This window comes from Miscanthus floridulus, chromosome 11, assembly GCF_019320115.1.
Source record: "Miscanthus floridulus cultivar M001 chromosome 11, ASM1932011v1, whole genome shotgun sequence".
NCBI lineage: Eukaryota > Viridiplantae > Streptophyta > Magnoliopsida > Poales > Poaceae > Miscanthus > Miscanthus floridulus.
Window position 1 is genome coordinate 26595688 of NC_089590.1, and position 72089 is coordinate 26667776.

Below are 72089 nucleotides of genomic sequence, written 5' to 3' on the forward strand. Positions count from 1 at the left end.
TGCTCGGCGTGGTGGCCACCAACTCCCCCCTAGGGAGGTAGTGACTGGTCAGCGAAACGGCTTTGACTGGGGCGGTGATTAGATCTAGGATCGGCTGATCGGCGAATCGCGCTTGTGGAGCATGAAGGTCTCTGAACTTCTCGGATCTCGTTAACTTGATAGTGTGCCGCTTTAAGCATAGCGGCAACCTTAGCGAGCTCGGGCGTCTACGGGAGGTGTGCAAGTTTGTTGGCGGCCACGGCTAGATTGGCGCTCAGAGTTTTGAAAACGTCGTGGCCGTCAATGCGGAGGAATTCTTCATTGAGGTTGCGATGGAGGGGCCTTCCTTGTGAATCGAACTGGTTATCATGAGCGGCCTCGGCCATCGCAATGGTGCGTTCGTTATCATGGTGTTGTGCACGGTTGGCGTTCCTGTTTTCATGGGTGGCGCGTTCCTCATCTGTTTCGCCGTTCCGACAGGGGCTGTCGATACTGACGTTGAAGATTGTGCCACCCCGGAAAGGCCGGAGGAGAGGTTGCTTGGTGAAGGTCTCGATGAGGGACTCCATGGAGCCTTGAGACTCGAAGTCTGGATTTTCCTCAAGGATAGTTTGGAGGGATGTTCCGGGACCCCAGCTGGCGTGCAGCATGTTGATGGTTGGTGGAGGCTGGTCGGCGAGCCAGTTGGTGATTTTGCCCCTCAGGGCATCCTGATACGTAGCGGCGGTGTTGGTGAGCCCGAAGGGTAGGGCGGCGAGCCCGAAGGTTTGCCGAGCACTAGACACCGATAGATCTAGATCGGAAGGTGATCGGTGCTGAACAAGGGTGTCCAGAGTCGACTCAGCAATGGAGAGGCAATTGACGAGTTTCAGGCCGACCCGATCGATAGACTCGATCAGATCGTCATTGTTGACGTGCCTCCTCCGATAGCGAGGAAGCGAGCAGCGAGTGGCTGATGAAGTCGACCCCGGAAGTGGTTTCGAGATTGGATCTACGGTCGTAGGTGCGAGGGTGGTCGGCGCAGAACGGATCTGCACCGGCTCGAGAAGCTCTCTGACTCCATTGGCGTTGATGACCCACGTGATGGATCCGACCGTGAAGATCTGGCTAGGCTGCGGGAGGAACGAAGAGCCTACGAAAAAAGCCATCTTGTTCGACAAGGAAACAGTACGCACACCCCTACCTAGCGCGCCAACTGTCAATAGAATATCGTCGGCAGTCCATCGAGGGGTATCCCATGATAGTAGATTGATCGGTAGAGGAGCATGTAATCAAGAACAATAAGGCAACAGAGACACGTGAGTTATACAGGTTCAGGCCATTAGTATGACGTAATACCTTACTCCTATGGTCTGTTGGTTTGTATTAGCTATCGTATGATTTGCCGTGATTTTGTAGGGGGTCCCTGCCCGCCTTATATAGTCTGGGGGGCAAGGTTACAAGTCGGTTAGATCTGAGAGATAACCGGAAAGTAATAACAGATTACAAGAAACATGGGATTGTGCATATCCTATCAGACTACGTGACATCTTCCGGATATCCTTCCCATGCCTTGTGGGAGGCGCCGAGCAGAATCGTGCCCCGCAAGGCTCCTTCTCGTGGGCTGGACCGCCCCTGGAGGTGTAGCCCATGTGGCCTGCCGTGTGTATCTGGGGTCATACCCCCCACATTCATCTTTGTGAAACTTTCCTTGGAATTCCCCCTTCTCTTTCTCTCTTTCGTTACTTCTTTTGCCTGAAACCCCAACCCCACCGTGAAGACACCAGTGTTCTTGGTGGCTACGGGATTCAATTTTGCCAGGGTCTTAAGAGCAAGTTCTTTAACTATGACCTAGTTGATTCTGTAAGGGATTAGTGTGTCGACTGGTTTTATGCCGCCAATCTGATCCCTTCTCTTGCTATCCACTCTGGATCTAGTCCCTTGGTTAATGACTGATGTGATAAGAACCCTATGATGACGGCTGAGGTTCAGGCAATCCAGCCATTTCTTGATAGGATAAGTATTCTGAAATAGTAGGGCTTGACCGGCTTCGGTATTGTCTCAAGCTTTCTTCGTCGCCATGTTCAGCCTCTGAAGGAGTGAGAGCACCTTGGCTTCGAGTACTCTAGGGCTGAGGATCCATCGCGCATGGTCCCAGCCCTTGAGTTGACCGACGAGGAGGTACTCGAGCGTCTCTAGAAGTTGCTGAAAGGAGCAAGCGTTGTCCCGCTTACTGTCTTCGAGTTCTCCACCAACAACCCGCCCCTAGCTGTAAGTCATCTTCTCTTCACGCGGGTACTTTCTGTATTTTTTCTACTGTATCCATTTTTGCTTAATTTTCCTTGTCTTGTTGTTTTATTCTTTTCATAGGGATTGGGGCGCAACTTTATTGACCCGATCCCTCTTGATGTCCTCCCTGCCGTGGTGAATACTGGGGAGAACTTTGCCGGGGCTTCTGTAACTAGTAAGTTCCCAATCACCATAGTGTTTCTAGGAGTTTCTTCTAGATTTGTTGATGTATATGAAGAATATGTTCCTTGTCTAGTCCCTCGAGGTCCTCGTAGTGTCTCGAAGAGGGGGCGAGTGGATGGTTCTTCATCTGGTTTACCTTCTTCCAAGAAGTCTCGCCAGCCAAGTACTCGTCCAGGTACTCTAGTTGTAGCTAGCATGCTCTTAGGTGAGCATATTAATACACTATGTCCCTTTGTCTTCTCGTTTTTGTCTTGAACCGAGTACTTTTGTTCCTTTTTCAGCTGGTGCTTTGGTGGCCTTGGTCAAGACTGAGGAGGAAGAGGACGATGATGTGCCCCTTATGTGGCCGTGAGTTGTTTTCTTATTTCCCTACACTTGAAACCTTCTTTTTGTTTTGACTTTGGTCTTGATCTTTTTGTAGTAAATGGTCATCGGGTATGAGCTCTTCTGGGCCTCCTGCATCAGGTTCTTCTATAGCTCTAGAGCTGAGTTCTTCCGTAGCTCTGGTACCGGCTATACTGCTCCTACCGCCTAGAGGCGGGGACGTTTTTGCTGCCGTGGTTCCTCCCGCGAGGTCTTCTTTTTGTTTTACAAAGAAGAAGACAGCTGGGTGAGTGGATTCTGGTTTCGTCTCTTTGCTTTTGTTTTGCTTTTCTCTTGTTCTCATTGGCGAGTTCTCTTATCAACTTTCAGGCCTTCATCTTCTCTCGTCCCCCCATCGACTTCTTATCAGCCCTCTGTTGTGCCACTGAGTACTGAGCCTCAGGACTCGCAGCGCACTATCGGTGAAGTGGCTATGGGGGCGACGAAGCTTTCTAGCGACGATGACGCTACTGATTTGGTTGCCCCAGAGGTGACCGTGGCCATTGCGGTGGGTCCTTCTGAGGGATTGGCCTTGGCTTCCCGAGAGATTGTTTTGGTTGTGCCTTCTTCGCCTTGGCCGGCTTCTCCTTCTCTTGCCTCTAGTGGTCCACTTTTGCTGATGATGTGGTGCAGTAGTTTGATGCCACTCATTGACTATCGGAGTTAACTGCTGCCTAGGGAAGCTTATCGACCCTTGTGACTTCTGTTAGAGAAAAGCTCCAGGTAAGTTTTTCTGCTATTCCTTCTTTGGATGTTCATTTTTCTTCTGTCCTTATGCTTTGTTTTTCTTTGTCTCTTTTTGCTCAGTCCTTCTCTCATGATCATACCGGCTTCTTTTTCTCATCTGAAAACGAGAAAAAGTTGTCTTCTGATGTGAGCGCCCTGAAAGCTGATCTTGACCTCCTCTAGGCTGAGATGGAGGCTGAGCGTCAAATGCATTAGGAGGAAATATCTCTTCGTGCCCAGGTTGTTGAGACCAAAAAGCAGAGGGATGCTGCTTTCTAGGAGGCTCAAAAGAATTCGGAGGCCATGATGAACTTGGAGGCTATGAAGGAGTGCAACGGTATTGCAAGTTCTTTTTGTTTCCTTCTGCATTCAAATTCTCCTTTCTACTGACTTGTTGTTTGTTGTCTTGTCCAACTCTCTGGGTTGAAAAGCAGAAGCTCTCGGAGGGCGTTGATGAAATGAAGACTCTTGTTCGTACGAGTCACAACAAGGCTGAGGAGGTAATTACTCATGCTGAGGAGGAACTTGCGCTTGCTAAGTTGATTAGGCGTGGAGATGATAGAGATCTTGTGCAGGCCCAAAAAACTATTGAAGACTTGTCTGGCAAGTTGGCGATGGCTACTGAAAACTAGAAAGCTTTGTGGGAATCCTTTCGTTTAGTAGCCGATGTTCTCTGAACTCCAGCGGATGATGGGCAATCTTGGGCTCAGTTAATTCCTCAAATTCTGACTCGTTTCCAAGAGTTTATGAAGAGGTGCGCTCAACTGTGCACCAAGAATGTCCTAGCCCAGGTCTGGGTTCTTGCTCCAGCGGCTCCTTTGTCCAAGATAGCAGAGGAAGCTGATAGTCAAGAATACATTGATGCCATTGAGAGGATGGAGCCTGAGGTTGAAGACTTAGCTAGTAGAATAGTAGATAATCTTAATATTGTTATCCCTTCTCCTAATGATGAGGCTTGATGTATTTGACCTTTATGCATGTGCCTTGTAATATGACATTATACTTCTTTTTGAAAGAAGATTTTTTGTTGATGTCTTCTTTGCCCGGATGCCATGTTTATTCCTTGGATGATTTGTCCAATTGGTCAGAGTTACTTGAATTGTCGAGTACTTTGTCTTTCTCTCGTCTTTGCCTTGTAAACAATTCTGCGCGCTATCTTGACAAACTTTCTTGATTTGTCGAGTACTTTTCTGTCCCATGTAAATAACTTGTTATATATAGGTCTTAGTGTTGACAACCTTTCTTGATCTGTCGAGTGCTTGTATGGCCTTCTTTTGTGCCATGTAAACAACTCATTATATGTAGATCTCTGTGTTCTTGGGTACTTGTTATATATAGGTCTTAGTGTTGACAACCTTTCTTGATTTGTCGAGTGCTTGTCTGGCCTTCTTTTGTGCCGTGTAAACAACTCGTTATATGTAGATCTTTGTGTTCTTGGGTATCTCCAGTGTAGCCCCCGAGCCTCTTGCTATTTGGAACAAGTAGCTGGAGGGTCTTGTCTTGAAATTGCTATGGTCTATGCTTAGGCTTAGTTTCAGTCGTTTTGGGTGTTAGCTTGTTAGCTACCCTCATCGGCATGCTCAAGCATCTTTTTAGCTATTTTGCTTCGGCCGGGATGCTCAGGCGTATTTTCAGCCATTTTGCTTTTTATTTCGGGTGTTAGCTTGTTAGCTACCCTCATCGGCGGGCTCAAGCGTCTTTTCAGCTATTTTGCTCTCGGCTGGGATGCTCAGGCATCTTTTCAGCCATTTTATTTTTTTATTTCGGGTGTTAGCTAGTTAGCTACCCTCATCGGCAGGCTCAAGCGTCTTTTCAGCTATTTTGCTCTCGGGCGGGATGCTCAGGCGTCTTTTCAGCCATTTTGCTTTTTATTTCAGGTGTTAGCTTGTTAGCTACCCTCATCGGTGGGCCCAAGCATCTTTTTAGCTATTTTGCTCTCGGCCGGGATGCTCAGCCGTCTTTTCAGCCATTTTGCATTTTTATTTCGGGTGTTAGCTTGTTAGCTACCCTCATCGGCGAGCTCAAGCGTCTTTTCAGCTATTTTGCTCTCGGCTGGGATGCTTAGGCATCTTTTTAGCCATTTTGCTTTTTATTTCGGGTGTTAGATTGTTAGCTACCCTCATCGGCGGGCTCAAGCGTCTTTTCAAATATTTTGCTCTCGGTTGGGATGCTCAGGCGTCTTTTCAGCCATTTTGTTTTTTATTTTGGGTGTTAGCTAGTTAGCTACCCTCATCGGCGGGCTCAAGCGTCTTTTCAGCTATTTTGCTCTCGGCCAGGATGCTCAGGCGTCTTTTCAGCCATTTTGCTTTTTATTTCGGGTGTTAGCTTGTTAGCTACCCTCATTGGCGGGCTCAAGCGTCTTTTTAGCTATTTTGCTCTCGGCCGGGATGCTCAGGCGTCTTTTCAGCCATTTTGCATTTTTATTTCGGGTGTTAGCTTGTTAGTTACCCTCATCGGTGAGCTCAAGCGTCTTTTCAGCTATTTTGCTCTCGGCTGGGATGCTCAGGCGTCTTTTTAGACATTTTGTTTTTTTTATTTCGGGTGTTAGCTAGTTAGCTAACCTCATCGGCGGGCTCAAGCGTCTTTTCAGCTATTTTGCTCTCGGCCGAGATGCTCAGGCGTCTTTTCAGCCATTTTGCTTTTTTATTTCAGGTGTTAGCTTGTTAGCTACCCTCATCGGCGGGCTCAAGCATCTTTTTAGCTATTTTGCTCTCGGCCGGGATGCTCAGCCATCTTTTCAGCCGTTTTGCATTTTTATTTCGGGTGTTAGCTTGTTAGCTACCCTCATCGGCGAGCTCAAGCATCTTTTCAGCTATTTTGCTCTCGGCTAGGATGCTCAGGCGTCTTTTCAGCCATTTTGCTTTTTATTTCGGGTGTTAGATTGTTAGCTACCCTCATTGGCAGGCTCAAGCGTCTTTTCAGCTATTTTGCTCTCGGCCAGGATGCTCAGGCGTCTTTTTAGCCATTTTGTTTTTTATTTTGGGTGTTAGCTAGTTAGCTACCCTCATCGGTGGGCTCAAGCGCCTTTTCAGCTATTTTGCTCTCGGACGGGATGCTCAGGCGTCTTTTCAGCCATTTTGCTTTTTATTTCAGGTGTTAGCTTGTTAGCTACCCTCATTGGCGGGCTCAAGCGTCTTTTTAGCTATTTTGCTCTCGGCCGTGATGCTCAGGCGTCTTTTCAGCCATTTCGCATTTTTATTTCGGGTGTTAGCTTGTTAGCTACCCTCATCGGTGAGCTCAAGCATCTTTTCAACTATTTTGCTCTTGGCTGGGATGCTCAGGCGTCTTTTCAGCCATTTTGCTTTTTATTTCGGGTGTTAGATTGTTAGCTACCCTTATCGGTGGGCTCAAGTGTCTTTTTAGCTATTTTGCTCTCGGCCGGGATGCTCAGGCGTCTTTTCAGCCATTTTGCATTTTTATTTCGGGTGTTAGCTTGTTAGCTACCCTCATCGGCGGGCTCAAGCGTCTTTTCAGCTATTTTGCTCTCGGCCGGGATGCTTAGGCGTCTTTTTGGCCATTTTACATTTAAGAAACAACTCGGAGAAAGCCATGATGATACATATGTTTGTCGAGAGAGAATCATCTTTATTGATCATGAATATTGATGTGTCACAATGATACATATGTTTTTGGTGAGGGCTATCTTTGTTGATCATGAACGTTGATCTCTTGTGTCTTGTACACATATTTTCCCTTGAGTTGTTTTCATGCGTAGAATCTTCGTAGCTTACTGATGTGCCATGTATTGTTGACTTCTTTTCTGTCTTTAGTTATGAGCTTGTATGTGCCTGGTCCGATGACTTTTGTGATGATAAAAGGACCTTCTCATGGACTAAGTAGTTTGTGGCGTCCATTGGTTTTTTGTATTCTTCTTAGTACTAGGTCTCTGACTTGTAATGATCTAGACTGTGTATTTTTGTTGTAGTGGCGCCTTAGTCCTTGGAGGTATTTTGCTGATTGTAGGGTAGCGTTTACTCTGACTTCTTCTGTACTGTCGAGTTCTAATCTTCGGGTGTGTTCTACTTCTCCTTTGTCATATTGCTCTATCCTTGGTGACGTCCAGATCAAGTCTACGGGTAGTACGGCTTCTGATCTGTACATCAGGAAGAAAGGTGAGTATCCGGTGGCTCTGCTTATTTGAGTTCGTAGCCCCCATACAACCTTGGGTAATTCTTCAATCCATTTTGATCCATAGTCTACTAGTTCTTCATGTAGTCTTGGTTTCAATACGGCTAGTATGAGTCCATTAGCCCTTTCTACCTACCCGTTGGCTTCTGGATGTGCGACTGATGCGTAATCTATGCTAAAGCCACAATCTTGTGCCCAACTTTTGAATTCTATAGCTGTGAAGGGAGAACCCAAATCTATGATGATTCGATTGGGCATGCCGAAGCGGTGCATAATGTCTTGGATGAACTCGACTGCTTTGGCTGTGCTATATTTTGCGAGTGGTTTGTATTCGATCCACTTGGTGAACTTGTCAATTGCTACAAAGATGTACTTGAATCCGCCTTTTGCTTTCTTGAGAGGTCCTACTTGATCCAGCCCCCAGCAGGAGAAGGTCCAAGTAGGTGGTATGTAGATGAGGTTGTGGGCTAGCACATGAGCCTGTCTTGCGAACATCTGATAACTTTTGCATCTTCTGATGAGTTCTTCTACGTCTTTCAAAGCGGTTGGCCAGTAGAAACCAGTGCGAAATGCTTTGCCGACTAGTGTTCTTGAAGCAGCATGATTTCCACAGCAACCTGAGTGTATTTCGTCTAGGATTTGTTTGCCTTCTTCAAATGAGATGCATTTTAGGAGTACTCCTGATGATGCGGCTCTTCTATAGAGCTTGTCTCCTACTAGGACGTAATTCTTGCTTCTGCGGATAACTCGTGTGGCTTCCTATTTTTCCGTTGGCAACTTATTCTCTTTCATGTAATCAATAAAAACCTGGGTCCATGAAGTGGTGATTACCAAGATCTGGTTGTCTTTGGCTGAGATTTTAGGGGTTATCTCACCGGGTTGTTTGATAGTGGGAGCTGATAGCTCCTCTATGAATACACCGGGTGGGACCTTTGCCCTATCTGATCCAAGCTTGGCGAGGATGTCTGCCGCAATATTAGAATCCCGCAGGACATGTAGAATTTCTAATCCTTGGAAAAGTTTTTCGAGTTTTCGGATTTTAGCACAGTAAGCACCCATGTTTTCTTTGGTGCAATCCCAATCTTTGTTGACTTGGTTGATGACTACTGCCGAATCACTGTATATGAGTAATCGCTTGATTCCGAGGGTAATTGCCACTCGTAGCCCGAGGATGAGAGCTTCATATTCTACTTCATTGTTGGTAGCTTGCCATAATATCTGAAGGACATACTTGAGTTGTTTTCTGTCTAGAGAAATTAGGAGGACGCCTACACCGGCTCTGCCTAGCTTGAGTGATCCATCAAAGTACATCTTCCAATGATCAAGGATGGTGCTTGACACGGGTTGTTGAATTTCTGTCCATTCGGTAACAAAATCAGTAAGGGCTTAGGATTTAATTGCTTTCCGCGGGGTGAAATTGATGTTGAGAGCACCGAGTTCAACTGCCCACTTGGATATGCGCCCTGTTGCATCTTTGTTGTGTAAGATGTCTCCTAGTGGAAAATCTATCACCACGGTAATCTTGTGGCTTTCAAAATAGTGACGAAGCTTGCGTGAAGTGATCAGTAGGGTGTATAGTAGTTTTTGCACATGTGGGTACTGGATTTTTGATTCTGACAGTACTTCGCTGATGTAGTATACTGGGCGTTGTACTTTATACACGCGCCCTTCTTCTTCTCTTTCCACTACTATTGCCGTGCTGACTACAGTAGAAGTTGCCGCAATGTATAGCATCATGTCTTCATCTTTCTTTGTAGGTGTTAGGACTAGTGAGGATGTGAGGTATGCCTTAAGTTTCTTGAAAGCTTCAATGGCTTCTTCTGTCCACTCGAACTTGTCTGTCTTCTTTAGCAATTTAAAGAAAGGTAACCCTTTTTCGCCGAGTCTCGAAATGAAACAATTGAGTGCCGCCATGTAGCCTATTAGTTTTTGTACATCTTTGATGCTTCGAGGAGGGCCCATCTCTATTATGGCTCGAATTTGCTTGGCGCTTGCTTCGATTCCGCGATGACTGACCAAGAATCTGAGTAGTTGTCCTGAAGGAACTCCGAATACACACTTGTTTGGGTTCAATTTCCACCTCCATCTTTTCAGATTCTCGAAGGTTTGTTTTAAGTCTTCAATCAGTGCATCTGGGTTCTTTGTTTTTACAACCACGTCATCCACGTATGCTTCTACATTTTCACCGATCTGATCTCCAAGTCATGTTTGGATAGCTCTTTGGTAAGTGGCTCCAGCATTCTTGAGTCCAAATGACATGGTCTTGTAGCAGTAGGCGTCGAACAGAGTGATGAAAGATGTCTTGCTTTGGTCCTGTTCTTTCAATGCGATCTGGTGATATCCGGAATAGCAGTCCAGAAAGGATAATAGGGCAGATCCTGCTGTTGAATCAACTATCTGATCAATGCGTGGTAGCCTGAACAGATCTTTCGGGCAGTGTTTGTTGAGATCTATGTAGTCGACACACATGCGCCACTCGTCCATATTCTTTTTCTGTACTAGAACTGGGTTTGCTAGCCAATCTGGATGAAGGATTTCTCTGATGAATCCGGCTGCCATTAGTTTTGTAATTTCCTTTTTAATTGCTGCCTTCTTGTTGGGAGAGAATTGTCATAGTCGTTGTTTCATAGGCTTAGAGCCTTCATTGATATCAATTCTGTGCTCAGCTAACTCTCTTGGGACCCCTGGCAAGTCGGCTGGCTTCTAAGCAAAGATATCTTTGTTGTCCCAAAGAAAGTTTGTGAGCGCGAGTTCCTATTTTGCTGATAGGTGTGCACTGATGGTTGCCGTTTTTGAGGGATCACCGGTGCCCAGGTCGATTTGCTTGACGTCGGCTTCTTTTGGTGGTGCTAGGATGCTTAGCTTTTTAGCTGGTATCTCTAGTTCTTCTTGACTTATTTCTGCGGCAATAGTGACTATTTCTTTTCTTCCATCGTTTGCTTGTGCTCTTGCTGCAATTTGAATAGCCTGCACATCACAGTCAAATGCGCGCTTTAAATCACTCCGAAGAGAAAGAACACCGTTAGGCCCTGGCATCTTAAGCAATAGGTATGGATAATGCGGTATTGCCATGAATTTTGCTAGTGCCAAGCGCCCGAGGATTGCGTGATATGATGAATCAAAGTCTGCGACTTCAAACTTGATGAACTCTGTATGGTAGTTTGAGGGAGTTCCAAAGGTAACCGGTAGAGTGATTTGTCCAAGTGGCATTGTTGCCTTGCCGGGTACTATGCCATAAAAAGGTGTGCTTGTTGGTGTGATCATCCTGGCGAGTTATAGTCCCATCTTCCTTAGAGTTTCTGAAAAAATGATGTTGAGTCTGGCTCCTCCATCGATTAGTACTTTTGTAACGGTTATACCGACAATGGTTGGATCTAGAACCAGTGGGTAATGGCCTACGTTTCCTACGCTGGTCCATTGGTCTTCTCTTGAAAATTGGATTGGATACTCTGACCAATTGAGATATCTTGGTGTAGCAGGTTCTGCTGCCATGATGGTTCATAACGCTAGTTTTTCTTGATGTTTGCTTCTAGAATCTGGAACCCCAGCAAAGATTACTGCCATTGTTCCCCTAGAGTTTTGGAATCCCTTATCTTCAAGGTTGTCTCCTTTTTTCTAATTGTCTTCTTTATTGTTTCCCTTGCTATCTTTTCTAGTGTATCTTTCGTTGAAGCTGTAGCAATTTTCGATGGTGTGCTTTTCGTTGGGGTGCAAGGGGCAACATATGTTCTCAATGTCATCATATCTTCTGGGCTTGGTAAATTTCTTTGATTTGTCAGCCATTGCTACTGTGTTGTCTAGACCACGCTTTCTCTCCTGATGTCTGCTGTTTCAAGGAATTTGCCTGTCCGGGTTGTCTTTGTTGTTTCTATCCAGGAATCTTTCTCGTGTCTTCTCCTCTGCAGTAATCATCTTTTCCACCGTTCTTCTGAATTCTTCATTGTTTCTTGGGTTTTCTTTGCAGAAGTCTTGAAATTGCCACCTAGCCATGATTCTGTGAAAGAAGGCTTCGATTACTTCTCGTTGTGTGATGTCATGTACTTAAGCTCGTAGTTCACCAAATCATCGATAGTAATTTTTGAGACTTTCACCTCCTTTCTATTTGAGTCCTTTTAGCTCTACGTGGGTGATTGGATGTGTAATAATTCCTGCAAAATTTTCACAGAAAGCTCTTTGCAAGTCTTCCCAATTTCTGATTGATCCTAGATTCAATTTGTCAAACCATTGGAGTGGCATGGTTTCTAGGGCCATGGGAAAGAACAAGGTCTTGATGTCATCGTCTCCTCTGGCTAATTCAATCGATTGTGAGTAAATCCTAAGCCATTGCTTTGGTTTGGTCTTGCCATCATACTTAGAGTGGTTAGATGGCTTGAACTTGTGAGGTAGTCATATTGAAGCAAGTCTGTTCGCAAAATAGGGGAATCTATCAAGCGTTCTGGCTTCCGTATATTCTGATTCTGCCCCCCTTCTTGCCAACTGTCGTCTTGGTGAGAGTAGTTCTGCGTCTAGTCGGTGTTAGCCTTTGCGTTGGATTGATCGTACAGTGTTGTGTTGTACAATTGTTGTCTCAAACCTCTAGACTCAAGGAGCCCTGCCCTCCTTTATATAGTCAGGAGGCCAGAGTCCTAGTCGGTTTACAATGAGAGTTCCTAGTAGGATTACAGGATAATACTACTACTAAGATTACAGGGGAAGAATCCTAGTCAGGCTAGTTCTTCTCCCATCCTTGTGGGGTATCCCATGGGTCCCGCACCGACAGTAACATAGGCTTGGAAATCATTTTGCATGCACCCGGTGGAGCTCCTTGGTGACGTGGGTCATGTGGAATCTCTCTTCTTTTTGTTTAGAGGTAGTGTTAGCGTCAGTGCAAGAATGGTGCATGGTTTGCACAAGACGTACCATAGGCTCAGATATCGTTTTGGTCGCACCCGATGGTACCACTAGGTGACGAGGCTCAAGTGGAAGCTCATTTCGGTACGTTTGGAGATAGTGCTAATCTTGACACAAGACAGGTGCATGGTTTGCGTCGAGCATATACCATAGGCTAGGAAATCATTTTGGATGCACCCAATGGAACTCCTAGGTGACGTGGGTCATGTTAAATCTCACTTCTTTCCTTTTGGAGACAGTGTTAGTGTCAGTGTAAGATAGGTGTATGGTTTGCGCTAGACGTACCATAGGCTCTGAGATCATTTTGGACGCAACCGATGGCACCACTAGGTGATGAGGCTCAAGTGGAAGCTCGTTTCGGTCCATTTAGAGATAGTGCTAGTCTTGACGCAAGATACGTGTACGGTTTGCGTCGAGCGTAACATAGGCTCGGAAATAATTCTACATGCAACCGATGGAGCTCCTGGTGACGTGGGTCATGTGGAATCTCTCTTCTTTCCGTTTGGAGGTAGTGTTAGTGAACCAATGGTACCACTAGGCGACAAGGCTCTAGTGGAAGCTCGTTTCGGTCTGCTTAGATATAGTGCTAATCTTGACGCAAGATAGGTGCACGGTTTGCGTTGAACGTGACATAGGCTCGGAAATCATTTTGCATGCACCCGATGGAGCTCCTTGGTGACATGGGTCATGTGGAATCTCTCTTCTTTCTGTTTGGAGGTAATGTTAGCGTCGGTGCAAGATAGGTGCATGGTTTGCACTAGACATACCATAGGCTCATAAATCGTTTTGGTCGCACCCGATGGTACCACAAGGTGACGATGCTCAAGTGGAAGCTCATTTCGGTACGTTTGGAGATAGTGCAAATCTTAACGCAAGATAGATGCATGGTTTGCGTCGAACGTACCATAGGCTAGGAAATCATTTTGGATGCACCCAATGGAACTCCTAGGTGACGTGGGTTATGTGGAATCTTACTTCTTTCGGTTTGGAGACAGTGTTAGTGTCGGTGCAAGATAGGTGCATGGTTTGCGCTAGACGTACCATAGGCTCTAAGATCATTTTGGACGCAACTGATGGGACCACTAGGTGATAAGGCTCAAGTGGAAGCTCGTTTTAGTCCACTTAGAGATAGTGCTAATCTTGACGCAAGATCACGGTTTGCGTCGAACGTAACATAGGCTTGGAAATCATTTTGCATGCACCCGATGGAGCTCCTTGGTGATGTGGGTCATGAGGAATCTCTCTTCTTTCTGTTTGGAGGTAGTGTTAGCGTCGGTGCAAGATAGGTGCATGGTTTGCACTAGGCATACCATAGGCTCAGAAATCATTTTGGTCGCACCCGATGGTACCACAAGGTGACGATGCTCAAGTGGAAGCTCATTTCGGTACGTTTAGAGATAGTGCCAATCTTAACACAAGATAGATGCACAGTTTGCGTCGAACGTACCATAGGCTAGGAAATCATTTTGGATGCACCCAATGGAACTCCTAGGAGACGTGGGTCATGTTGAATCTCACTTCTTTCCTTTTGGAGACAGTGTTAGTGTCGGTGCAAGATAGGTGTATGGTTTGCGCTAGACGTACCATAGGCTCTGAGATCATTTTGGATGCAACCGATGGCACCACTAGGTGACGAGGCTCAAGTGGAAGCTCGTTTTGGTCTGTTTAGAGATAGTGCTAATCTTGACACAAGATAGGTGTACGGTTTGCGTCGAGCGTAACATAGGCTCAGAAATCATTCTACATGCACCCGATGGAGCTCCTTGGTGACGTGGGTCATGTGGAATCTCTCTTCTTTCCGTTTGGAGGTAGTGTTAGTGAACCGATGGTACCACTAGGTGACAAGGCTCTAGTGGAAGCTTGTTTTGGTCCTCTTAGATATAGTGCTAATCTTGACGCAAGATAGGTGCACGGTTTGCATCGAATGTAACATAGGCTCGGAAATCATTTTGCATGCACCTGATGGAGCTCCTTGGTTACATGGGTCATGTGGAATCTCTCTTCTTCCTATTTGGAGGTAGTGTTAGCGTCGGTGGAACCACAAGGTGACGATGCTCAAGTGGAAGCTCATTTCAGTACGTTTGGAGATAGTGCTAATCTTAACGCAAGATAGATGCACGGTTAGCGTCGAACTTACCATAGGCTAGGAAATCATTTTGGATGCACCCAATGGAACTCCTAGGTGACGTGGGTTATGTGGAATCTTACTTCTTTTGGTTTGGAGACAGTGTTAGTGTCGGTGCAAGATTGGTGCATAGTTTGCGGTAGACGTACCATAGGCTCTGAGATCATTTTGGACAAAACCGATGGGACCACTAGGTGACAAGGCTCAAGTGGTCCTCTTAGATATAGTGCTAATCTTGACGCAAGATAGGTGCATGGTTTGTGTCGAACGTAACATAGGCATGGAAATCATTTTGCATGCACCCGATGGAGCTCCTTGGTGACGTGGGTCATGTGGAATCTCTCTTCTTTCTGTTTGGAGGTAGTGTTAGCGTTGGTGCAAGATAGGTGCATGGTTTGCTCTAGACATACCATAGGCTCATAAATCGTTTTAGTCACACCCGATGGTACCCCCAGGTGACGATGCTCAAGTGCAAGCTCGTTTCGGTACGTTTGGAGATAGTGCTAATCTTAACGCAAGATAGATGCACGGTTTGTGTCGAACGTAACATAGGCTAGGAAATCATTTTGGATGCACCCAATGGAACTCCTAGGTGATGTGGGTCATGTTGAATCTCACTTCTTTCCTTTTGGAGACAGTGTTAGTGTCGGTGCAAGATAGGTGTATGGTTTGCACTAGACGTACCATTGGCTCTGAGATCATTTTGGACGCAACCGATGGCACCACTAGGTGACGAGGCTCAAGTGGAAGCTTGTTTTGGTCCGTTTAGAGATAGTGCTAATCTTGACGCAAGATAGGTGTATGGTTTGCGTCGAGCGTAACATATGCTCGGAAATCATTCTGCATGCACCCGATGGAGCTCCTTGGTGACGTGGGTCATGTGGAATCTCTCTTCTTTCCATTTGGAGGTAGTGTTAGTGAACCGATGGTACCACTAGGTGACAAGGCTCTAGTGAAAGCTCGTTTCGGTCCTCTTAGATATAGTGCTAATCTTGACGCAAGATAGGTGCATGGTTTGTGTCGAACGTAACATAGGCTTGGAAAGCATTTTGCATGCACCCGATGGAGCTCCTTGGTGACGTGGGTCATGTGAAATCTCTCTTCTTTCTGTTTGGATGTAGTGTTAGCGTCGGTGCAAGATAGGTGCATCGTTTGCACAAGACATACCATAGGCTCAGAAATCATTTTGGTCGCACCCGATGGTACCACAAGGTGACGATGCTCAAGTGAAAGCTCATTTCGGTATGTTTAGAGATAGTGCTAATCTTAACACAAGATAGATGCACAGATTGCGTCGAACGTACCATAGGCTAGGAAATCATTTTGGATGCACCCAATGGAACTACTAGGTGACGTGGGTTATGTGGAATCGTACTTCTTTTAGTTTGGAGATAGTGTTAGTGTCGGGGCAAGATAGGTGCATGGTTTGTGCTAGACGTACCTTAGGCTCTGAGATCATTTTGGACGCAACTGATGATACAACTAGTTGACAAGGCTCAAGTGGAAGCTCGTTTCGGTTCGCTTAGAGATTGTGGTAATCTTGACGCATGACAGGTGCACGGTTTGCGTCGAACGTAACATAGGCTTGGAAATCATTTTGCATGCACTCGATGGAGCTCCTTTGTGACGTGGGTCATGTGGAATCTCTCTTCCTTCTGTTTGGAGGTAGTGTTAGCGTCGGTGCAAGATAGGTGCACGGTTTGCACTAGACATACTATAGGCTCATAAATCATTTTGGTCGCACCCGACAGTACCACTAGGTGACGAGGCTCAAGTGGAAGCTCATTTCGGTACGTTTGGAGATAGTGCTAATCTTGACGCTAGATAGGTGCACGGTTTACGTTGAACATATACCATAGGCTAGGAAATCATTTTGGAAGCACCCAATGAAACTCCTAGGTGACGTGGGTCATGTTGAATCTCACTTCTTTCCTTTTGGAGACAGTGTTAGTGTCAGTGCAAGATAGTTGTATGGTTTGCGCTAGACCTACCATATGCTCTGAGATCGTTTTGGACACAACCGATGGCACCACTAGGTGACGAGGCTCAAGTGGAAGCTCATTTCGGTCCGTTTAGAGATAGTGCTAATCTTGACGCAAGATATGTGCACGGTTTGCATCAAGGGTAACATAGGCTCGGAAATCATTCTGCAAGCACCCGATGGAGCTCCTTGGTGACGTGGGTCATGTGGAATCTCTCTTCTTTCTGTTTGGAGGTAGTGTTAGCATCGGTGCAAGATAGGTGCATGGTTTGCACTAGACATACCATAGGCTCAGAAATCATTTTGGTCGCACCCGATGGTACCACAAGGTGACGATGCTCAAGTGGAAGCTCATTTCGGTACGTTTGGAGATAGTGCTAATCTTAACACAAGATAGATGCATGGTTTGCGTCGATCGTACCATAGGCTAGGAAATCATTTTGGATGCACCCAATGGAACTACTAGGTGACGTGGGTTATGTGGAATCGTACTTCTTTCAGTTTGGAGACAGTGTTAGTGTCGGTGCAAGATAGGTGCATGGTTTGCGCTAGACGTACCATAGGCTCTGAGATCATTTTGGACGCAACCAATGGTATGACTAGGAGACAAGGCTTAAGTGGAAGCTCATTCCGGTCCGCTTAGAGATAGTGCTAATCTTGACGCATGATAGCTGCACAGTTTGTGTCGAACGTAACATAGGCTTGGAAATCATTTTGCATGCACCTGATGGAGCTCCTTTGTGACGTGGGTCATGTGGAATCTCTCTTCTTTCTGTTTGGAGGTAGTGTTAGCGTCGGTGCAAGATAGGTGCATGGTTTGCACTAGACGTACTATAGGCTCAGAAATCATTTTGGTCGCACCCGATGGAACCACTAGGTGACGAGGCTCAAGTGGAAGCTTATTTCGGTACGTTTGGAGATAGTGCTAATCTTGATGCAAGATAGGTGCTCGGTTTGCATTGAACATATACCATAGGCTAGGAAATCATTTTGGAAGCACCCAATGAAACTCCTAGGTGACGTGGGTCATGTTGAATCTCACTTCTTTCCTTTTAGAGACAGTGTTAGTGTCGGTGCAAGATAGTTGTATGGTTTGTGCTAGACCTACCATACGCTCTGAGATCATTTTGGACGCAACCGATGGCACCACTAGGTGACGAGGCTCAAGTGGAAGCTTGTTTTGGTCCGTTTAGACATACTGCTAATCTTGACGCAACATATGTGCATGGTTTGCATCGAGCGTAACATAGGCTCGGAAATCATTCTGCATGCACCCGATGGAGCTCCTTGGTGACGTGGCTCATGTGGAATATCTCTTCTTTCTGTTTGGAGATAGTGTTAGTGTCGGTGCAAGATAGGTGCATGGTTTGCACTAGACATACCATAGGCTCAGAAATCATTTTAGTCGCACCCGATGGTACCACAAGGTGATGATGCTCAAGTGCAAGCTCGTTTCGGTACGTTTGGAGATAGTGCTAATCTTAACGCAAGATAGATGCACGGTTTGTGTCGAACGTAACATAGGCTAGGAAATCATTTTGGATGCAACCAAGGGAACTCCTAGGTGACGTGGGTCATGTTGAATCTTGATATGAACCCGCTAGGGTTTATGGACGATCTTTCGATGAGAGGCGTGAGATCACTCGATTTGGTGGATGGAGATGACGTTCACGGCCCGACTACAGCCTTCCAAGACCGCGCCTTAGCAACCGATACACCACCTCCAAAGGCCGTCACGATCTTGTGGAGCGCGACAACCAGCCACTAGGGCTCCCGTCCTGCAAGCAATCGAAGAACTAGCAAGAACAAGGAAACAAGCACTGAATTTGCAAGATGGAATTGAAAGCCTCAAACTGAATCTTATTTTGAGTGGGGTTCCGAAGACAAGGAGACGGGCGGCTGGATCAGCACGCACGCCTACAAGCAAGTAGCAAAGGCTAAACTTGATCTAAACAAAACCCAAGTGTTCCTGGTGGCGGCTAAGGGGTATATGATGTGTGGAGGACGACCACAAGAGAGTTTGGGTCATGCTCCAACCCTAGGACGCATCCCTACTGGACTCTAAACGATACAAGCCCATTGGGCTAACTTAAGGTGGCGCAGCACCCTGGACAGAATAGACCTCTTGGTGATTTTTGGGCTGTTGACGCCGTTTATGAGAAGGTATGAGTATGAGGTCAGATCCGTATGAAAGTAGACTTTATTAGCTTTCCAACAAGTCCAGAATCACCCCAATCCGACTCCGTATGTAACTGTGGCGACTGTCGCAAGTTGGAGGTGTGCTGCAGTCCGAATCCAGCCTACGCAAGTCCTTTTCCCTTTCGTTCTTCTCCTTGATTCCTAATCAAAACAAGAGTGCACGTGTCTCCAAGATCTAAACAGGATGGACAAGAGCTCAAGAAGGAACTCACTTGATGATTAAGTGTTCGAGCACGAGCACGGGTAATAGGACCAGCAGGTGTCGGCGTGGACGGCGTGGATGTATGATCGGTGTTGATGTCCTCATCATCCTCCCTTTCTTGAATTTGAGTCGTCCTCGACTCAAGCTCATCTTCCTCACCCAAATAAGGCTTCAAATCTGCAATGTTAAATGTGGGACTAACCCCAAAATCTGCAGGAAGATCAAGCTTATATGCATTCTCATTTATTCGTTGCATCACTTTAAAAGGACCATCCGCTCTAGGCATCAATTTAGATTTTCTTAATTCAGGAAACCTATCCTTTCACAAATGCAACCAAACCAAATCTCCAGGTTCAAGAATCAATTCCCTTCTACCTTTATCTCCAGCAAATTTGTACTTAGCATTCATGCGCTCTATGTTTTCTTTAGTGGTTTCATGTAGTTTTAGCATCAATTCAGCACGTTGCTTAGCATCAAAATTCAACTTTTCAGAACTTGGCAATGGCATTAAATCAATAGGAGCACGTGGTAACAAGCCATAAACAATCTCAAAGGGACACATCTTCGTAGTAGAATGCAGCGAACGATTATAAGCAAACTCAATATGAGGCAAACAATCTTCCCACATTATTCTTCTTTAAAATAGTCCTTAACATAGTAGACAAAGTTCTATTCACAACTTCAGTTTGACCATCAGTTTGGGGGTGACAAGTGGTGGAAAATAAAAGCTTAGTCCCCAATTTGGCCCATAAAGTTCTCCAAAAATGGCTAAGAAATTTAGCATCATGATCAGAAACAATTGTATTTGGCACACCATGCAAGCGAACAACTTCTCGAAAGAACAAATCAGCAATATTTGTAGCATCATTAGTTTTATGACATGGTATGAAATGTGCCATTTTAGAGAATCGATCCACAACCACAAAAACACTATCTCGCCCTTTCCTAGTCCGTGGCAATCCCAACACAAAATCCATAGAAATATCCTCCCAAGGAGCACTAGGAACAGGAAGAGGCATATACAAACCGTGTGGATTCAATCGGGACTTAGCCTTTTGACATGTTGTGCAGCGAGCAACAAATCTCTCCACGTCTCGTCGCATCTTTGGCCAAAAGAAATGACCAGCAAGAATGTCCTCCGTCTTCTTCGCTCCAAAATGCCCCATCAAGCCACCTCCATGCGCTTCCTGCAGCAACAACAAGCGAACGGAGCTAGCTGGAATGCATAGCTTGTTAGCTCTAAACACAAACCCATCATTGAGGATGAATTTGTTCCACGTTTTCCCATCTTTACAATGCAGTAGCACTTCTTTAAAATCAGCATCATGAGCATATCGGTCTTTAATTGTTTCTAACCCAAAGATCTTGTAATCAAGTTGATTCAGCAAAGTATATCTCCTAGACAATGCATCTACAATGATATTATCCTTCCCTTTCTTGTGTTTGATAACATAAGGAAAAGATTCAATAAATTCAACCCATTTTGCATGTCTACGATTCAGTTTTCCTTGACTACGAATATGCTTCAAAGATTCATGATCAGAATGTATAACAAATTCTTTGGGCCACAAATAATGCTGCCATGTTTCTAATGTCCGCACTAGAGCATATAATTCCTTATCATATGTAGAATAATTAAGAATAGGCCCGCTCAATTTCTCACTAAAGTATGCAACAGGTTTTCCTTCTTGTAACAAAACACCACCCAATCCAATTCCACTCGCATCACATTCAAGCTCGAAAGTCTTATTAAAATCAGGGAGTTGGAGTAGAGGTGCATGTGTTAACTTATCTTTCAGCACATGGAAGGCGTGCTCTTGTGCTTTGCCCCAAGAAAAGGGCACTCCCTTCTTTGTAAGCTCATTCAATGGTGCAGCAATGGTGCTGAAGTCCTTCACAAAACGGCGATAGAAACCAGCAAGTCCTAGGAAACTCCGCACTTGTGTGACCATCGTGGGTATAGGCCATCCTTGTATAGCTTCCACCTTGGCTTTATCAACCTCAATTCCCTGTGGAGTGACAACATAGCCAAGAAACGATACTCGATCGGTGCAGAAAGTGCACTTCTCAAGGTTACCAAACAAACATGCATCACGTAGAGCATTGAAAATAGCACGTAAGTGATCAAGGTGTTCATCCATGGATTTGCTATAAATCAGTATATCATCAAAGTAGACGATAACAAATTTCCCAATGAAAGCACGCAAAACCTCGTTCATTAATCTCATGAAAGTACTAGGTGCATTAGTTAACCCAAAAGGCATGACTAACCACTCATATAGACCGAACTTGGTTTTGAAAGCAGTTTTCTATTCATCTCCCAATTTCATACGAATCTGGTGGTACCCACTACGCAAATCAACCTTTGAAAACCTACTTGGATTCGGCCAACAGAGAGGAACAGCCAATTCCTTGTCCGATTCAAACTTCAAACCCTACTTGGATTCGGCCAACAGAGAGACTATATGATAGCGCGTGTTGTGATAGAACATGACAAGAACTCAAAACTCTAAAGGACTAAAACTAAGACAAGCAACTTGACACAACCGATGCAACCGATGACTCAACAAGCCCTAACTAGGTAGCACTAGCCATGGCCCAAAGGTCTATAGGATTGTAGGAAACTAATCTACTATTTTTTTGGCTTTTTTGGACTATAGGAAAAATAAAAACAGCGAAGAATTACAAGTCTCTCACCGATAAACCTTGCTCTGATACCAACTGATATGAACCCGCTAGGGTTTATGGACGATCTTTCGATGAGAGGCGTGAGATCACTCGATTTGGTGGATGGAGATGACGTTCACGGCCCGACTACAGCCTTCCAAGACCGCACCTTAGCAACCGATACACCACCTCCAAAGGCCGTCACGATCTTGTGGAGCGCGACAACCAGCCACTAGGGCTCCCGTCCTGCAAGCAATCGAAGAACTAGCAAGAACAAGGAAACAAGCACTGAATTTGCAAGATGGAATTGAAAGCCTCAAACTGAATCTTATTTTGAGTGGGGTTCCAAAGACAAGGAGACGGGCGGCTGGATCAGCACGCGCGCCTACAAGCAAGTAGCAAAGGCTAAACTTGATCTAAACAAAACCCAAGTGTTCCTGGTGGCGGCTAAGGGGTATATGACATGTGGAGGACGACCACAAGAGAGTTTGGGTCATGCTCCAACCCTAGGACGCATCCCTACTGGACTCTAAACGATACAAGCCCATTGGGCTAACTTAAGGTGGCGCAGCACCCTGGACAGAATAGACCTCTTGGTGATTTTTGGGCTGTTGACGCCGTTTGTGAGAAGGTATGAGTATGAGGTCAGATCCGTATGAAAGTAGACTTTATTAGCTTTCCAACAAGTCCAGAATCACCCCAATCCGACTCCGTATGTAACCGTGGCGACCGTCGCAAGTTGGAGGTGTGCTGCAGTCCGAATCCAGCCTACGCGAGTCCTTTTCCCTTTCGTTCTTCTCCTTGATTCCTAATCAAAACAAGAGTGCACGTGTCTCCAAGATCTAAACAGGATGGACAAGAGCTCAAGAAGGAACTCACTTGATGATTAAGTGTTTGAGCACGAGCACGGGTAATAGGACCAGCAGGTGTCGGCGTGGACGGCGTGGATGTATGATCGGTGTTGATGTCCTCATCAAATCTCACTTCTTTCCTTTTGGAGACAGTGTTAGTGTCGGAGCAAGATAGGTGTATGGTTTACGCTAGACGTACCATAGGCTCTGAGATCATTTTGGACACAACCGATGGCACCACTAGGTGACGAGGCTCAAGTGGAAGCTCATTTCGGTCCGTTTAGAGATAGTGCTAATCTTGACGCAAGATAGGTGTACGGTTTGCGTCGAGCGTAACATAGGCTCGGAAATCATTCTGCATGCGCCCGATGGAGCTCCTTGGTGACATGGGTCATGTGGAATCTGATAGAAGGGGAGTGCCCGATCTTTCGGTGAGTGGAGATAATTTCGATCTGGTGGAAGTAGACCCTCACGATCCGACTACGACGAGCGAACCCGAAGCGCCAATGCAATCGCTGAACCAACTCCCGATGGTTACCAACCTCGCCGGTGCGAGATCAGCCTGATCACGAAGATCGTTTCCTGCACGCAATCGAAAAACGAACAAGAAAAAGACGCGAGCAATCACAATTATCGCTCGAAGGTGGAGTTCTGAATCACACAAAGACGGCGCGGAATTGCCGTGTTCGAGAGTAGCTAAAGCTAGATGTAAAACAAAACTCGAGTTGTAAACAAAAGGGACTCCGACTAAATAAAGGGGGCGCAGCCCCTGGAGTCCAGATCGACGGCAGGAGGGGGGGGCGCCACCAGGGAAAAGGCGGCGGCTGCCAGCCCTAGGCGCCCCACCTGGGCTGCCCTGTTGGGCCATCTTCTTATTCCGCTGGCCCTTCGTTCCTTAACAGCATGATGAAGTTTAATTCTCTCGCACGGGCCCGAGTGATTGGCCCTAGATGATCAACTGGAGGCGCCTGAGGTGCTGCTGGTGTAGATGTACTCGTGGTGTCCTCATCATCCTCCCCTTCTTGAATTGAAGTCGTCCTCGACGGCAACTCCTCATCTTCGCCCGCATAAGGTTTCAAATCTGCAACATTAAAACTCGTGGAAACACCAAACTCCACAGGCAGGTCAAGGATGTAAGCATTATCATTAATCTTGGTTAGTACTTTAAAAGGACCAGCAGCACGTGGCATCAATTTAGAACGACGTAAAGTAGGAAAACGATCCTTTCTTAAATGCAACCAAACCAGATCACCCGGTTCAAAAGTAACATGTTTTCTCCCTTTACTACCCGCAACCTGATATTTAGCATTAGCAGTAGCAATGTTTTGTTTAGTTTGTTCATGCAAGCTAATCATTTGATCAATATGTGCAGCGGCATCTATGTGTGGAGCGTCCTCAGCATCAAGAACAAACAAATCAATGGGCGCTCGAGGAATATAACCATAAACAATCTGAAAGGGACACATTTTTGTAGAAGAATGCGTTGCATGATTATAAGCAAACTCAACATGAGGCAAGCAATCCTCCCAACGTTTCAAGTTTTTATCTAAAACAGCCCTAAGCATGGTTGACAAAGTTCGATTAACCACCTCAGTTTGCCCATCAGTCTGAGGGTGACAAGTAGTGCTAAACAGCAATTTAGTTCCCATTTTATTCCACAGTGATCGCCAAAAATGACTGAGAAACTTAGCATCACGATCAGAGACTATTGTAGTTGGAATACCATGCAAACGAATAATCTCTTTAAAGAACAATTCAGCAATATTGCTAGCATCATCAGTCTTATGACAAGGTATAAAATGAGCCATTTTGGAGAAACGATCAACAACCACAAAAATACTGTCCCTCCCCTTCTTAGTTCGAGGCAATCCCAAAACAAAGTCCATAGAAATATCAAGCCAAGGGGAAGTAGGAACAGGCAAAGGCATGTACAAACCATGGTTGTTCAATCGTGACTTAGCTTTCTGGCAAGTATTGCAACGTGCAACAAGGCGCTCAACATCAGCGCGCATCCGGGGCCAAAAGAAATGAGCAGCCAGCACCTCATGCGTCTTGTAGACGCCAAAGTGCCCCATGAGACCGCCTCCATGCGCTTCCTGTAACAACAAACGACGAACCGAGCTAGCTGGAACACACAGCTTGTTAGCGCGAAACAGGAACCCGTCCTGTATGTGAAATTTGCCCCATGGTTTGCCATGAATACAATGGGCAAAAGCATCTTTAAAATCAGCATCATCCACATATTGATCCTTCACAGTTTGCAGGCCAAAAATTTTAAAATCTAACTGTGATAGCATGGTATAGCGACGAGACAAAGCATCAGCAATAACATTTTCTTTCCCGCTCTTGTGTTTAATAATGTAAGGAAAAGACTCAATGAATTCTACCCATTTAGCATGACGACGGTTCAGGTTTGTTTGGGTACGAATATGTTTTAAAGCCTCATGATCAGAATGAATTATAAACTCGCGATGCCAAAGGTAGTGCTGCCAAGTATGCAAAGTGCGCACTAAAGCATAAAGCTCCTTATCATAAGTAGAATAATTCAAGCTAGCACCACTTAATTTCTCGCTAAAATAGGCAACAGGTTTTCCTTCTTGTAACAAAACAGCACCTAGCCCAATACCGCTAGCATCACATTCAAGCTCAAACACTTTAGTAAAATCAGGCAACTGCAAGAGAGGAGAATTGGTTAACTTATCTTTCAAGGTGCTGAACGCAACCTCTTGCGAATCACTCCAAGCAAAGGGGACATCCTTCTTTGTAAGCTCATGTAGAGGCGCTGCAATGGAGCTAAAATCACGAACAAACCTGCGGTAGAAACCTGCAAGGCCAAGAAAGCTTCGAATTTGTGTGACCGTCGTCGGTGTAGGCCACGCCCGAATGGCATCGATCTTGCTGCTATCCACCTCAATACCCTGTGGAGTAACAACATAGCCAAGAAACGAGACACGTTGTGTGCAAAACATGCATTTTTCGATGTTAGCAAATAAATTGGCCGCACGCAACGCATCAAAAACAGCACGCAAATGGTCTAAATGCTCCTCCATAGACTTGCTGTAAATAAGGATATCATCAAAATAGACAACTACAAACAATCCTATGAAGGGCCTCAGAACTTCATTCATCAAACGCATAAAAGTGCTGGGAGCATTCGTCAAACCAAACGGCATAACCAACCATTCATATAACCCAAATTTCGTTTTAAAAGCCGTTTTCCATTCATCACCTAATTTCATGCGAATCTGATGGTAGCCACTACGCAAATCAATCTTAGTAAAAATAATGGCACCACTAAGCTCATCTAGCATATCATCAAGGCGTGGTATAGGATATCGGTAGCGAATGGTAATGTTATTAATAGCACGACAGTCTACACACATACGCCAAGAGCCATCTTTCTTTGGAACAAGTAACACAGGAACAGAGCAAGGGCTAAGAGACTCACGAATATAACCCTTGTCAAGCAACGCCTGTACCTGTCGCTGGATCTCCTTTGTCTCATCCGGATTTGTACGGTACGGGGCGCGGTTCGGGAGCTGTGCGCCGGGAATGAGGTCGATCTGGTGCTCAATGCCACGAAGTGGTGGAAGGCCTGGTGGCAAATCTTTTGGAAAGACATCAGCGTACTCCTGCAAAATGTTAGCAACAGCAGGGGGAATATCCAAAGACGGTGTATCATCAAGGGAAACGAGCACACGAGAGCATATAAGGGCATAGCATGGCAAAGTAGCATCGTGTAACTTATCAAAATCAGCACGTGTAGCAAGCAAAACAGGAGCATTTAACTTGATTTCAGAATTAACAGAGGTCGATGGTGCAAGTTGTTTAGCAGTTTTAGCAGCTCGAGCAAGATCATCTTTAAGAATTTGTTCAGGTGTCATTGGATGTATAATTATTTTTTGACCCTTAAACATGAGAGAATAGTGATTGGAACGACCATGATGCAAGCTATCAGTATCATATTGCCAAGGTCGCCCAAGTAACAGAGAGCATACTTCCATGGGAATAACATCACAATCGACAAAATCAGAATAAGCACCCATGGAGAAAGGAACACGGACCGAACGAGTAATTCTAATTTTCCCACCATCATTAAGCCATTGAATGTGATATGGATGTGGATGCTTACGAGTGGGTAAAGACAACTTCTCAACCAGCGCGGTACTCGCCAAATTGTTGCAGCTGCCGCTGTCAATGATGATGCGAATGGATCGCTCTTGCACAACGCCCTTGGTATGGAAAAGAGTGTGTCGCTGATTCGTCTCAGGCGTAGCGACCTGTGTACTAAGAACACGCTGCACAACAAGACTTTCATATCTATCGGCGTCGTCCGGGTTGACATGTACGTCCGTCTTTGCTGCATGGTCAGTGGCAAGCATAGCGGGTTGAATATCGTCAGAATCACTAGCGGAAGAATACTCACCATCGTCACGAATGAGCAAGGCACGCTTGTTCAGACATTCCCGAGACACATGGCCAAATCCTTGGCAACGAAAGCACTGAATATCCCGTGTGCGGCGTGTGGAAGGAACTGCACCTGTGGACGGAGGAGTACCTGCAGAAGTGGCTGCCCGCTCACGTGGTGTAGTGGTGGGTGTGGACGGTGCAGGGGGCGCGGGTGCTGAACCGGATGTCGAGCTTCGTCCTGCAAAAGAGTTAGAATATGGCTTCGAGCGGCGTCCCTGTATTTGACGTTCAGCTTTGCAAGCAAATTCAAATAATGTGGTCATATCATAATACTCTTTGTAATCAAGTATATCCTGAATTTCACGGTTTAAACCACCACGAAAACGTGCCATAGCAGCATCGTTTTCCTCAACTAACCCACACCGAATCATGCCTTTTTGCAATTCCTGGTAATAGTCCTCTACAGATTGTGAACCTTGCTGAAAACATTGCATTTTATTAAGCAAATCGCGAGCATAATAAGAAGGTACAAATCTGTATCGCATAGCAGCTTTTAATTGATCCCATGTGGTTGGAACTGTAGCGGGATGTTTTTGTTTATATTCACGCCACCAAATTAAAGCAAAATCAGTAAATTCACTAATAGCAGCTTTAACTTGAGAATTAGCAGGAATATCATGGCATGAAAATTTCTGGTCGACTTCTAATTCCCAATCAAGATATGCAGCAGGATCATATTTGCCGTTAAAAGATGGAATTTTAAATTTTATCTTAGCAAAAGAATCATTACCGGGACGGCGTGGCACACGGCGAGCGCGGCCTTTACGGTCTCCACCGTCCTGCTCCGTGTCACCAACATAATCGTTCTGGAGATCTGCGACCAGCGTGCTCAATGAGTCGAGGCGTGACACGATGGTGTCGAGCGTGGTCTTGGTGGCTGTCTGCGAGAGGTCTAGCTGATCGAACCGCTCGTTCGACGTAGTGACCGTGGAATCCATCCGTTCATGCATCGTCTTGATGTCGGTGGCAAGTCCATCAATCTGTGTCCGCATATCCTGCAGCTCATCCTTCACGTCGTCGCCGTCGCCTGCCATGGTTAGTGCAAACACAAAACCGATGCCAAAATAGGGTGTAACGGTTCACAAGGCGCTCACACTAGTGCTGTTATCAATGTCTTATCCGTTCTTACCTAGCACACAGGGGCGACCCACAACCGACCGGAGGAACTCGCGAAAGATTGGAGCAGCGATTGCCTGGGAACAAAGTCAGCTCGTCGTAGAACTATGTGGAGTTCTGGGTAGGCCGCACTCAAGTCAAGGATTAGCAATTAACGAATGCAGATTAGCGAATGTTCAATAAGTATCCAAAGTACAAGTCACAAGTGCTGGCTAAGACGTGTCCTAGACGTAGCGCAACAAGGTGAAACAAAGGACGATGGAAAGAACTCACAGAACAAGCAAATAGCCCGGATTTTTCTTTTTTCTTTTTTTTCCAAAAGGTACTAGTAGGAATCAACTTTTTTTTTTTGCACTATTTTTTTTTATATTTTTCTCTGAACAAGGATCACAAAAGATGCAACCACAAAAATTGGCACCTACAACTGAGGTGTTATGTGGCCTACAGAAAAACAACACGTTCTCTGAAAAACGTGCAAAACCCTTGACAATTTTTTTTCTATATTTTCCCGAATTTTTTTGGGGATTTTGACGAAACCAAACAGACCGAAGGTGAGTTTGGGTCGGCTCCAAATGGTGTCGAGATGCTCCACAAAAAATTTCAGATTTTTCTGACAAACGAGCGAAAAGTTATGCCTGTTTTACCGAAGGTATCTCAAGTTATGTTTTTCGGAAGGCACAACACGGCGGCGGCAGTTAGGGCAAAGCGTCCCTAAACTCCAACACCGATCACAGGATCAATCGTCCCTGTGACTAACAGCAGTAGGTAGGCGCCAGATGATGTAAGGAGGGCTGCGATGCAGGAGAAATAACAGCGGCTGGCAACCTATCTAGGGTTAGCGCGGCGGCGAGAGATCACACAAGGCGGCTAGTGGGGGCAAGTCGAGTAATATGGTGGCTTCGACTTGTTGTTTGGGAACGGTGGTTGGGATAGCGGCGGAAACAAAGAATAGCAACGGTGCGGTTGAACTACGACCACGAACACAATCCTAAACCAGCAACAAGACTCGACCACGGAAACAAACTCAACAATGCGAAACTGGAACGAAATTGCAAAGGCACAAAGGTTGATAGGACAGCGGAAAGTAAAATATTTTTTTGGCTTTTGTGGACTCTAGGTAATGAACAAATATGAATCGGGAAAACACTCGATAAAGCTCACCGATCAACCTGGAAATCTGATACCACTTGATAGAAGGGGAGTGCCCGATCTTTCGGTGAGTGGAGATAATTTCGATCTGGTGGAAGTAGACCCTCACGATCCGACTACGACGAGCGAACCCGAAGCGCCAATGCAATCGCTGAACCAACTCCCGATGGTTACCAACCTCGCCGGTGCGAGATCAGCCTGATCACGAAGATCGTTTCCTGCACGCAATCGAAAAACGAACAAGAAAAAGACGCGAGCAATCACAATTATCGCTCGAAGGTGGAGTTCTGAATCACACAAAGACGGCGCGGAATTGCCGTGTTCGAGAGTAGCTAAAGCTAGATGTAAAACAAAACTCGAGTTGTAAACAAAAGGGACTCCGACTAAATAAAGGGGGCGCAGCCCCTGGAGTCCAGATCGACGGCAGGAGGGGGGGCGCCACCAGGGAAAAGGCGGCGGCTGCCAGCCCTAGGCGCCCCACCTGGGCTGCCCTGTTGGGCCATCTTCTTATTCCGCTGGCCCTTCGTTCCTTAACAACATGATGAAGTTTAATTCTCTCGCACGGGCCCGAGTGATTGGCCCTAGATGATCAACTGGAGGCGCCTGAGGTGCTGCTGGTGTAGATGTACTCGTGGTGTCCTCATCAGAATCTCTCTTCTTTCTGTTTGGAGGTAGTGTTAGTGAACCGATGGTACCACTAGGTGACAAGGCTCTAGTGGAAGCTCGTTTCGGTCCGCTTAGATATAGTGCTAATCTTGACGCAAGATAGGTGCACGGTTTGCGTCGAACGTAACATCGGCTCAGAAATCATTTTGCATGCACCTGATGGAGCTCCTTGGTTACATGGGTCTTGTGGAATCTCTCTTCTTTCTGTTTGGAGGTAGTGTTAGCATCGGTGCAAGATAGGTGCATGGTTTGCACTAGACATACCATAGGCTCAAAAATCGTTTTGGTCGCACCTGATGGAACCACAAGGTGACGATGCTCAAGTGGAAGCTCATTTCGGTACGTTTGGAGATAGTGCTAATCTTAACGCAAGATAGATGCATGGTTTGTGTCGAACATACCATAGGATAGGAAATCAGTTTGGATGCACCCAATGGAACTCCTAGGTGATGTGGGTTATGTGGAATCTTACTTCTTTTGGTTTGGAGACATTGTTAGTGTCGGTGCAAGATAGGTGCATGTTTTGCGCTAGACGTACCATAGGCTCTGAGATCGTTTTGGACACATCCGATTGGACCACTAGGTGACAAGGCTCAAGTGGAAGCTCGTTTCAGTCCGCTTAGAGATAGTGCTAACCTTGACGCAAGATAGGTGCACAGTTTGTGTCGAACGTAACATAGGTTTGGAAATCATTTTGCATGCACCCGATGGAGCTCCTTGGTGACGTGGGTCATGTGGAATCTCTCTTCTTTCTGTTTGGAGGTAGTGTTAGCGTCGTTGCAAGATAGGTGCATGGTTTGCACTAGACATACCATAGGCTCAGAAATCATTTTGGTCGCACCCGATGGTACCACAAGGTGACGATGCTCAAGTGGAAGCTCATTTCGGTACGTTTGGAGATAGTGCTAATCTTAACACAAGATAGATGCACGGTTTGCGTCGATCGTACCATAGGCTAGGAAATCATTTTGGATGCACCCAATGGAACTACTAGGTGACGTGGGTTATGTGGAATCGTACTTCTTTCTATTTGGAGACAGTGTTAGTGTCGGTGCAAGATAGGTGCATGGTTTGCGCTAGACGTACGATAGGCTCTGAGATCATTTTGGACGCAACCGATGGTACGACTAGGTGACAAGGCTTAAGTGGAAGCTCGTTCCGGTCCGCTTAGAGATAGTGCTAATCTTGACGCATGATAGCTGCACGGTTTGCGTCGAACGTAACATAGGCTTGGAAATCATTTTGCATGCACCTGATGGAGCTCCTTTGTGATGTGGGTCATGTGGAATCTCTCTTCTTTCTGTTTGGAGGTAGTGTTAGCGTCGGTGCAAGATAGGTGCATGGTTTGCACTAGACGTACTATAGGCTCAGAAATCATTTTGGTCGCACCCGATGGTACCACTAGGTGACGAGGCTCAAGTGGAAGCTTATTTCGGTACGTTTGGAGATAGTGCTAATCTTGATGCAAGATAGGTGCTCGGTTTGCGTTGAACATATACCATAGGCTAGGAAATCATTTTGGAAGCACCCAATGAAACTCCTAGGTGACGTGGGTCATGTTGAATCTCACTTCATTCCTTTTGGAGACAGTGTTAGTGTCGGTGCAAGATAGTTGTATGGTTTGCGCTAGACCTACCATATGCTCTGAGATCGTTTTGGACGCAACCGATGGCACCACTAGGTGACGAGGCTCAAGTGGAAGCTCGTTTTGGTCCATTTAGAGATACTGCTAATCTTGACGCAAGATATGTGCACGGTTTGCATCAAGCGTAACATAGGCTCAGAAATCATTCTGCATGCACCCGATGGAGCTCCTTAGTGACGTGGCTCATGTGGAATCTCTCTTCTTTCTGTTTGGAGACAGTGTTAGCATCGGTGCAAGATAGGTGCATGGTTTGCACTAGACATACCATAGGCTCAGAAATCATTTTAGTCGCACCCGATGGTACCACAAGGTGACGATGCTCAAGTGCAAGCTCATTTCGGTACATTTGGAGATAGTGCTAATCTTAACGCAAGATAGATCCACGGTTTGTGTCGAACGTAACATAGGCTAGGAAATCATTTTGGATGCACCCAAGGGAACTCCTAGGTGACATGGGTCATGTTGAATCTCACTTCTTTCCTTTTGGAGACAATGTTAGTGTCGGAGCAAGATAGGTGTATGGTTTGCGCTAGACGTACCATAGGCTCTGAGATCATTTTGGACACAACCGATGGCACCACTAGGTGACGAGGCTCAAGTGGAAGCTCGTTTCGGTCCGTTTAGAGATAGTGCTAATCTTGACGCAAGATAGGTGTACGGTTTGCGTCGAGCGTAACATAGGCTCGGAAATCATTCTGCATGCGCCCGATGGAGCTCCTTGGTGACGTGGGTCATGTGGAATCTCTCTTCTTTCTGTTTGGAGGTAGTGTTAGTGAACCGATGGTACCACTAGGTGACAAGGCTCTAGTGGAAGCTCGTTTCGGTCCACTTAGATATAGTGCTAATCTTGACGCAAGATAGGTGCACGGTTTGCGTCGAACGTAACATCGGCTCAGAAATCATTTTGCATGCACCTGATGGAGCTCCTTGGTTACATGGGTCTTGTGGAATCTCTCTTCTTTCTGTTTGGAGGTAGTGTTAGCGTCGGTGCAAGATAGGTGCATGGTTTGCACTAGACGTACCATAGGCTCAGAAATCATTTTGGTCGCACCTAATGGAACCACAAGGTCACGATGCTCAAGTGGAAGCTCATTTCGGTACGTTTGGAGATAGTGCTAATCTTAACGCAAGATAGATGCACGGTTTGCGTCGAACGTACCATAGGCTAGGAAATCAGTTTGGATGCACCCAATGGAACTCCTAGGTGATGTGGGTTATGTGGAATCTTACTTCTTTTGGTTTGGAGACAGTGTTAGTGTCGGTGCAAGATAGGTGCATGTTTTGCGCTAGACGTACCATAGGCTCTGAGATCGTTTTGGACACATCTGATCGGACCACTAGGTGACAAGGCTCAAGTGGAAGCTCGTTTCAGTCCGCTTAGAGATAGTGCTAATCTTGACGCAAGATAGGTGCACGGTTTGTGTCGAACGTAACATAGGCTTGGAAATCATTTTGCATGCACCCGATGGAGCTCCTTGGTGATGTTGATATGAACCCGCTAGGGTTTATGGATGATCTTTCGATGAGAGGCATGAGACAACTCGATTTGGTGGATGGAGATGACGTTCACGGCCCAACTACAGCCTTCCAAGACTGCGCCTTAGCAACCGATACACCACCTCCAAAGGCCGTCACGATCTTGTGGAGCGCAACAACCAGCCACGTGGGCTCCCGTCCTGCAAGCAATCGAAGAACTAGCAAGAACAACGAAACAAGCACTGAATTTGCAAGATGAAATTGAAAGCCTCAAACTGAATCTTATTATGAGTGGGGTTCCGAAGACAAGGAGACGGGCGGCTGGATCAGCACGCGCGCCTACAAGCAAGTAGCAAAGGCTAAACTTGATCTAAACAAAACCCAAGTGTTCCTGGTGGCGGCTAAGGGGTATATGATGTGTGGAGGACGACCACAAGAGAGTTTGGGTCGTGCTCCAACCCTAGGACGCGTCCCTACTGGACTCTAAACGATACAAGCCCATTGGGCTAACTTAAGGTGGCGCAGCACCCTGGATAGAATAGACCTCTCGGTGATTTTTGGACTGTTGACGCCGCTTCTGAGCCGGTATGAGTATGAGATCAGATCCGTATGAAAGTAGACTTTATTAGCTTTCCAACAAGTCCAGAATCACCCCAATCCGACTCCGTATGTAACCGTGGCGACCGTCGCAAGTTGGAGGTGTGCTGCAGTCCGAATCCAGCCTACGCGAGTCCTTTTCCCTTTCGGTCTTCTCCTTGATTCCTAATCAAAACAAGAGTGCACGTGTCTCCAAGATCTAAACAGGATGGACAAGAGCTCAAGAAGGAACTCACTTGATGATTAACTTTTCGAGCACGAGCACGAGTAATAGGAACAGCAGGTGTCGGCGTGGACGGCGTGGATGTATGATCGGTGTTGATGTCCTCATCAGATGTGGTTCATGTGGAATCTCTTTTCTTTCTGTTTGGAGGTAGTGTTAGCGTCGGTGCAAGATAGGTGCAAGGTTTGCACTAGACATACCATAGGCTCAGAAATCGTTTTGGTCGCACCCGATGGTACCACAAGGTGACGATGCTCAAGTGGAAGCTCATTTCGGTACGTTTGGAGATAGTGCTAATCTTAACACAAGATAGATGCACGGTTTGCGTCGATCGTACCATAGGCTAGGAAATCATTTTGGATGCACCCAATGGAACTACTAGGTGACGTGGGTTATGTGGAATCGTACTTCTTTCAGTTTGGAGACAGTGTTAGTGTCGGTGCAAGATAGGTGCATGGTTTGCGCTAGACGTACCATAGGCTCTGAGATCATTTTGGACGCAACCGATGGTACGACTAGGTGACAAGGCTTAAGTGGAAGCTCGTTCCGGTCCGCTTAGAGATAGTGCTAATCTTGATGCATGATAGCTGCACGGTTTGCGTCGAACGTAACATAGGCTTGGAAATCATTTTGCATGCACCCGATGGAGCTCCTTTGTGACGTGGGTCATGTGGAATCTCTCTTTTTTCTATTTGGAGGTAGTGTTAGCGTCGGTGCAAGATAGGTGCATGGTTTGCACTAGACGTACTATAGCCTCAGAAATCATTTTGGTCGCACCCGATGGTACCACTAGGTGACGAGGCTCAAGTGGAAGCTCATTTCGGTACGTTTGTAGATAGTGCTAATCTTGACGCAAGATAGGTGCACGGTTTGCGTTGAACATATACCATAGGCTAGGAAATCATTTTGGAAGCACCCAATGAAACTTCTAGGTGACGTGGGTCATGTTGAATCTCACTTCTTTCCTTTCGGAGATAGTGTTAGTGTCAGTGCAAGATAGTTGTATGGTTTGCGCTAGACCGACCATACGCTCTGAGATCATTTTGGACGCAACCGATGGCACCACTAGGTGACAAGGCTCAAGTGGAAGCTTGTTTCGGTCCGTTTAGAGATAGTGCTAATCTTGATGCAAGATATGTGCACGGTTTGCATCGAGCGTAACATAGGCTCGGAAATCATTCTGCATGCACCCGATGGAGCTCCTTGGTGACGTGGCTCATGTGGAATCTCTCTTCTTTCTGTTTGGAGACAGTGTTGGTGTCGGTGCAAGATAGCTGCATGGTTTGCACTAGACGTACCATAGGCTCTGAGATCGTTTTGGACGCAACCGATGGTACCACTAGGTGACAAGGCTCAAGTGGAAGCTCGTTTTGGTCCGTTTTAAAGTAGTGCTAATCTTGACGCAAGATAGGTGCACGGTTTGCGTCGAGCGTAACATAGGCTCGGAAATAATTCTGCATGCACCCGATGGAGCTCCTTGGTGACTTGGGTCATGTGGAATCTCTCTTCTTTCCGTTTGGAGGTAGTGTTAGCGTCGGTGCAAGATAGGTGCATTGTTTGCACTAGACGTACCATAGGCTCAGAAATCGTTTTGGTCGCACCCGATGGTACCACAAGGTGACGATGCTCAAGTGGAAGCTCATTTCGGTACATTTGGAGATAGTGCTAATCTTAACGCAATATAGGTGCACGGTTTGCGTCGAACGTACCATAGGCTAGGAAATCATTTTGGATGCACCCAATGGAACTCCTAGGTGATGTGGGTTATGTGGAATCTCACTTCTTTTGGTCGGAGATAGTGTTATTGTCAATGCAAGATAGGTGAATGGTTTGCGCTAGACGTACCATAGGCTCTGAGATCGTTTTGGATGCAACCGATGGTACCACTAGGTGACAAGGCTCAAGCGGAAGCTCGTTTCGGTCCGCTTAGAGATAGTACTAATCTTGATGCAAGATAGGTGCACGGTTTGCGTCGAACGTAACATAGGCTCAGAAATCATTTTGCATGCAGCCGATGGAGCTCCTTGGTGACGTGGGTCATGTGGAATCTCTCTTCTTTCTGTTTGGAGGTAGTGTTAGCGTCGGTGCAAGATAGCTGCATGGTTTGCACTAGACGTACCATAGGCTCAGAAATCATTTTGGTCGCACCCAATGGTACCACTAGGTGACGAGGCTCAAGTGGAAGCTCATTTCGGTACGTTTGGAGATAGTGATACTCTTGACGCAAGATAGGTGCACAATTTACGTCGAGCGTACTGTAGGCTAGGAAATCATTTTGGATGCACCCAATGGAACTCCTAGGTGACGTGGGTCATGTGGAATCGTACTTCTTTCCTTTTGGAGACAGTGTTAGTGTCGGTGGAAGATAGTTGTAAGGTTTGCGCTAGACGTACCATCGGCTCTGAGATCGTTTTGGACGCAACCGATGGTACCACTAGGTGACGAGGCTCAAGTGGAAGCTCGTTTCGGTATATTTAGAGATAGTGCTAATCTTGACACAAGATAGGTGCACGGTTTGCGTCGAACGTAACATAGACTCAGAAATCATTTTGCATGCACCCGATGGAGCTCCTTGGTGACGTGGGTCATGTGGAATCTCCCTTCTTTCTGTTTGGAGGTAGTGTTAGCATCGGTGCAAGATAGGTGCATGGTTTGCATGAGATGTACCATAGGCTCAGAAATCATTTTGGTCACACCCGATGGTACCACAAGGTGACGATGGTCAAGTGGAAGCTCATGTCGGTACGTTTGGAGATAGTGCTAATCTTAACGCAAGATAGGTGCATGATTTGCGTCGAACATACCGTAGGCTAGGAAATCATTTTGCATGCACCCGATGGAACTCCTAGGAGACGTGTGTTATGTGGAATCTCACTTCTTTCGGTTCGGAGACAGTGTTAGTGTCGGTGCAAGATAGGTGAATGGTTTGCGCTAGACGTACCATAGGCTCTGAGATCGTTTTGGACGCAACCGATGGTACCACTAGGTGACAAGGCTCAAGCGGAAGCTCATTTCGGTCCACTTAGAGATGGTGCTAATCTTGACGCAAGATATGTGCACGGTTTGCGTCGAACATATACCATAGGCTAGGAAATCATTTTGGATGCACCCGATGGAACTCCTAGGTGAGGTGGGTAATGTTGAATCTCACTTCTTTCTTTTGGAGACAGTGTTAGTGTCGGTGCAAGATAGGTGTATGGTTTGCGCTAGACGTACCATAGGCTCTGAGATCATTTTGGACGCAACCGATGGCACCACTAGGTGATGAGGCTCAAGTGGTAGCTCGTTTCGGTCCGCTTGGAGATAGTGCTAATCTTGACGCAAGATAGGTGCACGGTTTGCGTCGAATGTAACATAGGCTCGGAAATCATTTCGCATGCACCCGATGGTGCTCCTTGGTGACATGGGTCATGTAGAATCTCTCTTCTTTCCGTTTGGAGGTATTGTTAGCGTCGGTGCAAGATAGGTGCACTAGACGTACCATACGCTTAGAAATCGTTTTTGTCACACCCGATGGTACCACAAGGTGACGATGCTTAAGTGGAAGCTCATTTCGGTACGTTTGGAGATAGTGCTAATCTTAATGCAAGATAGGTGCACGGTTTGCGTCGAACGTACCGTAGGCTAGGAAATCATTTTGGATGCACCCAATGGAACTCCTAGGTGACGTGGGTTATGTGGAATGTCACTTCTTTCGGTTCGAAGACAGTGTTAGTGTCGGTGGTAGATAGGTGTAGGTTTGCGCTAGACGTACCATAGGCTCTGAGATCGTTTTGGACGCAACCGATGGTACCACTTAGTGACGAGGCTCAAGTGGAAGCTCATTTCGGTCCGTTTAGAGATAGTGTTAATCTTGACGCAAGATAGGTGCACGGTTTTGCGTCGAGCATAACAGAGGCTCGGAAATCATTCTGCATGCACCCGATGGAGCTCCTTGGTGACTTGGGTCATGTGCAATCTCTCTTCTTTCTGTTTGGAGGTATTGTTAGCGTCAGGGCAAGATAGGTGCATGGTTTGCACTAGACGTACCATAGGCTTAGAAATTGTTTTGGTCGCACCCGATGGTACCACTATGTCACGAGGCTCAAGTGGAAGCTCATTTCGTTACGTTTGGAGATAGTGCTAATCTAGATGCAAGATAGGTGCACAGTTTGCGTCGAACGTACCATAGGCTAGGAAATCATTTTGGATGCACCCAATGGAACTCCTAGGTGATGTGGGTCATGTGGAATCTCACTTCTTTCCTTTTGGAGATAGTGTTAGTGTCGATGGAAGATAGGTGTAGGTTTGCGCTAGACGTACCATCGGCTCTGAGATCGTTTTGGACGCAACCGATGGTACCACTAGGTGACGAGGCTCAAGTGGAAGCTCGTTTCAGTCCGTTTTAGATAGTGCTAATCTTGACACAAGATAGGTGCACGGTTTTGCGTTGAGCGTAACAGAGGCTTGGAAATCTTTCTGCATGCACCCTATGGAGCTCCTTGGTGACTTGGGTCATGTGGAATCTCTCTTCTTTCCGTTTGGTGGTAGTGTTAGCGTCGGTGCAAGATAGGTGCTTGGTTTGCACTAGATGTTCCATAGGCTCAAAAATCATTTTGGTCGCACCCGATTGTACCACTAGGTGACGAGGCTCAAGTGGAAGCTCATTTTGGTACGTTTGGAGATAGTGCTAATCTTGACACAAGATAGGTGCATGGTTTGCATCGAACATATACCACAGGCTAGGAAATCATTTTGGATGCACCTGATGAAACTCCTAGTTGATGTGGGTCATGTTGAATCTCACTTCTTTCCTTTTGGAGACAATGTTAGCGTCGGTGCAAGATAGGTGCATGGTTTGCACTAGACGTACTATAGGCTTAGAAATCATTTTGGATGCACCCAATGGAACTCCTAGGTGACGTGGGTCATGTTGAATCTCACTTCTTTCCTTTTGGAGACAGTGTTAGTGTCGGTGCAAGATAGGTATATGGTTTGCACTAGACGTACCATAGGCTCTGAGATCATTTTGGACGCAACCAATGGCACCACTAGGTGACGAGGCTCAAGTGGAAGCTCATTTCGGTCCGTTTAGAGATAGTGCTAATATTGACGCAAGATAGGTGTACGGTTTGCGTCGAGCGTAACATAGGCTCGGAAATCATTCTGCATGCACCCGATGGAGCTCCTTGGTGACATGGGTCATGTGGAATCTCTCTTCTTTCCGTTTGGAGGTAGTGTTAGCGAACTGATGGTACCACTAGGTGACAAGGCTCTAGTGGAAGCTCATTTCGGTCCGCTTGGATATAGTGCTAATCTTGACGCAAGATAGGTGCACGGTTTGCGTCGAACGTAACATAGGCTCAGAAATCATTTTGCATGCACCCAATGGAGCTCCTTGGTGACATGGGTCATGTGGAATCTCTCTTCTTTCTGTTTGGAGGTTGTGTTAGAGTCGGTGCAAGATAGGTGCATGGTTTGCACTAGATGTACCATAGGCTCAGAAATCGTTTTGGTCGCACCCGATGGTACCACAAGGTAACGATGCTCAAGTGGAAGCTCATTTCTGTACGTTTGGAGATAGTGCTAATCTTAACGCAAGATAGATGCATGGTTTGTGTTGAATGTACCATAGGCTAGGAAATCATTTTGGATGCACCCAATGGAACTCCTAGGTGACTTGGGTTATGTGGAATCTTACTTCTTTCGGTTTGGAGATAGTGTTGGTGTCGGTGCAAGATAGGTGCATGGTTTGTGCTAGATGTACCATAGGCTGTGAGATCATGTTGGACGCAACCGATGGGACCACTAGGTGACAAGGCTCAAGTGGAAGCTCATTTTAGTCTGCTTATAGATAGTGCTAATCTTGACGCAAGATAGGTACACGGTTTGCGTCGAACGTAACATAGGCTTGGAAATCATTTTGCATGCACCCGATGGAGCTCCTTGGTGACGTGGGTCATGTGGAATCTCTCTTCTTTCTGTTTGGAGGTAGTGTTAGCGTCGGTGCAAGATAGTTGCTTGGTTTGCACTAGACGTACTATAGGCCCAGAAATTGTTTTGGTCGCACCCGATGGTACCACTAGCTGACGAGGCTCAAGTGGAAGCACATTTCGGTATGTTTGGAGATAGTGCTAATCTTGACGCAAGATAGGTGCATGGTTTGCATCGAACATATACCACAGGCTAGGAAATCATTTTGGATGCACCCAATGAAACTCCTAGGTGACGTGGGTTGTGTGGAATCTCAATTCTTTCCTTTTGGAGACAGTGTTAGTGTCGGTGCAAGATAGGTCCATGGTTTGTGCTAGACGTACCATAGGCTCTGAGATCATTTTGGACGCAACCGATGGCACCACTAGGTGATGAGGCTCAAGTGGAAGCTCGTTTCGGTCCATTTAGAGATAGTGACAATCTTGACGCAAGCTATGTGCACGGTTTGCGTCGAGCGTAACATAGGCTTGGAAATCATTCTGCATGCACCCGATGGAGCTCCTTGGTGACGTGGGTCATGTGGAATCTCTCTTCTTTCTGTTTGGAGATAGTGTTAGTGTCGGTGCAAGATAGGTGCATGGTTTGCACTAGATGTTCCATAGGCTCAGAAATCGTTTTGGTCGCACCCGATGGTACCACAAGGTGACGATGCTCAAGTGGAAGCTCATTTCGGTACATTTTGAGATAGTGCTAATCTTGACACAAGATAGGTTTAGGGATAGTGCTAATCTTGACCCAAGATAGGTGACGAGGCTCAAGTGGAAGCTCGTTTCGGTCCGTTTAGAGATAGTGCCAATCTTGACGCAAGATATGTGCACGGTTTGCGTCGAGCGTAACATTGGCTTGGAAATCATTCTGCATGCACCCGATGGAGTTCCTTGGTGACGTGGGTCATGTGGAATCTCTCTTCTTTCTGTTTGGAGATAGTGTTAGTGTCGGTGCAAGATAGGTGCATGGTTTGTGCTAGACGTACCATAGGCTCTGAGATCATTTTGGACGCAACCGATGGTACCACTAGGTGACAAGGCTCAAGTGGAAGCTCTTTTTGGTCCATTTAGAAGTAGTGCAAATCTTGACGCAAGATAGGTGCACGGTTTGCGTTGAGCGTAACATAGGCACGGAAATCAATCTGCATGCACCCGATGGAGCTCCTTGGTGACTTGGCTCACGTGGAATCTCTCTTCTTTCCATTTGGAGGTAGTGTTAGCGTCGGTGCAAGATAGGTGCATGGTTTGCACTAGACGTTCCATAGGCTCAGAAATCATTTTGGTCGCACCCGATGGTACCACAAGGTGAGGATGCTCAAGTGGAAGCTCATTTCAGTATGTTTGGCGATAGTGCTAATCTTAACGCAAGATAGATGCATGGTTTGCGTCGAACGTACCATAGGCTAGGAAATTATTTTGGATGCACCCAATGGAACTCCTAGGTGACGACGATTATGTGGAATCTTACTTCTTTCGGTTTGTAGACAGTGTTAGTGTCGGTGCAAGATAGGTGCATGGTTTGCGCTAGACGTACCATAGGCTCTAAGATCATTTTGGACGCAACCGATGGGACCACTAGGTGACAAGGCTCAAGTGGAAGCTCGTTTTAGTCCGCTTAGAGATACTGCTAATCTTGATGCAAGATAGGTGCACGGTTTGCGTCGAACGTAACATAGGCATGGAAATCATTTTGCATGCACCCGATGGAGCTCCTTGGTGACGTGGGTCATGTGGAATCTCCCTTCTTTCTGTTTGGAGGTAGTGTTAGCGTCGGTGCAAGATAGGTGCTTAGTTTGCACTAGATGTTCCATAGGCTCAAAAATCATTTTGGTCGCACCCGATTGTACCACTAGGTGACGAGGCTCAAGTGGAAGCTCATTTTGGTACGTTTGGAGATAGTGCTAATCTTGACACAAGATAGGTGCATGGTTTGCATCGAACATATACCACAGGCTTGGAAATCATTTTGGATGCACCCGATGAAACTCCTAGGTGACGTGGGTCATGTTGAATCTCACTTCTTTCCTTTTGGAGACAATGTTAGTGTCGGTGCAAGATAGGTGTATGGTTTGCGCTAGACGTACCATAGGCTCTGAGATCGTTTTGGACGCAACCGATCTTTCAAGTGGAAGCTCGTTTCGGTCCGTTTAGAGATAGTGCTAATATTGACGCAAGATAGGTGCACGGTTTGCGTCGAGCATAACATAGGCTCAGAAATCATTCTACATGCACCCGATGGAGCTCCTTGGTGACGTGGGTCATGTGGAATCTCTCTTTTTTCTATTTGGAGGTAGTGTTAGCGAACCGATGGTACCACTAGGTGACAAGGCTCTAGTGGAAGCTCATTTCGGTCCGCTTAGATATAGTGCTAATCTTGACGCAAGATAGGTGCACGGTTTGCGTCGAACACATACCATAGGCTCGGAAATCATTTTGGATGCACCCAATGGAACTCCTAGGTGACGTGGGTCATGTTGAATCTCACTTCTTTCCTTTTGGAGACAGTGTTAGTGTCGGTGCAAGATAGGTATATGGTTTGCACTAGACGTACCATAGGCTCTGAGATCATTTTGGACGCAACCAATGGCACCACTAGGTGACGAGGCTCAAGTGGAAGCTCATTTCGGTCCGTTTAGAGATAGTGCTAATATTGACGCAAGATAGGTGTACGGTTTGCGTCGAGCGTAACATAGGCTCGGAAATCATTCTGCATGCACCCGATGGAGCTCCTTGGTGACATGGGTCATGTGGAATCTCTCTTCTTTCCGTTTGGAGGTAGTGTTAGCGAACTGATGGTACCACTAGGTGACAAGGCTCTAGTGGAAGCTCATTTCGGTCCGCTTGGATATAGTGCTAATCTTGACGCAAGATAGGTGCACGGTTTGCGTCGAACGTAACATAGGCTCAGAAATCATTTTGCATGCACCCAATGGAGCTCCTTGGTGACATGGGTCATGTGGAATCTCTCTTCTTTCTGTTTGGAGGTTGTGTTAGAGTCGGTGCAAGATAGGTGCATGGTTTGCACTAGATGTACCATAGGCTCAGAAATCGTTTTGGTCGCACCCGATGGTACCACAAGGTAACGATGCTCAAGTGGAAGCTCATTTCTGTACGTTTGGAGATAGTGCTAATCTTAACGCAAGATAGATGCATGGTTTGTGTTGAATGTACCATAGGCTAGGAAATCATTTTGGATGCACCCAATGGAACTCCTAGGTGACTTGGGTTATGTGGAATCTTACTTCTTTCGGTTTGGAGATAGTGTTGGTGTCGGTGCAAGATAGGTGCATGGTTTGTGCTAGATGTACCATAGGCTGTGAGATCATGTTGGACGCAACCGATGGGACCACTAGGTGACAAGGCTCAAGTGGAAGCTCATTTTAGTCTGCTTATAGATAGTGCTAATCTTGACGCAAGATAGGTACACGGTTTGCGTCGAACGTAACATAGGCTTGGAAATCATTTTGCATGCACCCGATGGAGCTCCTTGGTGACGTGGGTCATGTGGAATCTCTCTTCTTTCTGTTTGGAGGTAGTGTTAGCGTCGGTGCAAGATAGTTGCTTGGTTTGCACTAGACGTACTATAGGCCCAGAAATCGTTTTGGTCGCACCCGATGGTACCACTAGCTGACGAGGCTCAAGTGGAAGCACATTTCGGTATGTTTGGAGATAGTGCTAATCTTGACGCAAGATAGGTGCATGGTTTGCATCGAACATATACCACAGGCTAGGAAATCATTTTGGATGCACCCAATGAAACTCCTAGGTGACGTGGGTTGTGTGGAATCTCAATTCTTTCCTTTTGGAGACAGTGTTAGTGTCGGTGCAAGATAGGTCCATGGTTTGCGCTAGACGTACCATAGGCTCTGAGATCATTTTGGACGCAACCGATGGCACCACTAGGTGATGAGGCTCAAGTGGAAGCTCGTTTCGGTCCATTTAGAGATAGTGACAATCTTGACGCAAGCTATGTGCACGGTTTGCGTCGAGCGTAACATAGGCTTGGAAATCATTCTGCATGCACCCGATGGAGCTCCTTGGTGACGTGGGTCATGTGGAATCTCTCTTCTTTCTGTTTGGAGATAGTGTTAGTGTCGGTGCAAGATAGGTGCATGGTTTGCACTAGATGTTCCATAGGCTCAGAAATCGTTTTGGTCACACCCGATGGTACCACAAGGTGACGATGCTCAAGTGGAAGCTCATTTCGGTACATTTTGAGATAGTGCTAATCTTGACACAAGATAGGTTTAGGGATAGTGCTAATCTTGACCCAAGATAGGTGACGAGGCTCAAGTGGAAGCTCGTTTCGGTCCGTTTAGAGATAGTGCCAATCTTGACGCAAGATATGTGCACGGTTTGCGTCGAGCGTAACATTGGCTTGGAAATCATTCTGCATGCACCCGATGGAGTTCCTTGGTGACGTGGGTCATGTGGAATCTCCCTTCTTTCTGTTTGGAGATAGTGTTAGTGTCGGTGCAAGATAGGTGCATGGTTTGTGCTAGACGTACCATTGGCTCTGAGATCATTTTGGACGCAACCGATGGTACCACTAGGTGACAAGGCTCAAGTGGAAGCTCTTTTTGGTCCATTTAGAAGTAGTGCAAATCTTGACGCAAGATAGGTGCACGGTTTGCGTTGAGCGTAACATAGGCACGGAAATCAATCTGCATGCACCCGATGGAGCTCCTTGGTGACTTGGCTCACGTGGAATCTCTCTTCTTTCCATTTGGAGGTAGTGTTAGCGTCGGTGCAAGATAGGTGCATGGTTTGCACTAGACGTTCCATAGGCTCAGAAATCATTTTGGTCGCACCCGATGGTACCACAAGGTGAGGATGCTCAAGTGGAAGCTCATTTCAGTATGTTTGGCGATAGTGCTAATCTTAACGCAAGATAGATGCATGGTTTGCGTCGAACGTACCATAGGCTAGGAAATTATTTTGGATGCACCCAATGGAACTCCTAGGTGACGACGATTATGTGGAATCTTACTTCTTTCGGTTTGTAGACAGTGTTAGTGTCGGTGCAAGATAGGTGCATGGTTTGCGCTAGACGTACCATAGGCTCTAAGATCATTTTGGACGCAACCGATGGGACCACTAGGTGACAAGGCTCAAGTGGAAGCTCGTTTTAGTCCGCTTAGAGATACTGCTAATCTTGATGCAAGATAGGTGCACGGTTTGCGTCGAACGTAACATAGGCATGGAAATCATTTTGCATGCACCCGATGGAGCTCCTTGGTGACGTGGGTCATGTGGAATCTCCCTTCTTTCTGTTTGGAGGTAGTGTTAGCGTCGGTGCAAGATAGGTGCTTAGTTTGCACTAGATGTTCCATAGGCTCAAAAATCATTTTGGTCGCACCCGATTGTACCACTAGGTGACGAGGCTCAAGTGGAAGCTCATTTTGGTACGTTTGGAGATAGTGCTAATCTTGACACAAGATAGGTGCATGGTTTGCATCGAACATATACCACAGGCTTGGAAATCATTTTGGATGCACCCGATGAAACTCCTAGGTGACGTGGGTCATGTTGAATCTCACTTCTTTCCTTTTGGAGACAATGTTAGTGTCGGTGCAAGATAGGTGTATGGTTTGCGCTAGACGTACCATAGGCTCTGAGATCGTTTTGGACGCAACCGATCTTTCAAGTGGAAGCTCGTTTCGGTCCGTTTAGAGATAGTGCTAATATTGACGCAAGATAGGTGCACGGTTTGCGTCGAGCATAACATAGGCTCAGAAATCATTCTACATGCACCCGATGGAGCTCCTTGGTGACGTGGGTCATGTGGAATCTCTCTTTTTTCTATTTGGAGGTAGTGTTAGCGAACCGATGGTACCACTAGGTGACAAGGCTCTAGTGGAAGCTCATTTCGGTCCGCTTAGATATAGTGCTAATCTTGACGCAAGATAGGTGCACGGTTTGCGTCGAACGTAACATAGGCTCAGAAATCATTTTGCATGCACCCGATGGAGCTCCTTGGTGACATGGGTCATGTGGAATCTCTCTTCTTTCTATTTGGAGGTTGTGTTAGAGTCGGTGCAAGATAGGTGCATGGTTTGCACTAGACGTACCATAGGCTCAGAAATCGTTTTATTCGCACCCGATGGTACCACAAGGTAACGATGCTCAAGTGGAAGCTCATTTCGGTACGTTTGGAGATAGTGCTAATCTTAATGCAAGATAGATGCACGGTTTGTGTTGAATGTACCATAGGCTAGGAAATCATTTTGGATGCACCCAATGGAACTCTAGGTGACGTGGGTTATGTGGAATCTTACTTCTTTCGGTTTGGAGATAGTGTTAGTGTCGGTGCAAGATAGGTGTATGGTTTGCGCTACACGTACCATACGCTCTAAGATCATTTATGACGCAAACGATGGTACCACTAGGTGACGAGACTCAAGTGGAAGGTCCTTTCGGTCCGTTTAGAGATAGTGCTAATCTTGACGCAAGATAGGTGCATGGTTTGCGTCGAACGTAACATAGGCTTGGAAATCCTTTTGCATGCACCCGATGGAGCTCCTTGGTGACGTGGGTCATGTGGAATCTCTCTTCTTTTCTGTTTAGAGGTAGTGTTAGTGTCGGTGCAAGATAGGTGCATGTTTTGCACTAGACGTACCATAGGCTCAGAAATCATTTTGGTTGCACCCGATGGTACCACAAGGTGACGATGCTCAAGTGGAAGCTCATTTCGGTTTGCGTCGAATGCACCATAGGCTAGGAAATCATTTTGGATGCACCCAATGGAACTCCTAGGTGACGTGGGTTATGTCGAATATCACTTCTTTTCCGTTTGGAGACAGTGTTAGTGTCAGTGGAAGATAGGTGCATGGTTTGCGCTAGACGTACCATAGGCTTTGAGATCATTTTGGATGCAACCGATGGTACCACTAGGTGACAAGGCTCAAGTGGAATCTCGTTTTATTCTGTTTATAGATAGTGCTAATCTTGACGCAAGATAGGTGCACAGTTTCCGTTGAAGGTAACATAGGCTTGGAAATCATTTTGCATGCACCTGATGGAGCTCCTTGGTGATGTGGGTCATGTGGAATCTCTCTTCTTTCTGTTTGGAGGTAGTGTTAGCGTCGGTGCAAGATATGTGCATGGTTTGCACTAGACATACCATAGGCTCAGAAATCGTTTTGGTCGCACCCGATGGTACCACTAGGTGACGAGGCTCAAGTGGAAGGTCATTTTGGTATGTTTGGAGATAGTGCTTATCTTGACGCAAGATAGGTGCATGGTTTGCATCGAACATATACCATAGGCTAGGAAATCATTTTGGTTGCACCCAATGGAACTCCTAGGTGACGTGGGTCATGTTGAATCTCACTTCTTTCCTTTTGGAGATAGTGTTAGTGTCGGTGCAAGAAAGGTGTATCGTTTGCGCTAGACGTACCATACACTCTGAGATCATTTAGGACGCAACCGATGGTACCACTAGGTGACGAGACTCAAGTGGAAGCTCGTTTCGTTCCATTTATAGATAGTGCTAATCTTGACGCAAGATAGGTGCACAGTTTCTGTCGAACGTAACATAGGCTTGGAAATCATTTTGCATGCACCCGATGGAGCTCCATGGTAACATGGGTCATGTGGAATCTCTCTTCTCTCCGTTTGGAGGTAGTGTTAGCATCGGTGCAAGATAGGTGCATGGTTTGCACTAGACGTACCATAGGCTCAGAAATCATTTTGGTCGCACTAGATGGTACTAGTAGGTGACGAGGCTCAAGTGGCAGCTTATTTCGGTACATTTGGAGATAGTGTTAATCTTGACGCAAGATAGTTGCACGGTTTGCGTCGAACGTACCATAGGCTAGGAAATCATTTTGGATGCACCCAATGGAACTCCTAGGTGACGTGGGTTATGTGGAATATCACTTCTTTTCTGTTTGGAGACAGTGTTAGTGTCGGAGGAAGATAGGTGCATGGTTTGCGCTAGACGTACCATAGGCTTTGAGATCATTTTGGACGCAACCAATGGTACCACTAGGTGACAAGGCTCAAGTGGAAGCTCATTTTGTTCCATTTATAGATAGTGCTAATCTTGACGCAAGATAGGTGCACAGTTTCCGTCGAATGTAACATAGGCTTGGAAATCCTTTTGCATGCACCCGATGGAGCTCCTTGGTGACGTGGGTCATGTGGAATCTCTCTTCTTTTCTGTTTGGAGGTAGTGTTAGTGTCGGTGCAAGATAGGTGCATGTTTTGCACTAGACGTACCATAGGCTCAGAAATCATTTTGGTTGCACCCGATGGTACCACAAGGTGACGATGCTCAAGTGGAAGCTCATTTCGGTATGTTTGGAGATAGTGCTAATCTTAACGCAAGATAGGTGCACGGTTTGCGTCAAACGCACCATAGGCTAGGAAATCATTTTGGATGCACCCAATGGAACTCCTAGGTGACGTGGGTTATGTGGAATATCACTTCTTTTCCGTTTGGAGACAGTGTTAGTGTTAGTGGAAGATAGGTGCATGTTTTGCGCTAGACGTACCATAGGCTCTGAGATCATTTTGGACACAACCGATGGTACCACTAGGTGACAAGGCTCAAGTGGAAGCTCGTTTTATTCTGTTTATAGATAGTGCTAATCTTGACGCAAGATAGGTGCACAGTTTTCGTTAAAGGTAACATAGGCTTGGAAATCATTTGGCATGCACCTGATGGAGCTCCTTGGTGATGTGGGTCATGTGGAATCTCTCTTCTTTGTGTTCGGAGGTAGTGTTAGCGTTGGTGCAAGATATGTGCATGGTTTGCACTAGACATACCATAGGCTCAGAAATCGTTTTGGTCGCACTCGATGGTACCACTAGGTGATGAGGCTCAAGTGGAAGGTTATTTTGGTATGTTTGGAGATAGTGCTTATCTTGACGCAAGATAGGTGCACGGTTTGCGTCGAACACATACCATAGGCTAGGAAATCATTTTGGTTGCACCCAATGGAACTCTTAGGTGACGTGGGTCATGTTGAATCTCACTTCTTTCCTTTTGGAGATAGTGTTAGTGTCGGTGCAAGAAAGGTGTATGGTTTGCGCTAGACGTACCATAGGCTCTGAGATCGTTTTGGACGCAATCGATGGCACCACTAGGTGACGAGGCTCAAGTGGAAGCTCATTTCGGTCCGTTTAGAGATAGTGCTAATCTTGACGCAAGATAGGTGCACAGTTTGCGTCGACCGTAACATAGGCTTGGAAATCATTTTGCATGCACCTGATGGAGCTCCTTGGTGACGTGGGTCATGTGGAATCTCTCTTCCTTCTGTTTGGAGGTAGTGTTAGCGAACCGACGGTACCACTCGGTGACAAGGCTCAAGTGGAAGGTCGTTTCGGTCCGCTTAGAGATAGTGCTAATCTTAATGCAAGATAGGTGCACGGTTTGCGTCGAACATAACATAGGCTTGGAAATCATTTTGCATGCACCCGATAGAGCTCCTTGGTGACGTGGGTCATATGGAATCTCTCTTCTTTCTGTTTGGGGGTAGTGTTAGCTTCGATGCAAGATAGGTGCATGGTTTGCACTAGACGTACCATAGGCTTAGAAATCGTTTTGGTCGCACCCGATGGTACCACAATGTGACAATGCTCAAGTGGAGGCTCATTTCATTCCGTTTAGAGATAGTGCTAATCTTGACACAAGATAGGTGCACAGTTTTCGTCGAACGTAACATAGGCTTGGAAATCATTTTACATGCAGCCGATAGAGCTCCTTGGTGACGTGGGTCATGTGGAATCTCTCTTCTTTCTGTTTGGGGGTAGTGTTAGCGTCGGTGCAAAATATGTGCAAGGTTTGCACTAGATGTACCATAGGCTCAGAAATCGTTTTGGTCGCACCCGATGGTACCACTAGGTGATGAGGCTCAAGTGGAAGCTCATTTCGGTACGTTTGGAGATAGTGCAATTCTTGATGTAAGATATGTGCACGATTTGCGTCGAACATATACCATAGGCTAGGAAATCATTTTGGATGCACCCAATGGAACTCCTAGGCGACGTGGGTCATGTGGAATCTCACTTCTTTCCTTTTGGAGATAGTGTTAGTGTCAGTGCAGAGATAGGTGTGTGGTTTGAGCTAGACGTACCATAGGCTCTGAGATCATTTTGGACGCAACCGATGGTACCACTAGGTGACGAGGCTCAAGTGGAAGCTCGTTTTGGTCCGTTTAGAGATAGTGCTAATCTTGATGCAAGATAGGTGCATGGTTTGCGTCGAACGTAACATAGGCTCGGAAATCATTTTGCATGCACCCGATGGAGCTCCTTAGTGACGTGGGTCATGTGGAATCTCTCTTCTTTCTGTTTGGAGGTAGTGTTAGCGTCGGTGCAAGATAGGTGCATGGTTTGCACTAGACGTACCATAGGCTCAGAAATCGTTTTGGTCATACCTGATGGTACCACAATGTGACGATGCTCAAGTGGAAGCTCATTTCGTTCCGTTTAGAGATAGTGCTAATCTTGACGCAAGATAGGTGCACAGTTTTCGTCCAACGTAACATAGGCTTGGAAATCATTTTGCATGCACCCGATAGAGCTCCTTGGTGACGTGGGTCATGTGGAATCTCTCTTCTTTCTGTTTGGGGGTAGTGTTAGCGTCGGTGCAAAATATGTGCAAGGTTTGCACTAGACATACCATAGTCTCAGAAATCATTTTGGTCGCACTCGATGGTACCACTAGGTGACGAGGCTCAAGTGGAAGCTCATTTCGGTACGTTTGGATATAGTGCTAATCTTGATGCAAGATAAGTGCACGGTTTGCGTCGAACATATACCATAGGCTAGGAAATCATTTTGGATGCACCCAATGGAACTCCTAGGTGATGTGGGTCATGTGGAATCTCACTTCTTTCCTTTTGGAGACAGTGTTAGTGTCGGTGCAAGATAGGTGTATGGTTTGAGCTAGACGTACCATAGGCTCTGAGATCGTTTTGGTCGCACCCGATGGTACCACAATGTGATGATGCTCAAGTGTAAGCTCATTTCGTTCTATTTAGAGATAGTGCTAATCTTGACGCAAGATAGGTGCACAGTTTTCATCGAACGTAACATAGGCTTGGAAATCATTTTGCATGCACCCGATAGAGCTCCTTGGTGACGTGGGTCATGTGGAATCTCTCTTCTTTCTGTTTGGGGTAGTGTTAGCGTCGGTGCAAGATATGTGCATGGTTTGCACTAGACGTACCATAGGCTTAGAAATCATTTTGGTCGCACCCGATGGTTCCACTAGGTGACGATGCTCAAGTGGAAGCTCATTTCGGTACGTTTGGAGATAGTGCTAATCTTGACGCAAGATAGGTGCATGGTTTGCGTCGAACATATACCATAGGCTAGGAAATCATTTGGATGCACCCAATGGAACTCCTAGGCGACGTGGGTCATGTGGAATCTCACTTCTTTCCTTTTGGAGATAGTGTTAGTGTCAGTGCAGAGATAGGTGTGTGGTTTGAGCTAGACGTACCATAGGCTCTGAGATCATTTTGGACGCAACCGATGGTACCACTAGGTGACGAGGCTCAAGTGGAAGCTCGTTTCGGTCCGTTTAGAGATAGTGCTAATCTTGATGCAAGATAGGTGCACGGTTTGCGTCGAACGTAACATAGGCTCAGAAATCATTTTGCATGCACCCGATGGAGCTCTATAGTGACGTGGGTCATGTGGAATCTCTCTTCTTTCTGTTTGGAGGTAGTGTTAGCGTCGGTGCAAGATAGGTGCATGGTTTGCACTAGACGTACCATAGGCTCAGAAATCGTTTTGGTCATACCTGATGGTACCACAATGTGACGATGCTCAAGTGGAAGCTCATTTCGTTCCGTTTAGAGATAGTGCTAATCTTGACGCAAGATAGGTGCACAGTTTTCGTCCAACGTAACATAGGCTTGGAAATCATTTTGCATGCACCCGATAGAGCTCCTTGGTGACGTGGGTCATGTGGAATCTCTCTTCTTTCTGTTTGGGGGTAGTGTTAGCGTCGGTGCAAAATATGTGCAAGGTTTGCACTAGACATACCATAGTCTCAGAAATCATTTTGGTCGCACTCGATGGTACCACTAGGTGACGAGGCTCAAGTGGAAGCTCATTTCGGTACGTTTGGATATAGTGCTAATCTTGATGCAAGATAAGTGCACGGTTTGCGTCGAACATATACCATAGGCTAGGAAATCATTTTGGATGCACCCAATGGAACTCCTAGGCAATGTGGGTCATGTGAAATCTCACTTCTTTCCTTTTGGAGACAGTGTTAGTGTCGGTGCAAGATAGGTGTATGGTTTGAGCTAGACGTACCATAGGCTCTGAGATCGTTTTGGTCGCACCCGATGGTACCACAATGTGATGATGCTCAAGTGTAAGCTCATTTCGTTCTATTTAGAGATAGTGCTAATCTTGACGCAAGATAGGTGCACAGTTTTCATCGAACGTAACATAGGCTTGGAAATCATTTTGCATGCACCCGATAGAGCTCCTTGGTGACGTGGGTCATGTGGAATCTCTCTTCTTTCTGTTTGGGGTAGTGTTAGCGTCGGTGCAAGATATGTGCATGGTTTGCACTAGACGTACCATAGGCTCAGAAATCATTTTGGTCGCACCCGATGCTACCACTAGGTGACGAGGCTCAAGTGGAAGCTAATTTCAGTACGTTTGGAGATAGTGCTAATCTTGACGCAAGATAGGTGCACGGTTTGCGTCGAACATACCATAGGCTAGGAAATCATTTTGGATGCACCCAACAGAACTCCTAGGTGACGTGGGTCATGTGGAATCTCACTTCTTTCCTTTTGGAGGTAGTATTAGTGTCGGTGGAAGATAGGTGTATGGTTTACGCTAGACGTAACATATGCTCTGAGATTGTTTTGGACGCAACCGATGGTACCACTAGGTGATGAGGCTCAAGTGGAAGCTTGTTTCGGTCCGTTTAGAGATAGTGCTAATCTTGACGCAAGATAGGAGCACGGTTTGCGTCGACCGTAACATTGGCTCGAAAATCATTGTGCATGCACCCAATGGAGCTCCTTGGTGACGTGGGTCATGTGGAATCTCTCCTCTTTCCATTTGGAGGTAGTGTTAGCGTCGGTGCAAAATAGGTGCATGGTTTGCACTAGACGTACCAAAGGCTCAGAAATTGTTTTGGTCGCACCCGATGGTACCACTAGGTGACGAGGCTCAAGTGGTAGCTCATTTTGGTACGTTTGGACATAGTGCTAATCTTGATGCAAGATAGTTACACGGTTTGCGTCGAACATACCATAGGATAGGAAATCATTTTGCATGCACCCGATGGAGCTCCTTGGTGACGTGGTTCATGTGGAATCTCTCTTCTTTCTGTTTGGAGGTAGTGTTAGCGTCGGTGCAAGATAGGTGCATGGTTTGCACTAGACGTACCATAGGCTCAGAAATCGTTTGGGTCACACCCGATGGTAGCACAATGTGACGATGCTCAAGTGGAAGCTCATTTTGTTCCATTTAGAGATAGTGCTAATCTTGACGCAAGATAGGTGCCCAGTTTTCGTTGAACGTAACATAGGCTTGGAAATCATTTTGCATGCACCCGATAGACCTCCTTGGTGACGTGGGTCATGTGGAATCTCTCTTCTTTCTGTTTGGGGGTAGTGTTAGCGTCGGTGCAAGATAGGTGCATGGTTTGCACTAGACGTACCATAGGCTCAGAAATCGTTTTGGTCGCACCCAATGGTACCACTAGGTGACGAGGCTCAAGTGGAAACTCATTTTGGTACATTTAGAGATAGTGCTAATCTTGATGCAAGATAGGTGCACGGTTTGCGTAGAACATATACCATAGGCTACGAAATCATTTTGGATGCACCCAATGGAACTCCTAGGTGATGTGGGTCATGTGGAATCTCACTTCTTTCCTTTTGGAGACAGTGTTAGTGTCGGTGCAAGATAGGTGTATGGTTTGAGCTAGACGTACCATAGGATCTAAGATCGTTTTGGTCGCACCCGATGGTACCACAATGTGACGATGCTCAAGTGGAAGCTCATTTCGTTCCGTTTAGGGATAGTGCTAATCTTGACGCAAGATAGGTGCACAGTTTTCGTTGAACGTAACATAGGCTTGGAAATCATTTTGCATGCACCCAATAGAGCTCCTTGGTGACGTGGGTCATTTGGAATCTCTCTTCTTTCTGTTTGGGGGTAGTGTTAGCGTCAGTGCAAGATATGTGCATGGTTTGCAGTAGACGTACCATAGGCTCAGAAATCATTTTGGTCGCACCCGATGGTACCACTAGGTGACGAGGCTCAAGTGGAAGCTAATTTCAGTATGTTTGGAGGTAGTGCTAATCTTGATGCAAGATAGGAGCATGGTTTGCGTTGAACAAACCATAGGCTAGGAAATCATTTTGGATGCACCCAACAGAACTCCTAGATGACATGGGTCATGTGGAATCTCACTTCTTTCCTTTTGGAGGCAGTATTAGTGTTAGCGGAAGATAGGTGTATGGTTTACGCTAGATGTACCATATGCTCTGAGATCGTTTTGGATGCAACCGATGGTACCACTAGGTGACGAGGCTCAAGTGGAAGCTCGTTTCGGTCCGTTTAGAGATAGTGCTAATCTTGACGCAAGATAGTTGCACGGTTTGCGTCGAGCGTAACATTGGCTCGAAAATCATTTTGCATGCACCCGATGGAGCTCCTTGGTGACATGGGTCATGTGCAATCTCTCCTCTTTCCGTTTGGAGGTAGTGTTAGCGTCGGTGCAAAATAGGTGCATAGTTTGCACTAGATGTACCAAAGGCTCAGAAATCATTTTGGTCACACCCGATGGTACCACTAGGTGACGAGGCTCAAGTGGTAGCTCATTTTGGTACGTTTGGACATAGTGCTAATCTTGACGCAAGATAGTTGCCCGGTTTGCGTCGAACGTACCATAGGATAGGAAATCATTTTGGATGCACCCAATGGAACTCCCTAGGTGACGTGGGTCATGTGGAATGTCACTTCTTTCCATTTGGAGACAGTGTTAGTGTCGGTGCAAGATAGGTGTATGGTTTGTGCTAGACGTACCATACGCTCTGAGGTCATTTAGGACGCAACCGATGGTACCACTAGGTGACGAGGCTTAAGTGGAAGGTCGTTTTGGTCCGTTTAGAGATAGTACTAATATTGACGCAAGATAGGTGCACGGTTTGCATCGAACATAACTGATGAGGACATCAATACCGATCATACATCCACGCCGTCCACGCCGACACCTGCTGGTCCTATTACCCGTGCTCGTGCTCGAACACTTAATCATCAAGTGAGTTCCTTCTTGAGCTCTTGTCCATCCTGTTTAGATCTTGGAGACACGTGCACTCTTGTTTTGATTAGGAATCAAGGAGAAGACCGAAAGGGAAAAGGACTCGCGTAGGCTGGATTCGGACTGCAGCACACCTCCAACTTGCGACAGTCACCACGGTTACATACGGAGTCGGATTGGGGTGATTCTGGACTTGTTGGAAAGCTAATAAAGTCTACTTTCATACGGATCTAACCTCATACTCATACCTGCTCATAAACGGCGTCAACAGCCCAAAAATCACCGAGAGGTCTATTCTGTCCAGGGTGCTGCGCCACCTTAAGTTAGCCCAATGGGCTTGTATCGTTTAGAGTCCAGTAGGGACGCGTCCTAGGGTTGGAACACGACCCAAACTCTCTTGTGGTCATCCTCCACACGTCATATACCCCTTAGCCGCCACCAGGAACACTTGGGTTTTGTTTAGATCAAGTTTAGCCTTTGCTACTTGCTTGTAGGCGCGCGTGCTGATCCAGCCGCCCGTCTCCTTGTCTTCGGAACCCCACTCAAAATAAGATTCAGTTTGAGGCTTTCAATTCCATCTTGCAAATTCAGTGCTTGTTTCCTTGTTCTTGCTAGTTCTTCGATTGCTTGCAGGACGGGAGCCCTAGTGGCTGGCTGTCGCGCTCCACAAGATCATGATGGCCTTTGGAGGTGGTGTATCGGTTGCTAAGGCGCGGTCTTGGAAGGCTATAGTCGGGGCATGAACGTCATCTCCATCCACCAAATCGAGTGATCTCACGCCTCTCATCGAAAGATCGTCCATAAACCCTAGCGGGTTCATATCAATAACATAGGCTCGGAAATCATTTTGCATGCACCCAATGGAGCTCCTTGGTGACGTGGGTTATGTGGAATCTCTCTTCTTTCTATTTGGAGGTAGTGTTAGCGTCAGTGTAGTATAAGTGCATGGTTTGTAGTAGACATACCATAGACTCATAAATCATTTTGGTCGCACCTGATGGTACCGCAAGGTGACGATGCTCAAGTGGAAGCTCATTTCGGTATGTTTGGAGATAGTGCTAATCTTAACGCAAGATAGGTGCGCGGTTTGCATCGAACGTACCATAGGCTAGGAAATCATTTTGGATGCACCCAATGGAACTCCTAGGTGACGTGAGTTATGTGGAATCTCACTTTTTTTGGTTTGGAGACAGTGTTAGTGTCGGTGCAAGATAGGTGCATGGTTTGCGCTAGACGTACCATAGGCTCTGAGATCATTTTGGACGCAACCGATGCTACCACTAGGTGACAAGGCTCAAGTGGAAGCTCGTTTCGGTCCGCTTAGAGATAGTGCTAATCTTGACGTAAGATAGGTGCATAGTTTCCGTCGAATGTAACATAGGCTTGGAAATAATTTTGCATGCACCCGATGGAGCTCCTTGGTGACGTGGTTCATGTGGAATCTCTCTTCTTTCTGTTTGGAGGTAGTGTTAGCGTCGGTGCAAGATATGTGCAGGGTTTGCACTAGACATACCATAGGCTCAGGAATCGTTTTGGACGCAACCGATGGCACCACTAGGTGACGAGGCTCAAGTGGAAGCTCGTTTCGGTCCGTTTAGAGATAGCGCTAATCTTGACGCAAGATAGGTGCATGGTTTGCGTCGAGCATAACATAGGCTCAGAAATCATTTTGCATGCACCCGATGGAGCTCCTTGGTGACGTGGGTCATGTGGAATCTCTCTTCTTTCCATTTGGAGGTAGTGTTAGCGAACCAATGGTACCACTAGGTGACAAGGCTCAAGCGGAAGCTCATTTCGGTCCGCTTAGATATAGTGCTAATCTTGAGGCAAGATAGGTGCACGGTTTGCACTAGACGTACCATACGCTCAGAAATCGTTTTGGTTGCACCCAATGGTACCACTAGGTGACGATGCTCAAGTGGATGCTCATTTTGGTACGTTTGGAGATAGTGCTAATCTTGACGCAAGATAGGTGCACGGTTTGCGTCGAACGTACCATAGGCTAGGAAATCATTTTGGATGCTCCCAATGGACCTCCTTGTTGATGTGTGGGTCATGTGGAATCTCTCTTCTTTCCATTTGGAGGTAGTGTTAGCATCGGTACAAGATAGGTGCATGGTTTGCACTAGATGTACCATAGGCTCATAAATCGTTTTGGTCGCACAAAATGGTAACACTAGGTGACAAGGCTCAAGTGGAAGCTCATTTCGGTACATTTGGAGATAGTGCTAATCTTGACGCAAGATAGGTGCACTGTTTGCGTCGAACATACCATAGGATAGGAAATCATTTTGGATGCACCCAATGGACCTCCTAGGTGACGTGGGTCATGTGGAATCTCACTTCTTTCCTTTTGGAGACAGTGTTTGTGTCGGTGCAAGATAGGTGTATGGTTTACGCTTGACGTACCATATGCTCTGAGATCGTTTTGGACGCAACCGATGGTACCACTAGGTGACGAGGCTCAAGTGGAAGCTCGTTTCGGTCCGTTTAGAGATAGTGCTAATCTTGATGCAAGATAGGTGCATGGTTTGCGTCGAGCGTAACATTGGCTCAGAAATCATTTTGCATGCACCCGATGGAGCTCCTTGGTGACGTGGGTCATGTGGAATCTCTCCTCTTTCCATTTGGAGGTAGTGTTAGCGTCGGTGCAAAATAGGTGCATGGTTTGCACTATACGTACCAAAGGCTCAGAAATCATTTTGGTCGCACCCGATGGTACCACTAGGAGACGAGGCTCAAGTGGTAGCTCATTTTGGTACGTTTGGGCATAGTGCTAATCTTAACGCAAGATAGTTGCATGGTTTGCGTCGAACGTACCATAGGATAGGAAATCATTTTGGATGTACCCAATGGAACTCCTAGGTGACGTGGGTCATTTGGAATGTCACTTCTTTCCGTTTGGAGATAGTGTTAGTGTTGGTGCAAGATCGGTGTATGGTTTGCGCTAGACGTACCATACCCTCTGAGATCATTTAGGACGCAACCGATGGTACCACTAGGTGACGAGGCTCAAGTGGAAGATCGTTTCGGTCCGTTCAGAGATAGTGCTAATCTTGACGCAAGATAGGTGCACGGTTTGCGTCGAACGTAACATATTCTCGAAAATCATTTTGCATGCACCCGATGGAGCTCCTTGGTGACGTGGGTTATGTGGAATCTCTCTTCTTTCTATTTGGAGGTAGTGTTAGCGTTAGTGCAGGATACGTGCATGGTTTGCACTAGACATACCATAGGCTCAGAAATCGTTTTGGTCGCACCCGATGGTACCACAAGGTGACGATGCTCAAGTGGAAGCTCATTTCGGTACATTTGGAGATAGTGCTAATCTTAACGCAAGATAGGTGCACGGTTTGCATCGAACGTACCATAGGATAGGAAATCATTTTGGATGCACCCAATGGAACTCCTGGGTGACGTGGGTTATGTGGAATCTCACTTCTTTTGGTTTGGAGACAGTGTTAGTGTTGGTGCAAGATAGGTGCATGGTTTGCGCTAGACGTACCATAGGCTCTGAGATCAATTTGGACGCAACCGATGGTACCACTAGGTGACAAGGCTCAAGTGGAAGCTCGTTTCGATACGCTTAGAGATAGTGCTAATCATTGATGCAAGATTGGTGCACGGTTTGCGTCGAACGTACCATAGGCTTGGAAATCATTTTGGATGCACCCAATGGACCTCCTTGGTGACGTGGGTCATGTGGAATCTCTCTTCTTTCTGTTTGGAGGTAGTGTTAGCGTCGGTGCGAGATAGGTGCATTGTTTGTACTAGACGTACCATAGGCTCAGAAATCGTTTTGGTCGCACCCAATGGTACCACTAGGTAACGATGCTCAAGTGGAAGCTCATTTTGGTACGTTTGGAGATAGTGCTAATCTTGACGCAAGATAGTTGCACGGTTTGCGTCGAACATACCATAGGCTAGGAAATCATTTTGGATGCACCCAATGGACCTCCTTGTTGACGTGGGTCATGTGGAATCTCTCTTCTTTTCGTTTGGAGGTAGTGTTAGCGTCGGTGCAAGATAGGTGCATGGTTTGCACTAGACGTACCATAGGCTCATAAATCATTTTGGTCGCACCAGATGGTAACACTAGGTGATAATGCTCAAGTGGAAGCCCATTTCGGTACATTTGGAGATAGTGCTAATCTTGACGCAAGATAGGTGCACGGTTTGCGTCGAACGTACCATAGGCTAGGAAATCATTTTGGATGCACCTAATGGAACTCCTAGGTGATGTGGGTTATGTGGAATCTCACTTCTTTTCCATTTGGAGACAGTGTTAGTGTCGGTGCTAGATAGGTGCATGGTTTGCGCTAGGCATACCATAGGCTCCGAGATCATTTTGGACGCAACCGATGCTACCACTAGGTGGCAAGGCTCAAGTGGAAGCTCATTTTGTTTCGTTTAGAGATAGTGCTAATCTTGACACAAGATAGGTGCACAGTTTCCGTCGAATGTAACATAGGCTTGGAAACCATTTTGCATGCACCCGATGGAGCTCCTTGGTGACGTGGTTCATGTGGAATCTCTCTTCTTTCTGTTTGGAGGTAGTGTTAGCGTCGGTGCAAGATATGTGTAGGGTTTGCACTAGACGTACCATAGGCTCAGGAATCGTTTTGGTCGCACCCAATGGTACCACTAGGTGACAAGGCCAAAGTGGAAGCTCATTTCGGTACGTTTGGAGATAGTGCTAATCTTGACGCAAGATAGGTGCGTGGTTTGCGTCGAATAAACCGTTGGCTAGGAAATCATTTTGAATGCACCCAATGGAACACCTAGGTGATGTGGGTCATGTTGAATCTCACTTCTTTCCTTTTGGAGACAGTGTTAGTGTCAGTGCAAGATAGGTGTATGGTTTGCGCTAGACGTACCATAGGCTCTGAGATTGTTTTGGACGCAACCGATGGCACCACTAGGTGACGAGGCTCAAGTGGAAGCTCGTTTTGGTCTGTTTGGAGATAGTGCTAATCTTGACGCAAGACAGGTGCATGGTTTGCGTTGAGCGTAACATAGGCTCGGAAATCATTTTGCATGGACCCGATGGAGCTCCTTGGTGATGTGGGTCATGTGGAATCTCTCTTCTTTCTGTTTGGAGGTAGTGTTAGCAAACCGATGGTACCACTAGGTGACAAGACTCAAGTGGAAGCTCATTTCGCTCCGCTTAGATATAGTGCTAATTTTGACGCAAGATAGGTGCACGGTTTGCGTCGAACGTAACATAGGCTTAGAAATCATTTTGCATGCACCCAATGGAGCTCCTTGGCGACGTGGGTCATGTGGAATCTCTCTTGTTTCTGTTTGGAGGTAGTGTTAGCATCGGTGCAAGATAGGTGCATGGTTTGCACTAGACGTACCAGAGGCTCAGAAATCGTTTTGGTCGAACCCGATGGTACCGCAAGGTGACGATGCTCAAGTAGAAGCTCATTTCGGTACATTTGGAGATAGTGCAAATCTTAATGCAAGATTGGTGCAGGTTTGCGTCGAACGTACCATAGGCTATGAAATCATTTTGGATGCACCCAATGGAACTCCTAGGTGACGTGGGTTATGTAAAATCTCACTTCTTTTGGTTTGGAGACATTGTTAGTGTCGGTGCAAGATAGGTGCATGGTGTGCTCTAGATGTACCATAGGCTATGAGATCATTTTGGACGCAACCGATGGTACCACTAGGTGACAAGGCTCAAGTGGAAGCTCGGTTCGGTCTGCTTAGAGATAGTGCTAATCATGACGCAAGATAGGTGCACGGTTTGCGTCGAACGTACCATAAGCTAGGAAATCATTTTGGATGCACCCAATGGAGCTCCTTAGTGACGTGGGTCATGTGGAATCTCTCTTCTTTTCATTTGGAGGCAGTGTTAGCGTCGGTGCAAGATATGTGTATTATTTGCACTAGACGTACCATAGGCTCAGAAATCATTTTGGTCGCACCCAATATTACCACTAGGTAACGATGCTCAAGTGGAAGCTCATTTTGGTATGTTTGGAGATAGTGCTAATTTGACGCAAGATAGGTGCACGGTTTGCCTCGAACGTACCATAGGCTAGGAAATCATTTTGGATGCACCTGATGGAGCTCCTTGGTGACGTGGGTCATGTGGAATCTCTCTTCTTTCCATTTGGAGGTAGTGTTAGCGAACCGATGGTACCACTAGGTGACAAGGCTCAAGCGGAAGCTCATTTCGGTCCACTTAGATATAGTGCTAATCTTGAGGCAAGATAGGTGCACGGTTTGCACTAGACGTACCATACGCTCAGAAATCATTTTGGTCGCACCCAATGGTACCACTAGGTGACGATGCTCAAGTGGATGCTCATTTTGGTACGTTTGGAGATAGTGCTAATCTTGACGCAAGATAGGTGCACGGTTTGCGTCGAACGTACCATAGGCTAGGAAATCATTTTGGATGCTCCCAATGGACCTCCTTGTTGATGTGGGTCATGTGGAATCTCTCTTCTTTCCATTTGGAGGTAGTGTTAGCATCGGTACAAGATAGGTGCATGGTTTGCACTAGACGTACCATAGGCTCATAAATCGTTTTGGTCACACCAAATGGTAACACTAGGTGACAAGGCTCAAGTGGAAGCTCATTTCGGTACATTTGGAGATAGTGCTAATCTTGACGCAAGATAGGTGCACTGTTTGCGTCGAACATACCATAGGATAGGAAATCATTTTGGATGCACCCAATGGACCTCCTAGGTGACGTGGGTCATGTGGAATCTCACTTCTTTCCTTTTGGAGACAGTGTTAGTGTCGGTGCAAGATAGGTGTATGGTTTACGCTTGACGTACCATATGCTCTGAGATCGTTTTGGACGCAACCGATGGTACCACTAGGTGACGAGGCTCAAGTGGAAGCTCATTTTGGTCCGTTTAGAGATAGTGCTAATCTTGATGCAAGATAGGTGCATGGTTTGCGTCGAGCGTAACATTGGCTCGGAAATCATTTTGCATGCACCCGATGGAGCTCCTTGGTTACGTGGGTCATGTGGAATCTCTCCTCTTTCCGTTTGGAGGTAGTGTTAGCATCGGTGCAAAATAGGTGCATGGTTTGCACTAGACGTACCAAAGGCTCAGAAATCATTTTGGTCGCACCCGATGGTACCACTAGGAGACGAGGCTCAAGTGGTAGCTCATTTTGGTACGTTTGGGCATAGTGCTAATCTTAACGCAAGATAGTTGCATGGTTCGCGTCGAACGTACCATAGGATAGGAAATCATTTTGGATGCACCCAATGGAACTCCTAGGTGACGTGGGTCATTTGGAATGTCACTTCTTTCCGTTTGGAGATAGTGTTAGTGTTGGTGCAAGATAGGTGTATGGTTTGCGCTAGACGTACCATACCCTCTGAGATCATTTAGGACGCAACCGATGGTACCACTAGGTGACGAGGCTCAAGTGGAAGATCGTTTCGGTCCGTTCAGAGATAGTGCTAATCTTGACGCAAGATAGGTGCACGGTTTGCGTCGAACGTAACATATGCTCGAAAATCATTTTGCATACACCCGATGGAGCTCCTTGGTGACGTGGGTTATGTGGAATCTCTCTTCTTTCTATTTGGAGGTAGTGTTAGCGTTAGTGCAGGATACGTGCATGGTTTGCACTAGACATACCATAGGCTCAGAAATCGTTTTGGTCGCACCCGATGGTACCACAAGGTGACGATGCTCAAGTGGAAGCTCATTTCGGTACATTTGGAGATAGTGCTAATCTTAACGCAAGATAGGTGCACGGTTTGCATCGAACGTACCATAGGATAGGAAATCATTTTGGATGCACCCAATGGAACTCCTGGGTGACGTGGGTTATGTGGAATCTCACTTCTTTTGGTTTGGAGACAGTGTTAGTGTTGGTGCAAGATAGGTGCATGGTTTGCGCTAGACGTACCATAGGCTCTGAGATCAATTTGGACGCAACCGATGGTACCACTAGGTGACAAGGCTCAAGTGGAAGCTCGTTTCGATACGCTTAGAGATAGTGCTAATCTTGATGCAAGATTGGTGCACGGTTTGCGTCGAACGTACCATAGGCTTGGAAATCATTTTGGATGCACCCAATGGACCTCCTTGGTGACGTGGGTCATGTGGAATCTCTCTTCTTTCTGTTTGGAGGTAGTGTTAGCGTCAGTGCGAGATAGGTGCATTGTTTGTACTAGACGTACCATAGGCTCAGAAATCATTTTGGTCGCACCCAATGGTACCACTAGGTAACGATGCTCAAGTGGAAGCTCATTTTGGTACGTTTGGAGATAGTGCTAATCTTGACGCAAGATAGTTGCACGGTTTGCGTCGAACATACCATAGGCTAGGAAATCATTTTGGATGCACCCAATGGACCTCCTTGTTGACGTGGGTCATGTGGAATCTCTCTTCTTTTCATTTGGAGGTAGTGTTAGCGTTGGTGCAAGATAGGTGCATGGTTTGCACTAGACGTACCATAGGCTCATAAATCATTTTGGTCGCACCAGATGGTAACACTAGGTGATAATGCTCAAGTGGAAGCCCATTTCGGTACATTTGGAGATAGTGCTAATCTTGACGCAAGATAGGTGCACGGTTTGCGTCGAACGTACCATAGGCTTGGAAATCATTTTGGATGCACCCAATGGAACTCCTAGGTGACGTGGGTTATGTGGAATCTCACTTCTTTTCCATTTGGAGACAGTGTTAGTGTCGGTGCTAGATAGGTGCATGGTTTGCGCTAGGCATACCATAGGCTCCGAGATCATTTTGGACGCAACCGATGCTACCACTAGGTGACAAGGCTCAAGTGGAAGCTCATTTTGTTTCATTTAGAGATAGTGCTAATCTTGACACAAGATAGGTGCACAGTTTCCGTCGAATGTAACATAGGCTTGGAAACCATTTTGCATGCACCCGATGGAGCTCCTTGGTGACGTGGTTCATGTGGAATCTCTCTTCTTTCTGTTTGGAGGTAGTGTTAGCGTCGGTGCAAGATATGTGTAGGGTTTGCACTAGACGTACCATAGGCTCAGGAATCGTTTTGGTCGCACCCAATGGTACCACTAGGTGACAAGGCCAAAGTGGAAGCTCATTTCGGTACGTTTGGAGATAGTGCTAATCTTGACGCAAGATAGGTGCGTGGTTTGCGTCGAACAAACCGTTGGCTAGGAAATCATTTTGAATGGACCCAATGGAACACCTAGGTGATGTGGGTCATGTTGAATCTCACTTCTTTCCTTTTGGAGACAGTGTTAGTGTCAGTGCAAGATAGGTGTATGGTTTGCGCTAGACGTACCATAGGCTCTGAGATTGTTTTGGACGCAACCGATGGCACCACTAGGTGACGAGGCTCAAGTGGAAGCTCGTTTCGGTCTGTTTAGAGATAGTGCTAATCTTGACGCAAGACAGGTGCATGGTTTGCGTTGAGCGTAACATAGGCTCGGAAATCATTTTGCATGGACCCGATGGAGCTCCTTGGTGATGTGGGTCATGTGGAATCTCTCTTCTTTCTGTTTGGAGGTAGTGTTAGCAAACCGATGGTACCACTAGGTGACAAGACTCAAGTGGAAGCTCATTTCGCTCCGCTTAGATATAGTGCTAATTTTGACGCAAGATAGGTGCACGGTTTGCGTCGAACGTAACATAGGCTTAGAAATCATTTTGCATGCACCCAATGGAGCTCCTTGGCGATGTGGGTCATGTGGAATCTCTCTTGTTTCTGTTTGGAGGTAGTGTTAGCATCGGTGCAAGATAGGTGCATGGTTTGCACTAGACGTACCAGAGGCTCAGAAATCATTTTGGTCGAACCCGATGGTACCGCAAGGTGACGATGCTCAAGTGGAAGCTCATTTCGGTACATTTGGAGATAGTGCAAATCTTAATGCAAGATTGGTGCAGGTTTGCGTCGAACGTACCATAGGCTATGAAATCATTTTGGATGCACCCAATGGAACTCCTAGGTGACGTGGGTTATGTAAAATCTCACTTCTTTTGGTTTGGAGACATTGTTAGTGTCGGTGCAAGATAGGTGCATGATGTGCTCTAGACGTACCATAGGCTATGAGATCATTTTGGACGCAACCGATGGTACCACTAGGTGACAAGGCTCAAGTGGAAGCTCGGTTCGGTCTGCTTAGAGATAGTGCTAATCTTGACGCAAGATAGGTGCACGGTTTGCGTCGAACGTACCATAGGCTAGGAAATCATTTTGGATGCACCCAATGGACCTCCTTGGTGACGTGGGTCATGTGGAATCTCTCTTCTTTTCATTTGGAGGCAGTGTTAGCGTCGGTGCAAGATATGTGCATTATTTGCACTAGACGTACCATAGGCTCAGAAATCATTTTGGTCGCACCCAATATTACCACTAGGTAATGATGCTCAAGTGGAAGCTCATTTTGGTATGTTTGGAGATAGTGCTAATTTGACGCAAGATAGGTGCACGGTTTGCGTCGAACGTACCATAGGCTAGGAAATCATTTTGGATGCACCTAATGGACCTCCTTGGTGACGTGGGTCATGTGGAATCTCTCTTCTTTCCATTTGGAGGTAGTGTTAGCGTCGGTGCAAGATAGGTGGATGGTTTGCACTAGATGTACCATAGGCTCCTAAATCGTTTTGGTCGCACCAGATGGTAACACTTGGTGACGAGGCTCAAGTGGACGCTCATTTCTGTACATTTGGAGATAGTGCTAATCTTGACGCAAGATAGGTGCACGGTTTGCGTCGAACGTACCATAGGCTAGGAAATCATTTTGGATGCGCCCAATGGAACTCCTAGGTGATTTGGGTTATGTGGAATCTCACTTCTTTTCTGTTTGGAGACAGTGTTAGTGTCGGTGCAAGATAGGTGCATGGTTTGCGCTAGATGAACCATAGGCTCCGAGATCGTGCTAATCTTGGTACCACTAGGTGACAAGGCTCAAGTGGAAGCTTATTTTGTTCCGTTTAGAGATAGTGCTAATCTTGACGCAAGATAGGTGCATAGTTTCCGTCGAATATGACATAGGCTTGGAAATCATTTTGCATGCACCCGATGGAGCTCCTTGGTGACGTGGTTCATGTGGAATCTCTCTTCTTTCTATGTGGAGGTAGTGTTAGCGTCGGTGCAAGATATGTGCAGGGTTTGCACTTGACGTACCATAGGCTCAGGAATCATTTTGGTCGCACCCGACGGTACCACTAGGTGATGAGGCTCAAGTGGAAGCTCGTTTTGGTATGTTTGGAGATAGTGCTAATCTTGACGCAAGATAGGTGCATGGTTTGCGTCGAACAAACCATTGCCTAGGAAATCATTTTGAATGCACCCAATGGAACTCCTAGGTGACATGGGTCATGTTGAATCTCACGTCTTTCCTTTTGGAGACAGTGTTAGTGTCAGTGCAAGACGTACCACAGGCTCTAATGTAACACCTCGGGTGTTAGCCTTGCATAACTTGACTTGCATAACATGAGCATGAGCATCAAGCATTCATAAATCATCATTTACAATTGAAACATCTGGTCGAAACATATGAAACATTGCTTGTTATTTCATGTTTCTTAGAACATATGCATATGATCATGTGCAAATAAATGCTAGTGTGTAATGTTGGTCACTATAACACCTTAGCTACACTTAGGTTAACAAAAGGAACCTTGTTCATGAAGGCCACATTTCTTGATCAAAGCATTTAAGTGTTATTTCATGTGTCGACCTGAATAGCTATATGAGTGACTACTACATGAAATGCTTAAATGATCTTGCAAATTGTTTTAACATGCTTAGAGTATCATCATGAACAACTTTGGTATTTAGTGCTAGGGCTAGTTTAGTCATTTGGCCATGGTTTGAATGTGCATCATGATTTTAAAGTGACATGTTTGACTAAAGTTGAACTAGGTGTTAGGAACCTTGCATGGAAGAGTTCACTAAAGCAAAGTTGTAGTGTTTGACATAAGGAACAACTTTGATTTTTGGGCCTTTGACTGAATCAGCTCCTAACATGTGTGAAATTGGGTTTCAAAAATCAGAGAAATCACAAATTCTACACTTAGCAAATTTTGCTAAGTCGTGAAACCCTGACAGCCTGACAAGCTAACCTTCAGGGCTTTATAACTCGAGTTTGGGTGAGAATTAGAGCTCGATCATTGAACAACAATTGAAGCTGGTACATAGGGCTATAAATTTTGTTTAGACGACTGATGCTTTGGAGCAACGAATTAGCGGGAAATTCAGCGTCAAATCTCGTCGTCAGGCTCGGCCATCGCGCGACTGACGAAACTGAATCGCGTTTGATCATGGCCGACCGGTTTCAGGCCTTGTGCGCCGCGTGTCCCCGGCGGCGGCCGCGCGTCGCCAGCGCCCTGACCGCGCAGGCCACGCCGCGCCCGGGCGTGCCTTCTTCATGCCAACGCCCGCCCGCACTCACTCGCGCTCCATTTCAGCTTCGCCTCGGCCTCTTTTCTTCGCCGCAGCAGCAGCCGAGCGCCCTCAGCTCCGCCGTCGCCATAGCCCCGCGCAGCTCACGCCCGGCCACTCCCGCACCACCGTGATAGCTCCACCGTCTTCCCCGCACCCCGTAGCTTCTTCCCGTGCCCGCCATTCGCGCTTGGTAAGCCTCCACCGCGTGCACAGGCTCGCCGGAGTTCCGCCGTGAGCCCCGTCGTCGTGGCCACGCCGCTACAGTCCTCCTCCAGCTCCGTTAGCTAGCGCACTAGGTCCTCCAGCGTTCGTAGATGCTTGTCCACGCGTTGATTTGAACCCCCGTAGCCTTCACCGGCGTTTCACCGTCGACCCGCACCTCCACCCCGCCATGGCCGCCGCCGTAGCCGCTAGCTCCGATGAGAAGGCCACCCAAGTAGCTCAATCGCTCCGCTAAGTCGAGTAGGTCATCGTGTTATGATGTCACCGCCGGCGAGTTCGCCGTCGGCGAGCTCTGGCCGCGCCAGCACCGCGCAGCGCCGCTGCTCTGCTTCGGGTCGATGACATGTGGGGTCCCCTGACCACCGGGTCCCACCAGTCAGCGACTGCAGTAGTGAAGGATGGCTCATTTTGATTCCAGTTTTTTGATTTGTTTTGTTATTTTTGTATCTGCAGTTTGCTAACTCCAAAAATGTTGAAATAAATATTGTTGTGTTCCTTAAGAAGTGTAGTATTTAAGAAAAATATGTTCTTGGATTCAACAGTAGAAATTTCTGGAGATTTAAATAGGGTTTGCAAATGTGCTTTTGAATGCATTCAAATTTGTTTATTTTATATCTAGAGTTCCTGTGCTCCAAAAATTATGAAATTTTTGTGGTAGGCTATTCTTGTCATACCTAAGCTTGGATAAAAGTTTGAGGACCAGTGCATATGTAGATCTATAGTTATAGATTTTTCTTTTATAAATAGTTAATCCTTGCATGAATTTTTATAAATTAATTATGAGTCCAAAATTCATGAAATTTGTTGGAGGTGATACTAGTACCATATGGATGTTAAGAAAAATAAGAAATCTGTTGCTTGACACTTTTCAATAGGATTTTCCATTTATGCTATTTCAAGCCTTGCTTCCTTATCATTTTTGTATAGAATGTTCTACTTAGTAAAATGACCTGAAATTTTTATAGTAGTCCTTTGATAGCATTAGTAAGGCTCTGTAAATTTTTGAGAATTTATTAAGCACATCTGATATATATTTATTATTTAACCTAGATATCTGAATAAAATAATAAAGGCAATTTAATAAATAGTTTGGGCTTTGCCATTATATTATCTTAACTATGTTTGGTATGCTTAAACTGTTGGTAGGTTCTAGGTTGTCAATTTGTGAATAATTACATGAAGTAGAGGTGTTATTACTTTATATTGCATGTTAAGTCATTTCCGGACTGATTCTAGAAAATGATGAGTTGCATGTTGAAACTGATGTAGACTGTAAAAATGGTTAATAACAAAGTTGTAGAAAATTTGATAAGCTTTCCAGAAAGTCCAAGATCACTAGATTTGGAATTGTCGAACTCCAGTTATGAGTAAAACAAATAGATACTGTTAATGGCATAGTCGATGCTTTGTAGAAGTAGTTAAGTAGTAAGCAAGAAGAGATATGCACCTACTCAAACAACGTGATGCACTTGTTAACATATATGCATTCGTAATACTCATACCATACTCATGCATCTAGGATCGGAGGAAGAGATCACGTTGCTGGAATTCGAAGAAGCCGAGGAAGGGAACCCGCAGGAGAATCCGCAAGTCCCCGCTCCCGAAGGCGTGGAGCAGAACCCTGAAGAGCTTCCGGAGTGCCCTGACCACCGTCCTACTTCCTTCCTGCGAGGCAAGCCCCGGAGCATTATAAGTCTCCCAATAATTTACAAATGTTTACTTACGTATTTATGAATGATGCATTAGGTTATAAGAGTTGAATGAAACCACTTGATGCATGTACATTCCTTGTCCAGATATTAATCCCTTTAACCGGTATAGGTCCAGGATCGAATTTATGCTTAGCCATGCTTAGACCGGTAGAAGTCGGGTGATGTCCTGTCACCTGCGAGATATAGGTGGATACCGGAGCACGGTTGGCTATATCTGCTATCGTGGAACAGAACCATGTGGTAAAAGTAAATTGAGGACCGGACGGGAGGTCGATAGGGAAACAACAAGGCATGGAGGTCTTGAGTGTGGACTTATCCCCGTCTGTGTCGATCAAGGACCGTACCGTTGTTGGAACTTCTGACAAGATTGAACGCATGCCTCTCACTTAGCTGGCCGGATAACTCGTTTCGACCGCGAAGCCGAGTAATTCAACTCAGGCCGGGAATCGTTCTGTTGTGCGCTCCTTCCGGGGAACGATCAGACTGAGCCCAAGGGCAGGTTTGGCCTGAGCATCCTGGCATCTGGTGTTCCAGATTGTGCGGCGCAGTACGAACCCGCGAAATGTGTACCGGAGTTGTACCAAAGGTGACCTAAGGCTATCGTGGCTGGTAGACCTGGGTTTGTGTTAGGAATAAATTCCCAGCTGGTTGAAATCGATTCGAATCGCCGTCTCTCCCGGATAGTGAGAAACTTGGCTAGCTCCAACATCGTAGTAACTGTGTTATGAAACATGATGGTTCAAATGAATATGGAATTACAATACTTGCTATGGTTACTATTGTATGATTCTAAATAATATACCACATGTTTGGCATAGGATAGTTGCTAACCTAGAAATGGATAGTTATAATTAACTTGATAAAAGAATCACAACTGTACAACGGTTAATTGCCTTTTTCGCAAAATGTTGTCAAGTTACGCCCACTTATATAGCCGTGCATAATCCTTGGAGTCATTTTATTTCTGGTTCATGACGGGTAAGTCTAGCTGAGTACCTTCTCGTACTCAGGGTTTATTTTCCCATTGTTGCAGATGGCACTGTGTATCATGGTTATTGCAAGAGTTGCTTCTATCCTGCTGTGGATGAGGAGTAAGCCTTGGGCAGGCTTCCTTAGTAATTCCTATCCTTGCTTTTGTGGACCGTGATCTGGTTTGGCACTGTAGTAAACTATGTTGGAAAACCTTATCTCAAACTTATTTGCTTCCGCTTTCGTTTATCAAACTTGTTTTGTAATAACTTTTATTCGTACTCTGATGATGAAACGTATCTGTGAACTTTATGTAATATGTGGCATGTATGTTGAATCCTGTACGATCTTGGTTGTTGTAAATCGTTTATCGAGACCCGTCGTGGTACTCGACGGACTACCGGGTTTATATGGGTTCAAGTATGACAGTGCGACCGCTTGCGGATTGCCATTATACTTGTATTCTTATAAATTGGTCGGTTCTGCGACAGCTGGTATCAGAGCAAGATTCAACGTTAATTGTCACAAGTGTATTTAAAACAAAAGTTTTTGTTTCCGAAAACCCTTCTTTAGCAACTAATAGTTATATAATAGGTATTTGAAATCTAAAGTGTGCCAATGATCACTTTCCTTATGCCCAAATTAAGGATTATTAGGTGGCTAATTAAGTACTAACATGGGGGTTTTTACTTCGTCGTCCATACGGCGTGCTATAGTATGGATGCCATTCACTTGAGTGGTAATGTATGGATCAAATGCCTCTACGCCAAGGTAAGATGAGTGTATGACCGCAAGATGTGAGCGTGCGGTCGGGAAGAGTTAGCTTTGGTACGACTATGTATACATGCTTGCATGTGTATATGGTACGTATTTAATTGTGGGTTTAAATTCTTGTCGGGTAGATTGATATGGAAATATATGTATGGGTATACATATATGGAAGTATTTACAATTACATTCTGCATACTCATTATGGGTTTAGGGCTGAAATGAAATTTTATGCAGGTACACTAACAACGAAACGTGTAGCTCGACTAGTTACGCTATTTATGAGAGAACGTATGTATGCCACCGTGTCTACCGTTAGAAACAAATTTTTCCTAAGTTTGTGAGGACGTACGGCACGAGCATGCATCATGTTAAAATACCATTCACATAATTACAATTGTTTCTCCCCTTATAAAGATTCTTACTCGGTTATGTAACTCTTATCCATTATGGCATTGTCTCACCAAAGGGTACATGTTGATGGTGCAGATGGCACGCACCAAGCAGACTGCTCGCAAGTCCACCGGAGGTAGAGCTCCTAGCCGTCAGCTTGCTCCACGTACCCGTCAACGTCACACGTTCCTTGGAGAGTTTGGGATGCCTACACTCTTATGGAGAGTGCTAAGCTATGTAGGCTATCCTGATGGAATGGAACCCCGCTACTTCTGGGCGAATGAGCGGTTGGGAGAAGGTCTCTTAGTTACTGTGGAGGCCGTTGTCCGTCCCCGAGGTGACGATTCTGAGTGGACAGGCTGGTGTTATGAGTCGACTGGTAGGACTGCTGAAGAAGCAGCTGGCAGGGCAGCTTTTGGGATCCTGAGGGATATCATGGATCGTTTTCCTCAGGAGCTGGCAGCCGCTTTGGTTGGAGTCTTTCCAAGAGGTAACCCCTCCACTGACTCATGGCAGCAGGCAAGAGGAAG

At 46.1% G+C, this 72089-nt stretch overlaps 1 protein-coding gene across 1 annotated transcript; it reads right to left on the minus strand.

Moving 5' to 3' along the window:
• Window positions 1–206: 206 nt before the first annotated feature.
• On the minus strand, window positions 207–28066 carry LOC136491725 (uncharacterized). The gene is made up of 3 exons (XM_066487977.1): window positions 24680–28066; window positions 23858–24013; window positions 207–794 (listed from the first exon to the last, which is right to left on the minus strand). The coding sequence occupies exons 1-3, from the start codon at window positions 28064–28066 to the stop codon at window positions 207–209; spliced, it is 4131 nt and encodes a 1376-aa protein (XP_066344074.1).
• Between the last annotated feature and the right edge of the window lie 44023 nt (window positions 28067–72089).

Excerpts from the sequence above, each read along its gene's own strand:
- LOC136491725 (XM_066487977.1), bottom strand. The coding sequence starts at position 28,066 with ATGGCAGGCGACGGCGACGACGTGAAGGATGAGCTGCAGGATATGCGG. Across the intron at positions 24,014-24,679 it reads TGTGTGTTCCAGCTAGCTCG|ATTGTTTATGGTTATATTCC; the intron begins GTTCGTCGTTTG and ends TGTCCCTTTCAG. Across the intron at positions 795-23,857 it reads CTGCTAATGCTAAATATCAG|CACCGATCACCTTCCGATCT; the intron begins GTTGCGGGTAGT and ends ACCCTTGTTCAG.